The sequence below is a fragment of the Corvus cornix genome, chromosome 21 (assembly GCF_000738735.6).
Source record: "Corvus cornix cornix isolate S_Up_H32 chromosome 21, ASM73873v5, whole genome shotgun sequence".
In the NCBI taxonomy this organism is placed as follows: Eukaryota; Metazoa; Chordata; class Aves; order Passeriformes; family Corvidae; genus Corvus; species Corvus cornix.
Genome location: NC_046350.1, coordinates 897,458 through 964,824, shown reverse-complemented (window position 1 = coordinate 964,824; position 67,367 = coordinate 897,458). Strand labels below are relative to the sequence as shown.

General features: G+C 49.0%; 1 protein-coding gene across 1 annotated transcript; it reads left to right on the top strand.

The window, feature by feature from the left end:
- Window positions 1-18,651: 18,651 nt before the first annotated feature.
- Window positions 18,652-63,303, top strand: ZBTB40 (zinc finger and BTB domain containing 40). The gene is given in 26 exon segments (XM_039564028.1): window positions 18,652-18,782; window positions 24,346-24,769; window positions 25,825-26,624; window positions 27,226-27,359; window positions 33,646-33,886; window positions 34,394-34,536; window positions 41,953-42,145; window positions 44,534-44,675; window positions 44,822-44,836; window positions 45,188-45,345; window positions 46,310-46,408; window positions 46,411-46,442; window positions 47,510-47,678; window positions 51,578-51,962; window positions 51,964-51,983; window positions 52,429-52,443; window positions 52,446-52,489; window positions 52,491-52,640; window positions 53,440-53,599; window positions 54,017-54,185; window positions 54,187-54,226; window positions 55,054-55,216; window positions 57,690-57,776; window positions 58,738-58,958; window positions 59,686-59,822; window positions 59,824-63,303. Coding segments are annotated over 25 exon segments (3,831 nt in total). The 5' UTR covers window positions 18,652-18,782; window positions 24,346-24,689; the 3' UTR covers window positions 59,858-63,303.
- Window positions 63,304-67,367: the final 4,064 nt, after the last annotated feature.

The following is a 67,367-nucleotide window of genomic DNA, read 5'->3' as shown; positions in this document are numbered from 1 at the left end:
TTCTGATGAGACGGTGTCAAGAAAGATCTAGGGATTCATCTTGTCCCCAAAGGGAACCCTCTGGGAGCCTGTTCCTCTGAAAATAAAGCCTTTCTCAGCTCCTGAGACCTCATCTCATGGTCTGAGCTTGTCATAGGAGTGCAGACTGCCATCTGCTTAGCTGATACCCATGTGGGACCCATACTGGGGTCCTCCTCTCTGCCCTAGGATGAAGGTCTGGGTTTACTCTGGAGTGGGGACCTCACAGCCTGTGGTAGTTCCCCGTTCCATTATCCTTAATGTCTGGGAACAATATTCCTTTTTCTCGGCTGACTGCACTCTCCCCTTTCTTCAAATACTCTTTTAAAACTATTTAATCAGAAATCTACCAGCCGGCTGTCCATCAGAGGACATGGGGCACAGGCTGCCCCGTGCTGTTCATGGTTGAGACAAAGCAATTTATGATCTACCAAACAGTTCACACAGCCTCAGTTCACACAGCCTCAGACCACCCCTCTCCCAGCCACATGCAGAGCCAAGTGGGACATGCAGGGAGACAGTGAAGGGCTCCTGGCTCAGACTGGTGGCTCTGGGACCCATCCAGCTTCTCTGCTGAAATCTCACAGGTTGCCTCTGGCTTCACAGGGCTTGGGTTTGACACTGTCCCCTCAGCAATACAGCTCAAACAGGTACGATCCAGCTGACACTTCCTCCCACGGCAAAGTGCTTCACTGAAGTTCGCCTCTTAACATCAAAGATATTCCTAAGTGCATTATTAAGGGGCACCAAAACCTCTTAAATACTTTGTTAACTAAGAGCCTTGACAGTGAGATGGGAAGGATCCCTGTGAGATGTGCAGTGAGGGGAGCTGGAGGACAGTGTGAGAACCCAGCAGGGGGAACAAGGGGTGCACAGCGATGCTGTGGCCCTGGCTTCACCTGTCCTGGGCCTGCAGCAGGATCCTGAGCTCTGCTAAAAGGTACATACATGAATGCTGGAGCAAGAATCTGTGGGGGTTGGGAGGCTACATTTCATTGATTCTACAGCTTCCTGAAGAAACAATCTACATCTTCCTCACAAGGGTCAGCAGAGGGGCAGGTGCTGAGCTCTGCTCTCTGGTTACAGTGACAGGACCCTCCCCCAGAGGGCTGTGGGGCACTGCCCAGGCTCCCCAGAGGATGGTCACGGACCCAAAGCTGCCAGAGCTCCAGGAGTGTTTGGACAATGCTCTCAGGCAGAGGGTAGGATTGTTGGGGTGTCCTGTGCAGGGCCAGGAGCTGAACTTGATGATCCCTGTGGGTGCCTTCCAGCTCAGGATATTCTGTGATTCCCTGATTCTATGAGTCTTGTTTGCTAATTGAAGAATTGGACTTTGTCATTCAGCTTTGCCTCACTTTGCTGTCTAGTCTAGGAGCTCTCTGGGATTCTCTGCAGCTGGAGAAGAAATGTGGATCCCTCCAAATGGAAACTCCTTTCAGTACTTCAGATGCTTTTTCAGAGTGCGATGCACTGCCTCTGCCAAGCCCATGATACCCTTCCCAGAATACAAACATTGGACTGCCTGTGATGCTTCCTAAAACATTCTCATTTTAGAAATACCTAACTTAATGCTATAGAAATCACCTGGTCTGTACTGCAGAGGGATAGCACAGACTTTCTTTCCCTCTTGGAAGCAACTGGTACACTGCAAGTACAAGAACATAATGGGAAAAGCTTGTTTGTGGGATTACTGACAGCACAGAATGGTTGTCTGGGATGGGATAAAACCTTATCTAAAGAAAAACACAGACAGATACTTGGTGGCACAGGAAGTAATCAAGCTGGAGGGATGAGTGGTTCATAGGCACTGGAATACAGAAAATCAGGGATACTTCAGTCAACATTTAACAACGGCTTGATATGAGATCTGCAGGCCACTCTGCAGTGATGGAACAGGGTGAATGGGGACTCCTAGGAGGGTTCAGGCTTCAGCCAGAACCCAAGAACAGACAGTCCCACTGCCACTGCAAGGCTGGACAGGACCTTGACATGCACAAGCAGGGAATATCACGGAGGTGGCATTGCTCCTGCATGTGATTTTAGTGACATCATCACCAAAATGTCACATTCAGGTCTGGTGCTTATGCTTGAGAGTGACACTGAAAACTTGGAAAAGACTCAGGAAAGAACGAGAAAATTATCCCAGGGCTAGAAATCATTCTCAGTGAGAGACAAATGGAACATGATCTGTTTTGTTTATCTGGTTTTTAAGAGGTGATTTAATCGTGGTCTGTGAGAACTGATGTGGGGGAATACTTTGAGTGCAAAGGCTCTTTAAGAGGGCAGACAAAGACAGAAAAAGATCCAGGGACTGGAAGGCAAAGCTGCTGGTTATTGGGCTTGAGATAAAGTAACTATTTTTAACAGTGGGAATAACTGACCATTGGAACAAGGAGCCCAGAGACGTGGTAAACTCTTCATCCCATACAGCCTTGGAACATAGACTGGCCACTTTTCTGTGGATGTGAGCTGAATCATAAGCTGTTGGTCTTGGTGAAGTTAAAAATGTGAATTTTCAGCTAAGAAAACCTGAAATGACCCATGGTGGCATGAGAGAGATATTCCATCTCCATCATGCTGAGATGGTGGCAGGGCCAGGCTTAGCTCCCACTGACATTGGCAAAGGCAGTCAAGCACAAAACTGCTCTTCCTGTGCACCAAGTCCTTCCTGAGACTGCAAGATGTCTGCTATTGAACCTCCCTTGTGATCCTTTCTTCTTTTCCATCAATGCAATGTTCCTGGGTGCTTGTTCAAAACCTGGCAAATGTGAATGAATATCTTTCTGCAGCTGACTGATATTTTGAAAATATATTTTGGAAATGTATTTTCATGAGGAGAAAGCTCCTAGAAAAAACCTTGGTGAAACAGGAGTGTCATGGCTGAGACTTGTGGCAGTTCAGCTGTCCTCAGCCCAGCTTAGAGGAGTGAATTGGTGTTACACATCTAAGCCTAGCCTGACAAGATTGACAACATGAAGGTATCAAGGGCAGGATTTCATGAATGTGCAGAGTGTCACATTTGGAGAGGATCCTGGCTGACCTTTGGAAGGGAGAGTCCTCCTTTCCCTCAGCATGCAATACAAGGAATTTCCCCAGGCACTGCTGGGAGGCAGCCCCCAGGTCTCATTACTCCCAAACTCATTGAGTGGCCTCATTTGAAAATTTCTGTAATTCTCCTGAAAGGCAGATCTAGAACAACAGAACCACGTTTCCTAGGAAAGCAAGAGGTTAGACTTCTCAGAACAAAACTGAAAATAAATTTTCTTGACAAAAATATGTAATGAATTCAGCCTGAACTTCTCTGGACATTGTCTGCTCAAGGGTCAGCAGAGGGAATGTTGGGTCCTGCAGGTGCTCAGGATGCACTTCGCTCAGGAATTCCCTCTTTCCAGTTATACTGGAGGGTTAACAATATTTTCATTTGGGAGTTGTGTCCTCCTGCCGTTAGAAAGGAAAAATACATCTTTCAGGAGTGTGGTGATGAAAATTGCTGGGCTGCAGCTGGCACAGCAGAAGCCTTTTATTAGTTGCTTTGGCCCAGGAGGAGTCAGTCAGTGGACTCATCACTTCTCCAGGCACCTTCTGTGGCATCACAACAAATCAGTTTCTGTATTAGGGAGACTGGGAGATACTGCAGGAGCTCCCAGGCCATTGCTGGATGATATTACAACAATCACAGCATACAAATAATGTAGCGCTGCTCTGTGGGGATGGGGTTCCTCCTCTGTGTCTTGTGGTTCTAAGAAGGTTGCAGCACTGCCACAAAAATATGTCTTCTGCTCAGTCAGATGAAGGTTTGTGTAGGTGGTCTTTGCATCTCAAACACCCTTTCTCTGATGTGGGAGGACTCAGACAAGCATCACGGCAGGAAGGCGGCATCTGACATTGATGTGACTTAAATTGCAGGCTTCCCACTGCAGCCAAGCTGGTCACCTTTCTGGTGCTCTGCCCAGCAGGAAGAATGATGCAAACAGCAACTGCAGATGCTGGCACCGGCTGGAAGACAGAAGGAGCACACATCTGTGCCGGCTGCACTCACCTTCTGTTTGCGAAGATTCAGGCCCACCCAATCCATGATCAGAAGCCACTGCGTGTGGCCAAGCAGCCCAGTCAGGCAGCGTGGTGAATGAACAGCAAATAAGCAAAAAATATTCTCAAAATATTTTGAGGCTAAATATTGTTTGTCCAAGTTACTTGGCCAAGACTCCTGACTGAGGGAATCACTGCCAGGAACTGAGATCACCTGGGAAGGATTCAGAAGAGAGGGAAATTCATCAGCGGCTTTGTCTCACTGGATAAGGGCAGCTTTTATCCCTGACCAATCGTGTTTTGAAACGCATCTCATGCCTGAAGCCAGAGTGGATGCTTTGGTCAAACTGAAATCCTGGGCTTGAACTGTACCCCTCAGCTCACTGCTGGAGACAAGTTTTACCTAAACATGTTATTGAGGCTGTGAGGAGTCCTGCATCCTGATCCAGATGTGAAGAAACACAGCTGTATCCTTACACACAAGTTTCTGTGCCCTGGGAAGGACTTAAAATCTTCTAAATTACTTCTCTGTGAAACTAGGAATATGTTGGGAACTGAGAGATGAAGACAGAGCCTTCTTCCTAATCAAGCCAAACCCATGTTACCCATCCCTATTTGCTTCCTACGTAACTTTATGAGCACTTTCTTGTCATGGAGCACTTGGAGTGAGACATGTGTTAGCTGTCTGGGATGATGGTTCATTATTATGATGTCCTAGGTCTGTCTGAACCATGAATCACACCATGCCTCCTGTTCAGGTGGGACTCACAGAGTCACAGAATAGTTTATGCTGGATGGGACTTTAAAGACCCTCTGATTTCAACCCTCTGCCATGGGCAGGGACACCTTCTACTAGACCAGGTTGCTCCATGCCCCATCCAAAGTAGTTGCAAGAATTCAGGAGAAATATGTTGGAAAAGCAGATGGGTTATTAGCCTCTGCAAAGACCCTGAAGAGAAAAAACTAAAACTGCATGGCCTTCATGAGTCTGTATGGTGTGTGTTACACAGCTCTGCTGATAGGTGTGCAGGATTTGTGCAACAATGGTATGTCCCCATTGGACCCATACTGGTACAGATCTCATCTGGACCAGGACAACTTTAACCAGTGCCTGCATTTTCTTTTTCAGGAGGCACTTGGGGCCCACCCTGGGCTTGCATCTCCAGAACAGACACACAGCAAGGCTCTGGCTCCAGCAAAATGCACAGGAAGTTCAGGGCTGTGCAGGCAAGGGTTGCGCTGCCAAGGGCGTTACGTGTTTGTAGCTGAGTGTGGATGGTCTCACTGCTTGGACAGGGGCACAGCACACACTTCCCATCTGTTCCATCCCTATCAATAGGAGCTTGTCCTCACCATGATGAGGGTGGATGTTATCCCCATGGGCTCAGTCCTGTTGCTCAGCCCCGTTGCTGAGATGCCCCATTAGCCGAGTGCTAACTAATGGAAAAATCCCGCAAAAGAAAATTGGAACAGGAAAGGGAACAGGAACCTTACTGGGTCAGAGCTACAACCTGTCTTGCCTGCAACTAGCAGAGGCAATAGGAGATGCTGTTTTGGGGGAGGCTTCTGCAGCCTATGCACCTCCTACTTCAGTATTCTTGGTCACTGGGCTTGGGACAGCAGAAGGCTGACTGTTCCCTCTGATACTCCCTTACGGACCTGCTCTCCACTGGCTGGTCTAATTCCTTTTCACCCATGCTGACAGCCTCTTGTGGCAGCAAATTCTTGAGGTTTTACTCACTGTGTGAAGAAATCTTTCCTTCTCTGTTTCAGTGATATCCTACCAGTGCCACTGACTGCCCCTAGGTCTTGGCCTTGGGATTGATTTCAATTTCATTTGATTCACTCCCTTCAGTCACTTCAGTCACATCCCCCCCAGTTTTCTTCTCTTCAAGCTGACGAATCCCAACCTTTTCAGTGCTATTCACATGACAACCCCTCCAGCCTCTTGATCATTTTAATTATTAATTGAACCGCCCTTAGTATATGAACGTTAGAGCCTTCAGGTTTGTTTCTCTCCTCTGTTTAACTTCAGAGGAGATCTGGAGGATCTTCTATTGGGGCTCTAACTGTGGTGAGTGAACATCCAGCTGCTTGAAAATATATCCTAAAAATTTCAAATGCCTTGTTCGTGGGGTTGGCTACAGTTCTTCTGGATTTATAGTTTCTTTATAGGGTATTGCTCTTGCTCCAGCAACCTGCATTAGTAGTTGCAGATGCAAGTGACCTACTGCTAAAGAAAATGTCAGGAATTCTTGCAGCTCTGCAGAAAGAAAAAGGCTTTTGTGGTTTAACCTCAGGCTGAGAAAGAGCAAAATTATGACAGCAACCTTAGACTGAGATCTCACAGGCCAACGTCCCTGGTGGTTTACCATAAACATGCATTTATTTAACACTGGGCTGCATGTGGTCTTGGAGCATGTGCAGGAGAATGGTTGATGTGTCTTACCTGGCTTCCAGAGTTGTCTGAAGATCCCAAGACTTTGCTCTGCAGAAGCACTACTGTGGTTAGGATTCTCAAAGCTCACTACAAAGGTTAAGCTGTGTCAAAGGAAGATGCTTTTCCCAGGTCAGGGTTGAACGGCAGAGCCCTGGTTCACCAGCACACTTTAAATGTGGTTGTGATGGTCCATCAGAAGGGCTTTGGGACAGAGAAGGTGGACATTTATTTGTAAAGTTTCTGTTCTCCTGAAATGCTCAGTGCTGAGAGGATGAATAAAAAACAATTCCCTGCCATGTTATATCTGCTTCAGCTTCTGCAAAAGCACAGATGATGGGATAAGGTCATCTTGAGCATGGCATCAAGCTAAGCATTTCCCTGGCTTTATGTTCATCCCACATCCCCTGCTCTGTCCTGGTCTCATGCTAGTATGGTCCCTCCCCTGGAAACACCAGGTAGAGCTTGCACTTGACTTCTGAGCCTGGTGCCCACAGTGGCAGCTCTTCAGTGAGGATTCTGGTAGCAGGACACAAATGGCCATCAGGCCCCTGCCCACTGCACCCAGCACAGTGTGTGCAGGACACCATGGGGCAGGAGGGGGCAGTGCAGCTGCCTGCTCTTTGCAAAAACACAGGTGTGCAAGCAGCAGAGAGGAACCACTGCGGAGTGCAGGGACCACGGCACAGAGACTGCAGTGTAGGGACTCTTCCCATCAGGTGCTGCTCTGTCCTGCACGCTCATCCATGGCAGGTAAGCATGGAGCTGGGGCTCTCCCCTCTCAGGGCAGAAGGTGTTTTGCTCACCAGGCCATAACTCCTGCAGAGCCCCTTTGCCATGGCCACAGACCACATGGAGCAGAGCATGGCAGGTGAGGAGGTACCCACCCATCCTGTTCCCCTGCTTGGAGACCTCTGTGTCCCTTATGGGTAGACCCAGGCCTGCCCTCGCTGTCTCCATGCAGACCCTGTGCAGCACAAGCAGGATGCTGACCTCTCCCTGCACAAGGCTGGATGCAGCCTGTGCTCTGGGGCCTGCTGACTCATGTATCTGACTCACTCCAAGGCTGAATTTCCATTGCCACAAGTTACTCTTCTGCCAACTCAAAAGACTCCCACCCATGGGGATCCTCTCCCTGGGGCAAGGAGGCTCAGCCCTGCACAGGCAAGCAGCAGCAGCACCAAGGGGCACAAAAGTGGCTGACAAATGACAAACGGGTTCACGGTTTGGCTGCTGATGTGCAGAACAGAGCTCTGCACACATGTATTGCCTCTACTGGCTACCTGCTCCCTCAGCAGGGCAGGGGAGCCCAAGAGCCCCACTTCAGCCTACAGTGATAGCTTCCAAGAGGAGGCTGCCTGGGACAGGTGCTGTCTGACTGTTCCCACTTGCAGCTGCACAGCCTCAGCCCAGGGCTCCAGTCTGAGGTGCGCTCTGCTCCAGGCTGGCCACACACATCACCAGTGGAGCACCAGGCTGGTGCTGCCCGGTGCTGCAGACCAGTGTTTCTGCCCTCCCCTCTGACACATGGAGCAATGTGCCTTCCTCCTCAGGAAGGGATGCAGAGCCTTGCCCAGGTGGTGAAAGGGGCAGAGCTCAGGAAGAAAGGAGTGACCAGGATGGGTGCGTGCCAGCCCAGAACTTGCTCTGGCAGCCTGGTAAGTGTGGCTCACCTTGCCTTAGGATTTCCAGTGCACTCTGTGCTCCAAAGCCCATCTCACCAGAGATCTCTCACCACTCAAGAGATGCACAGTTACCCAGGAAGGTGTGCTTCCAACAGGTCCCTGTGCTTGTTGTGAGAAACAGCTCTTCCCTTGGGATGCAAGAAGAGGATCCACTCCAAGTCAAGAGAGTGCAGGATTGGCCCTTCATTTGTCCCTATGGGTCTCAGGAATGGGGTCTCTTTAGCACAGCTGGGCTCCCGACATTGTTGGAGCAGCAAACCCACAGTGCTGAGGAGGGCGGATGGGCTGGCTCATACCAAGCTGGTTTGAGTTCAGCAGTGGGATCTCTGGGATGCTTGTAGTCCCCTGAGCCCCCCGTGCTGCCCTGGCACCTGCCAGCCCACGCTGCCCGTCACTTTATTCCTCAAAATCCTGACCACAACCCAGTAACATGGTGAAGCTCTGTGCTGCCCCTGGGGCCTGGCTATGCTGGAGGCTCTCCTGGGAGGATGACCAAATGCTCACCATCCATCTGGCCTCTTGTCCCCATGCCTTGTCCTCTCCTGTATGTCAGTCTCAGGAAGAAATGTCCTCAGCTGCCAGGTCAGGGCAAACAGCAAAACACCGCTGAATATCTATAGAGAGGATGACCCCTGGTTCACAGCACCCTCCCAAGCTGCCCAGATCAATGAACACAGGTTTGGTTTCCTCTGCGGACCCACTATGGTCATCTGTCTGATTGGTACTCTGCCCCAGACAGGACAGTCTTACCCACATATTTAAGGAATTGTTGCTAGACAGATGTCCAGCACTGCTTACTGAGAGATCACATGAATCTGAAATTTTGACATTGAGTTGAATTTGAAACCATTTTACCATGACTGAACCACTTTCTCTTTCTGGAGGTTCTCATCCCAGGAGATCATGCTAAATCAAGGTCTCCGCTTCTCACCCAGTGACCTTTCACATCCAAGAGCAGTGTTCCAGCCCACCAGAACATGTGCCATTCTTCATCCTCGAGTAAAAGACCTCCAGATGTTGACGCGCAGGCTTGATAAGAAATGCTTAACCCACATAACCCACCCACAAACTTCCTGGAGCCTTGCAAGGTGCTGGAAACCTTTCACCACCCTATTTCTGAGTCTCCCCTCCATTTTTCCAGGTGGTACCTGTGAGGTACAGAGAAGTGCCAATGGAGTTTTTCCCAGAGGATGACTGTTGCTGGGTCCCATACATTAGAAGACAGCACAGCATACAATCAGCACAGGGTTAGCTCAGCCCTGGGCCAGCTGTGCAGGGGTGGGTGGTTGTGCACAACCTGTCCCCAGTATGTGGGGACAGGGCTAAAAAAGCCAGAGGCCTAAAACCCTTCCCCTGCAAAGAGCTCTGTGACAGACAGACAGACCTTTTCCATGTCTGCCCTGCTGGGAGAGATCCCAAAATAAATAACCCCGAGGCCCAAAGCCCCAAGGGAGATGAGAAGGAGCAGGGAGTGGGCCCAGGCCAGAGCACTCAGCTCCACACACAGGGCAGCCACACAGATCCGTGCTGTTGACAGAGCCAAGAATAATTCCAGCATCTCTATTTAATGCTATTTAGAAAAATCTCCCTCTCCAAAATAGTGAACTTCCCCAAAGACAGGATCGATATTTATAAATGCCGTGACTTCCATGCCCCAGTGATTTATCTGGGACCCAGGCTGGGCAGGGTTGCTGCAGCCCTGGCTGGGCCTGTGGGCAGGGATAGTGTCCATCATTTTGGCTGTTCCCAGGGAAGCAGGATGCACTGGGGCAGCCTGAGGAGGAGGTCTGGACTGTTCAGGGAGGCTGCTGGGCAGGGGTACCTCACAGAGAGCCTGAATTTTCTCCCACGTGGAAACATGAATTTTTGAGGGAATTCAGTGCCAACCAAGTCAGGATAAAGTTGCCCAATAAAGCTGGCTGGTGGTAGCTGGTTTCCCACATCAGAAAGAGCTGGGGGCTCCTCTGTGATAGCAGAGGGAGTGGGGAGTAACTGTGGACACAGGAGACTGACTCCATCCTCCCACATCCAGGTTTTAGGTCACCTTTCCCCCTACCCAGGAGCATGTTTTCTAGGGGGACAAAGATGATTTTACTAATTTCCCTCTCTCATGCCTTGCCGCCCCCTCCACTGTTCCCATCCAGCTGACTGTGACTGCTGTAGAAAGCAGACGGGGGTAATATTTACCCCTCCCCCCCCAGTCATCCCCACGACTCAATCTTTAGCCCAAACAAAGGAGTCAGCAGACGGCAGGAACAGCACACTGTTATTGAGGATGGAGAGATGATCATCAGCAATCCCATAAAGTGATTTTTAAAGAAAGCTTCCTTTGCAACAGCACTTCCCAAAATGTCCTGCTCGGCATTTGGATTGGGATAGCCAAAGGATATATGGGGTGCATGTTGCTCTGCCTGCATCAGTTAGGGATGGATCTCGCCTTGCTAGATGCCACCCATCGGGACCTCTCCCACTTGGCCTCCATTCATCCTATAACAGGACAGGTCCCGGTCCACAAGAAAGGACCCTCATGAAGTGTTTGAGGCACTATTCCTCTGTGATGGAGACGTAGAGGATGGATGCTCCTCAGACAGGTGCACAAGGCACAGATTTACCTGCGTGGCTGAGTGATGGAGAACATCCCCCTAGACAGGACAAGAGGCAATGGCTTTAAGCTGAAGGAGGATAGATTTAGTTTGGATGATAGGAATAAATTCTTCCCTGTGAAGGTGCTGAGGCCCTGGCACAGGGTTTCCAGAGAAGCTGTGGCTGTCCCATCTCTGGAATTGTTCAGGTCCAGGCTGGATGGGGCTTGGAGCAATGTGGGATAGTGGAAAGAGTCCCTGCCCATGGAAGGGGGATGGAACAGAATGAGCTTTAAGGTCCCTTCCAACCGAAACCCTTCTGTGATTTTGTGATCAAGCCCTTCTCTGTTCTGCAGCTCAACACTGCTGCCCAGAGAGGAGCTTCTGATACAAACCATGGCACTACCTTGGAACCATCAGGGGACTGCAGGAGATTCCATCCTCTGCTTCTCCAGCAGAAAAAGCAAAGCAAGGTCACAGGCAAGCTGAGCATGCTCCCCACTCCCAGCCAGCAGCAGGTACTGGTGTGAAGCTGCCTGCCTGTGCTGAGGGCCAAAAAGGGATTGGCAGTGTTCTGCCCCAGCAGGAACATGGTCCTTGCAGCAACTAGGTTAGGACGTGCAGAGGGACATGTGCCATGGGGGGTAGTTTGGAGGGAGAGCAACTAAATAAGCAAGGGAATGCATGGCTGGAGCCCTGCCAGCACCTGCCACCCCTGGAAATAGCTCTTACAGAGCCCCAGGATCCGGGCATGAAGTCCCCTTCCCTTGGGTTATTATGCAGCACAGGATACATTAAACATGTTGGCAGCAGTCAGTCTAGGGAGAGCTGAGCAAGGGAGGGAGGAAGATTAATAGGAAAACAAATCAGCACCTAGAAACAGAGCAAATGGTCAACATGTAGGGACCCAGACCACCGGGGATGCTGGATCACAGACAAACCCAGGCACATGCATAGAAGGAAACAGGCTGCGAGAAGAGCTGGCCACCCAGAGCAAAGGCAGGAAAATGAAAGGAAAACACTTTATTATCTAAATGGGGATACGATTTCTGGAAGAACAGACTCTTCAGCCCAGGAATGGTGTTTGAAGCACTAGAACAGCTGAGAGAGGTGTTGATGGGGGCTGTCACCAGAAAAAATGAGAGTATGGAGATACTGTTTTTTACCTAAAGCCAAAGCATGGGAGAAGAAATAGATACTTGCTTCTGAAGAAGGGAACACTGCAGCAGTAAGGACCTGCAAAGGGAATAAAGCAGTGGAAGAACTGCATGTGCTCAGTGCCCAGGGCAGTCTGCAGCTTGAAGATCTTGGAGCAGGGATCCTGACAAGCCAGGAGTTTGCTGCTCTGCTAACAGCAGCGATGGAGAGGAGGGAGGTTGTGCTCACACAGAACAGGAGCTGTTGACTGCAGCCTCTGGCAGGGGAGAACTGCCCAGCTCACTGCAGTGCAGATGCTGAGCCATCCCTGCTCACCATGAAGCCCCTTCTGAGGAGCCTTGGAAAGAGGAAAGAGTTCAAGTTCAGCTGGGCATCCCTTTCACCACATGCAGATGGATCTTCAGTCTGTTAGCTTGTGATAGTACTGGTGTGGCTGGAAGGAGAGGCCCAAGGGATATTCCAAAGATCCCAACAGACATGGGTACTGAAGCAGGACAGTAATTTGTACAGCAAGGTTGGTGACATCATAAAAAAATCAATGTCACGGGTACCAGTAGCTCCTACCTGCCAGTAGCAGATAAGAGGTGAACTCTGGGCCACATATAAGGTGGGATTTTGCTTAAAAGAGGCCAGGGGACTGGAGAGCTGACATCATGGACAGATGCCTAGGCAAGCTGAGTGGAGGATGAAGGCATGCCTGGAGTGGTGCCAGGGCTGGATATTGATGCTTAGCTGAAGACAAGTGCTGTGTCCCATCCTGAAAGGAATCTGTGCAGCCTCCTGAAACTCCAACCTGTCTGTGGAAAGACTGGAAGAAACCTGATCACATTTAGTAATGGATCACAGATATGTGATAGCTCCAATAGCATCCACAGAGCCTTGGAACTGGACTTTCTAGAGGCCACAGAAGTCAGAATCTGACTGAGAAGCAGAAGATCGCCTTTGGAAAGCTGGATTTCAACATGTTCTGCTCAGACTGGACCACCACACTCAGCAACAGAGTGAACACAGTTCAGTATCCTGTGGGAAGCTGGATATAAGACTTCTTTCCCTACATACCCCACAGAAAGAAGCAGGAATGGCAAATGCCATGGAGATGGTCTCTCTTGGGAATCACTGCAATAAAAAGTAATCAAATCAAAAGCCAAGGAAGCTGATGGATCAGGAACTACAAGAGGCGTTACAAATTCAGTCTGGGTGCCAGAAGTCCATCTCTTCAGGGAAACTTCAGTTTGGCTGGAGAAACACAGAAGTGAAATATTTCAAACCCATTTACAGTCCCTGCTTCTTAATGGGAGCAGGGACTTCCCTTCCCCAAGACACCATCCAACTCAGTTTTGAAGGGCAATTTAGATGGAATAACAGGGCAACATACAGTCTCTGAGTGCAAGCCTGGAATGTGCTGGCAATGGCAAGAGGATGGGGCAAAGGGGGCAGAAACTCCTCTGCCATGAACCAGCTGCTCCAGTGGCAGGAGGGAGGAGGACTGGTGTGGGAGGAAATCTGGTTTGGTACATGGAGAGTGCACTTTGCTTGGTAACTCCCAGTGTGTCCTCTGGGACAGCTCAGAGGGGTCGTGCATGGTGTTCTGCTTCATTAGCAATTACTTTATGCCAGCATATGTAAATAATTATTCTGGCACAGGTTCCCAGCAGAGAGCTGTGTGTAGCCCTTTGGAGCCAGTGCAGCGCTGACCCCCAGCACAGCCTGTGCTGCTGCCTTTCTTGGAGACCAGCACCAGGAGCAAGGAGATTTGTGTTCACACATGGACAGGCTGTGCATCCTTGCATCAACAGTGCTTTGGAAAATTAAACCATCTGTGCAGGTGAAGTATAATTCCATGTGATCAAACTTTCTGCCTCCCCTCAATAACTCATTGTGCAGCCCAGCCTTTTCCCTGAGATCTGACCCTCATGAGAGAAGCCCTGGGATTAAAAAGATGGAAGGGAGAAATGTTTACAGAAAAATGAAGATAAAAGAAGTCCACATGACTTGATATTTTCTGTGAAAGGTTTTGCCCAAGACGGAGCGTTCAGGCCAAAGCTACAAACCCCTGAGAACAGAAGCCACAAAACGGATGTTCTTCTGCATAGTACGACATGCAACAAATCTTTCACCCCAGGAATCTGCCTCTTTGCAAACTCCAACAGTGCCCTCAAGTGCTCAAAGGAGAAGCCGCAAGCCAGGGATGGAGCTTGCTACCACCCAGGCTGTGAGGCAGAGAAGACTTAGGAACGAGAAGGCGGAGAGATGTGGTTGCATGGCCTTAGGCGTGGCTCACTGCTGTCCCTGCCTGAGCTAAGGTGTGTCTTTTCCTACTTCTTTTCCCCTGAATGGGTAGATCTGTGCTGTGCGATAGCCCATCTGTCACCAAGAGAGCATCAAAAACAGATTTATGATCTGTGTTGCCTGGAAAAGATGCACATGTCACAAGCTTGTGGAAACAGCAATGTTTGGATTTGGCCACTGGAGTGATCCCACCCAGCTAGACCTCCTGGATCCATTCTTCAGAAGACGTAACTTCTGGAGGGGACTGCGTCTCAGTGTCCCAGCTCTGGAGGGGAGGTTGGGTTTCACCCCGTCTGACTCCCTGCCCTGAGCTTTTTAAGCGGTGTGGAGGCTGTTTTGGCAGAGCTAGGCAGGGCTGTCCTCACTTCTTCAGTGGGCTGGGTCTCAGCAAGAGGGGCTCTTTCAAGGGACAGGAGACAAGGCCTGTTTGGATCTGTGGGACTTCTGCCTGCTCCCAGTGAGAATGGTAGCTGGAGACATGGTACATGCTCACCTGGGCTCTTTTGTGTGACACTCAAGTGATCCCTGGCAGGATGCTGAACTCAAAACCAGCTCAACTCGCTTAGGTCTTTCCTTGCGGGTTCCTTGGAGAGTCACCTGGTAAAGCTTTATCCTGCAGTCCTAAACATACACTTTGGGGAAAGGAAGCACGCAGTGGTACAGCCCCACTCACCGGGACTTGCTGTACAAGAATTAAGATGTTTTCAAGGGACAACTGAGTGTTACTGTGCTTGCAATTGACAAAGCTACACTGGGAACCTGTTCGTGTCCCCTGTTTCCTCACCCTTTTTCTTATTTGGGGAGACTACTCCTGGATCATGGAATTGGTTTGATTTACATGGCATGGACACGAATCCCATTGATTTAAGCAGCAGAGGGGACAGAAACAGGGAGATGGGGACAGAAACTACCAAGTCTGTTTTTGTCCCTGTAGCCAGTGTGTCATGCCTCTGACCACCCTACCCTAGCCTTTGGAGAAAAGTCTGTGTGGCTTCTCTGAAGGCATATGTGTTGTTCTCTTCCATCGCTGCTCATCATGCCACTGCCCTGTCACCTCCACACACCACCATCCATCTCCTCCAAGGTAGGAGACCACAGATGCTCTTCCAAGCAGGCTGCTGTCAATCCCATTAGGCCCCCCTGAATCCCAGACACCGCTCAGCAAACATCAATTTCAGTTCAGAGCTGGTTTCAGCAAAGAGCCACTCCTTTATGACCTTTTGCTGCACTGCCTTGGTCTGAGCAGGGACATTCAGCTTCTTCTTCTAATTCTGACAAAAAGCTGTTCCCACAGGTGCCTGCTCCAGGTGCTCGCAGGAGTATCACAACGCCAAACAGACAGGCAGGCTCAAAAACCTGTAGCCAAAACCTCATACCTTTTTGTGCCAAAGCTGCAAGTTTCTCACACAGGGAACAATTCTCAAGGTATCAGAGACATCAGGACTCTTCTCTGCCATCAAGGATGGCCTTGCAGGAAAGGTTTTGCTCCTGCAGAGAAGCCACCTGCTGCAACACACAACTCCTGCTCTGCTGCAGTGTGCTGTGGATGCTCAGCATGCCTAAGACAACATGAGATGGCTCTGCAGCAAGTGTACATCTGACAGGGATGGGGATGTTGCTCCTAGTGTAGCAATCACTGCCCTTCATCTCACCAATACTCCTTGGCCAATGCCAGCCTCTCCCCCAGCAGCCTGGAGCAGGTCATTCTCACAGCTGGGGTGTCACCTCCAGGTCAGCTGCTGTCAGCAGCCACAGAGCAAGAGCCACCGGTGACTTCTCAGTATCACCTTGCTTTGATCGTCACCAGTCTGGGGATAAAAATAACCAGATCTGGGTCCAGAGTTCTCTCACAGAGATCCCTTCAACACTTAAAATAGGAGCACTCAGGAGAAAACTGGTGGAGCAGTGATTGACAGCTGCAGCAAAGACAGCTCAGTGCAGGAGAGTGGCAAAGAACCATAGTCTGAGCAGGGCCCCACGAGCCACTCTCCACACCTCCACAAGAAAACAGCCTGTCCTGCTTTTGTTGCATTCACCAAAAGTGACCTTCAAACCTGCTTCTGCAGTGCCATTTCTATTGTAATGGCAGAATAGCTTCCGTGCCACTGTCGGCCGAGAATCCCAGCCAAGAGGCATTTCCCTTGCAGAACACAGAGGTCCCAGAGCAGAACAGGTCTCATCATGAAACTGTGGGTTTCTAACTAATACCCATTTGTCTGCAAGCTGATCTGCTTGACCACATGCCAGCCCCAGAACTTCATCTGCTTCCCTGGGGATAGGGCTTGGCAGTCGCCAGGACCCACAGTCCCAGGCCCTACAACCTGCCTGCTGCTGGTTACCAGGTCACACACAGCCCAAGATATCAATCTCCACACCTCTGCACACTTCTAATCCCACAATTAGCACTTGTTTATGCAAATGAGTCAGTTCATTAGCTCTCCTCTGCAATCTATCAATAGATGGAGCAGATAACCCCCTTCCAAGCCTGAGAATGTAAATGGAAACAAACCTGCTACTCCATGTACTGGCAAGATTGCCTTTTTTGTTGTTGTTTTGTTTTGGTTTTGGTTTTTGTTTGTTTGTTTTTTTAATCCAAATTTCAGCCAAAATCTTTCTGTTTCTCCAATGATACGAGTCAGATAAAACTTCCCTAGAGCTCTGTTAAAGCCAAGCACGGAGGGACCAGCAACTTTCAGGTGTGCAACCATACAGAGAGCAGAGAATGCCTGCTCGGCTTTAGCACTCGGGAGAGGGGTCTCTCTGAGCCAGCCAGGGCACGGTCCCCGCACAGCTGTGGCTTAGCAAGGCCAGCAGGGACACTCGGTGGCTGGCCTTCACTGCACTGCTGGTGGCAGGGGCGGTCCCACTCACTGGGGCCATCTGGAAGCTCTCAGAGCTGCTGAACAAAATGCCCCCAGAGGCCCTTTGTGAGCCACAGGCTGGGTCAGGTTACCGACAGAGAGAGAGTGAACAGAAACACAGTGAGGTCTCTGGGAGGAACAAGGAGCTCTCTTGCAATGGCAGAAATACAGATAGGGGTCTCGGGGAGGAACAAGGAATACCTCTGCTTTGGCATAAATACAGATCGGGGTCTTGGGGAGGAACAAGGAGCACCCCTGCTATGACAGAAATACAGCTATGACAGAAATACAGATCAGGGTCTTATCACCCCTGTCCCCGAGAGCAGGATGCCGGCACATGGGCTGTGAGAACAGCCTGGTCCCATCCTACATCCTGTTGCACACAGACTGACACATGGCTGACATGCACAAAACATGGGCAAGCATGGTGGCATTCAGCATCGGGGGGCTTCTTAGCTATTTGCATATCTTAGGGGCAGCCATACACCCCAGGGTCCCTGCCTGTGACACACACGCCCCTCAGCACCCCAGTTCTAGACCTGGTGCCCCAGGTGTCCTCCCCAGCACACCACAGTGAGACGCTACCAGGACAGCACAGGGAGCTGTGCCTGCAGCATGCTGGGAAGCTAATGCCTGGAAACCAGGTAAGCAGGTAATGGAGCAGCAGATCAGGGCCCACAGCCAGGGCTGTGTCCACCTGCCCCATGTCCCACAGCCGGCACCCCAAAGTATGCCCAGAGCATGGGCTGGAAGGTCCAGCACTGCCCAAGCATTCCCTTGGCCCAGGCCAAGGGCAGGTGACTCTGAGGTGGGCATGGCTCCTGCCGCTTCAGCCGCACATGCCCCTCACAGCTGGCTGCGCCCAGCCACCACCACCACCACCACCTCCCTCAGGGAATGAGCCCCGGCTCTAACACAGAAAGGTGATGTTTTATTACAGAATCACAGAAACAGTTAGGTTCAAAAAGGCCTCTGAGTCCAACCTGTGACCCAACACCACCTTGTCAATTAGGCCACGGCACTAAGCACAATGTCCAGTGTTTCCTTAAACACTTCCAGAAACAGTGACGCCACCGCCTCTCTCGTCAGCCCCTTCCAATGTCCGACCGCGGGGGCTGCGACGGCGGCTGAGTCGGGGCGGGCACGAGGTAGGGAGGGGTGCGACAGCAGCTGCCATGGCCGGCGGGTCCCTCAGGGCTGCCCGGGACGGTGAGCCGGTGTTGCCGGTTTTAGGACGTCCCAAAACACAGACACAACGTCTAGTTCAGAAAGGAGACATCATTTAATCTGCGCATGGTGTAAGGTGGAGGTTTCCACAAATCAAGTACACCAAGAGGTAAAAACCTCTATCTTTTAGGCAGTAAAATTCACATGAATCTGCCATCTAACACATATTCTCCACCTACCTAATGCATATTTATTTAGGTGATGTGACCTTGCGCAACGCTTGAAACACAGAGTTCTTTTCTTCATTAAGCAACTTCTATTGTAGAAGTTATCTGACTACATCAGTTACGTTTACAAAGGTGAGAAAATTCAGCCAGGGGACATAAAATCCGACCGGAAGACAACAGGGGGGAGGGGGCCGGAGGCCCTGCCGCGCCCCCAAGATGGCGGCGCCGAGAGAGGGAGCGGGTGGGGATAGGGGCGGCTGTTGTTGTAAAGCTTTGTTGCTGCCGCCGTCGCCCGCCGTGTCCGCCGCGCCGCGCCGCGCCCAATAAAGGTAAAACCATGGCGGCGGGGCCGGCCGGGCCCACTCGGCACCGGGGCGTCGGGGCGGCTCGGCTTCCCCGCGACCCCGCCGGCGTGTCCCGGCTCCAGCCACCCCTCGCTACCCCGCCTCGGTGCCAGACCCGCGGCGGGGATGGGGCGCTTCGCCTTGTCCCGGGGAGCCGGGGGACGAGACGGGGCGGGACGGGACGGGACGGGACGGGACGGGTGCGTGCCTCCCCCGCCCTTAGGGAGGGACCGGCCCCTACTAAGCCTTTCAGGCGGATGAGGAGGTTGAGGGAGGCCGAAGGGTGTCTCTGCCTTCAACCTGGCCGGGAGCGGGGACCCGCACACCCCACCCATGTTAAATCGAAGTTAGCCTTGTAGGTGCTCCACGGGTGCCCAAAAACCGCAGGCCCTCTCATTTAAAACACTTCCCATGTTCCCTCTGCCAAAGGGAGCTGGGCGATCCCATTGCTGGCTTGTGGCAGGGGCCTTTCCTTTTGTAACCTACACATAAAAGATGTTTCCTCCGGAATTTTGTCTTTACCAGTGAGTCAGAGTCTGTCCGCTGGGTACCACTGACCCTCCAAATGTGTTATATTAGCTGTGCATTAGGGCTGTGCCCCTGCTTGGGCCGGTGTGACCCTCCAGGAAGTTTTTTAAAGGTTGCCATGGAAGGGGTTTATCTTGTGCTTTGGTCACAGCAGATTCCTCTCCTTGCTTTGGCCCACTAATCCCATCTGTTCTTTGAGATGATCCATCAAGACTGACCCTTCAAGAGACAGTTTTTGCACTACACCAAAAAATGAGCAGTCTCACTTGGTTTCCTTTGTGATCTTCAGCTCGAATGAGCTGCTGCACGGGAGCAGGGAGAAGAGAGCCTCAGGGCTGTCCCTGTCCCCAGGTCAGGTGAGATGTGTTACGGAGGGGTGCTGGGGTGGGTCCTGGTCAGGGAACCCCACCTGCTCCGTCTAGAGGGACAGGCTGCTGTAAGGTGAGGCTCGCTGGCAGTTTGCTCTTCTGTGCTGGACAGGAAGGCTGACACACCTGATTCATGGGCCAGACGTGATATAAGGCAGCAGGATTCTGCAGGGTTTTGGTTAAGAGATGCCAAGTGTCTTGTGTTTGAGGAGGAATTTGGGTTGACACCCTGGTTCAAAGACAAGGTGGTGCAGGAACAGCCTGTTGGAGTATGGACCAGAACAAAGGTACTTTCCCAGCCTCCATGCCCTACTCATTCACTCGTTTTCTCTCTTTCCAGTATGTTTTAACTGCCCTGACATACCACTTAAAGAAGGTGCCAAAAAAGTTCCTGTTGTCCCTCAAAAAGCAGCTCAGCAGTTATAAAATTCTTCCAGGAGATGGAGGAAGCGCATTGGCTTTCTGGGGCGAACCGTACTTGGCTTTCACAATGCTGCATCTTCCTCTGCACTCATGTTTGAAGAGTTGTTGAAAATCCTTTTGTCTTAATGGCGTTTTGGGGCTGAGGAGGTGCTTCTCTGAAAGCCTGACAGCGGTGGAGGTTCAGGTGTCTTGACAGACTCAGCTCACAGTAATTCTGTGTACTTACTAAGAAGTCTGAGGGAATCAGACCCATTTTGGGGTGACCATGCCTGAGAAGTGTAATTTTAAAGGCCTTTGCATCAAGGCACCTTAGGGGTGTGTTGTGCCATGTCTGTCCTTGGCTGTGGGAACAAATGGCTCCTGTACTTCTGCTGATGCAAAATGGGTCACAAAAACTGGTCAAAGTAGTGTAGTTTTGTTTTTTTAACAAGTCACGAAGAAATGGCAACATACCGTCCTCTCTGATGTAAACCTACCTGACAAAAAGTAGTTCAGATGCCCACCTTTTGTTTTTTGACGATGTTAAGGGAACCTGCAAAATATAATTAGCACTTTCGGTGTTCTTGGGCACAGTGATCCGTGGCTGAGCAGTGATTGGAGCAACTTTGGCAGTTTCTTTGGGTTTGTGCAGGTTTTCCATTGCATGATTTTGCTTGTTTTTTGGGGCAGCCCTTGGTTTGAAGAAAACTTGCCATTAAGAGTTGGAGCAGAGCTGTTTGGTTTTCGATCTATTGTATTTCTATTCAGAGCATTAGTGCAGACAGACAGCCAAAATGTGTGGGGTTTGAGTGGTATATTCTGGTGCCTTTAGAGACTGTGGAGCACTGAATTTAGTCAAAGTGTTGCGTATTTTCCTCTTTTATCAGTCTGCACTGATGCTCTGAACTGCAACAAAATAGATTGAAAAACAAATTGGTGTTCCCTGGTTCCTCGTGCTGGATTTCACATTATCCTCTGGGCGAGCTGCCTGCTCTGCCCCTTTGGAGCACCCCAGAGACAAGCAATGACCCCTCAGCCTCTTTCAGCACTTCAAAGGCTGAATTACTTTTTGTGGGAGAGGTAAGAAAATTGAATTGCAGTCCTTGATTTTCTGGCTTTCCAATAACTCTCAGTGTAAGATCATCATCTTGGTAACAAGAAAACAGGAAACTGGTAAACAGGCGCAGAAAGTATTCAGATTGTGATTTAATGCTGTCACTGCTCTTTACTCTCCAGAGCTAAAACCAGAACATTGCCCCTCACTCAGAGGTCACTGTCATGCCCAAGGGACTGCAGGCTGAGCAACAGGAGAGATGTATCCCAGCTTTCTGTCCTACTTCGTTCACTGATTTCCATGAGGATTGTGAAATGAGCCTTTGATTGAGTGCAAATGGGCTGGGATGGGATGAGCCCCTCTCACAGGGCAGAGAGCCTTCCTGGGCTGGCAACTTTGCCCCCTGCAATGATCACTTTGGATTTTAGGTCCTTGAGCAGAGAGCTGAGTGTGGGGAGCAGGAGGGTTGTGGGGTGCTCCTGTGAGCCCCTCTGATCATCTCCAACAGAAGTGGCATTAACTGAGGACAGAAAAGTTGGATTCTTCCATTTTGCTTATCTCTTTCTTTACAAAGCTGCATTATCCATGTGAGCACTGCAAGTTCCCTGCAGCAGAGCAGCAGGCTGTGGGTCTGTGCCACACAGAACCACTGTGCTCAGAGGGCTTCATCTTTTGGCAGTGCAGCAATAGTTGTTGGGTTTTTCCAGATTTTTTTTTTTTTTTTTTGAAAGCTACAAAAAGCGTGCTCCATGTGCATCTCCAGGAAGAATTTCAGGCATGGAATACATCCTCAGGCTAGCCACTGAGATGCATACAGGAAGAGCTTTTGTTGTTATGTTATTAATGGCAGCAGCTGTGTTGACGAGCACCTTGTAAAAGTCCTTAATTATATAGCAAGGGATATACAGAATCCTTTTGCTTAAACCTTGGAGGCATTGCAGTTCTTTCTGGGCCTTGTGATGGATGTTCCAAAGGTGTGGATACTGTGGCAGCAGGAACTGCGAGGGACGGATGGTCTCATCTGTGCACCTTTGGAGCACCTGTCTCTGTAGAGTCTGATTGCTAAAGTGCGCAGTCCTAAATTTCAATTATCTTTTGATGAACCTGGTGATGTGCATGGCTTTTGAGTCTGTTGGATCTAGATGGAAGTAATATGAATAATTAAGAGAAGTGATTTAATTTGGGCACACTTTTCAGTTATGTGGATAGAATTGGGTATCTCCTTTCCTCCTTCCTTCTTCCTTCGACTTCCCCCAAGAAGGATTGTTGCTATCAAGAGACCTTTTTCCTGTTCTAATGTAGCTTAAAGAAAACAACATGATAGCCTCCAACTGTGGAGGTGTGGGAGGACAGAAATAAGTGGAAAAAAGGCAGAAAGAACCGAAACTGGACAGTGGAGGGTGATGTTTTCTGCAGACATGTTCTGGACCTCCTATACTTGGGAGGTTCAGAAGAAAAAGGGTCATCTTTCCTGAAGTGGGTGTTCTGGGAGCAGTCACAGATGACAACTGCTGCTTAAGGATGACAGGGGAACAATTATCAACATGCTATCAAGTAGAGCCTTAGGAATTTTAGGCGCTGTTGAAAATTTGGCTTAAATGGATTGATCTCACAGTTTCATTGGAAGTCAGTGGAAGGAAAACTAAGCCACCCTGGTGCTTCCCCTGGAAAGCTGACAGGTTGCAGCTTAAGATGTCCCCCTCAAAGGATTAATTTTGCAAGACCTGTTTGTTGTGCAGCTCAGCTGGGCAAATGCCCTGTCTCCTTTGTCCCCTTTCTGACCCCAGTGAGTGGTATTTTGGAAGAGGGTAGTTCTCATGTGGCTCAGGTGTCAGAGGTCCCAGGAACAGTCTGCTTAAGCCGTGTTTTACCTTAGGTTTTAAGTCCCCAGTGGACCTGACTCCCAGGAGGAGTCAGAGAAGTAGTTTTAAGCTGAAGAAGTGACAATTGGCTTTTTCCTACCAGTGGTGTTGGCAGAGGCAGACAGCTCAGGCTCTGTCAGCACTCATTGCTGCTGAAGTATCAGTTACCTGCTCTGAGAGAGAGATTCCCAGTTCTGCCCAGTCCCCCAGCCAAATCTCCCAAAAGTCATCTAGAGGATGGCTGGGAGACATAGTCACACAAACTCAGGTGAGAAACGAGATGTAATTTAACAGTCTAGCGGTGGAGGGTCGTCTCCCTAAAAATTAGTTCTTATCATGACTGGGCTCCTTAATGGAAGAGAGGCTGTAGCCAAACCGAAGTTACTGAGCCTGGAGGTCTGGGAGGCGGTGATGGATGAGCAATTGGATTGCTGGTGGTGGTCCCTTCTGGCCTTAGGCTTTGAATAAAAGCCTGAAGTGTGCTCTGAGTAGGGTGCAATTGCCTTGAGGCTGGTCTTGGCCAACACCCCTTGTTATAAATGCCTGTTCTCTTTGGCAGTACTGGATGGTTTGGGTCCCTATAATTAAAGAAATAAAATGTATTTAAACAAATATGTCTGTGCTAATTGCTCAAGACACATTTCCCAGTGCTCTGAGTTGCTGTAATGAAGAAGGGGACGTGCTGGTAGGCTGCTTAGAGCTTCACTGTTTTGAGCTCTCATGAGCAAATATGTCTTCTATATTCCTGCCAAGAATAGAGGGAGCAGACGGTGCTGCTGCTTCCTCCAGCTTGCCGCAGTGCAAGCAATAGGTTTCATGCAGAAGGCTATTCATGGCAAAGTGAGCAGACGTCTCTTCCAGGACATCGATGTTTCCTGCTTATCCTTTTGTAGGAAGAGCCATAGTTGTTATTATTTAACTAGCAGACCCAATTTCAACTCAGATACTGGAAGTCCTTCAGCTTCAGGGAAGGAGTGGGTGGACTAAAACTGCTATTACATCGTGTCTGGCAAAAAAATCGGGTCTGTCTCTTCTCCCACGACCAGCAGCAACTCTGCTGATGGCAGTTTGGTTCCTTGTGATTTAAAATGGCGTGGGAGGAGAGCAGAGCCTGTGTGTTGGATCGAGTGGAAGTGCAGGTGGCCGGCCCTGTGCATGGGTGAGGGGGTGGATCTTGTACTCGGAAAGACAAGCTGCAGATCAGCCAGCCTTTGGTAGCGATGTGCCTGGAGAAGCTCTGGCTCTGTGGGGGGCAGGAGGGTGGGCTATCAGCCCACTCAGGTTTTTCTGTCTTCCAGAGAAGGACCAACCCTGAACCTGTGCTCTTGTTTCAGAAGTACTGAGGAGCGTAACATCTCTGCTTTGAGGTGATGTGAAGACCATCTGTGATCTTCTGGTGATTGAAAAACAAGTTTCATAGCACTTCATCTTTAAAGCCCAAGGGAGCTCTTGGCTGAGCAGGAGAGCTCTCCTGCATGGCTGGGATCCACCAACCATGTTGTTCAGCCTTCTGTAGCTCTGGGATGAGGTGATGTTTCTTCAATTCTTCTGTCTTCCCACGGTCACCACAGGCAGTGTCACGCAGAAGGACAGCTGGGGTCCTGCCTACCTGTGGACATGAAGTCCTGCGTCCCACAAAAGCTGAGCTCCAGAGGGGTTGGTGCCTTGAAGAAGTGAGATGTCAGCTCAGCCTGTGCCCAGCATCTGCTCGTGTTGTGATTTGGTACAAGTTGGGAGTTGCTCTGAGCCTGATTTCATGTGAGGCAGAGCTTCGAGATTGGTGTGTGTGCATTGGTTTGTTAAAGCTCGTACCCTGGTGATAGGCTGTATTACTCCTGTTCTCTACAAGAGAGCAGGAAGCTGAGTGCAAAGATTTTAATCATTGAAGGTCATGTAACTCATGTCAGTCCAGTTGCTCTTTCTCTAATGCTTATACTGCTTTGTGGCCTACGCCAGTGTTAGGCATCCTAGTGTGTAGGCAGTAACATCTTTATCTTGTCTAGCTTAGATAAAAACTCCTGGTGTCCCACTGATAAAAATTCTGTTAGCAAATGTCCTATCTGTTCTCCCTCCTGCAATGGGGTGGGGGGGGGGGGGGGGCGGGAGTTAAAGGGAGGCTCTGGTAGATGGGATAAGGGTTATGGACTTCTGCCAAGAATTACATTTTAGGGGAAATAAATTCATAAGTTCATCAATTGATTCATAAATTCATATAAGTTCATCAATTGATGAACTGAGACCATGGTGTGCTGAGAAGGGGGTGCTGAAGGCCCTGGGTTGCAAGCAGACCTCTGTCTGTAATGTTCACATGGCCCTGCTCATCTTACCAGTGATGTAGGGGAGAAAATGAACTGGTCCCAAATTACTTAGTGCTTTGCAGGCCCAAACGAACACCTCAGATTCTCCTCTCTGTTTGGTAGATGATCTGAACAGGTCTTCCTGCCCTGCATCCCCACCTGCCTTTCAGAAACCAGCTGCTGAATTCAGCATCAGCTCCAGCCCCTGGCTGCAGGCACAGCCTGGCACTGCAGTGCCTGATCTGATGGGCACTCATACCTCTGTGAGATGTATGGCACATCAAGGAGGCTCTACTCCTTTTTTATAGCTCCTGGGACTCGGGACTCAGTACTCAGTCCAAATCTGCTCATTTAGGTTTGAACACTATCTAGACTCTTCACCTCTCACAGTAAGTTGCTGAATTTGGGGAGTTCAGAATGAGGATCTTGCTGTAACCAAAGAACTGAAGCATAGTAAACTACTAAAATGTGTAAACTGAAAAGTCATTTTTCTTACTGTTTCTTTCTGTCTTGTAGAGAAAAATGCTCCAGGATCCATCCTTTTCATTATCTGGGGTTTGTGAAAGCAGTGTGGAGACCAAGGCAAGAAGAGGCCAGTAGATGCCATGGAGCTTCCCAGTACAGCTGGAAGCTGCTGCCCCAGTTGTACGCTCTCTGCAACTGCACCATCTTCATTGGGAACATGCATTTTAGAGCACATGAGGTGGTTTTGGCTGCTGCCAGCCTGCTGTTTAAATCCCTGTTGGACAGCACAGACACCATCTCCATCGATGCTTCTGTGGTGACTCCTGAGGCGTTTGCACTCTTACTTCAGATGATGTACAATGGCAGACTCCCACTGGGGAAACACAGTTTCACCGAAGTTATCTCCATGGCAGATAGTCTGCAGATGTTTGATGTGGCTGTAAGTCGCAAAAACCTCCTCAGAGATCTCATGAGCTGTTCTGCTCAGGACCAGGTAGTGAGAGGAGTCTCCAGCCAGGAAGCAGATTCATCTGGAAACCAGGCTGAAGCTAATTACTTGCCCCAGTCTGGAAGACCCGATCAAGAAAAAACATTTGTCATCCTCACTCAGAGAGTTTCTCCTTTACCTGGCCCTGTAGAAGCAGAAATGGAAGCAGGTGTTTCTCCTTCTGGCCAGGAACTTACTGTGAATCATACCTAGGCTCACCAGGACACAATGTTGAGTGACTCCAGGTCCCTCCAGGAGGATTCAGGCTCTGGCCCTGATCAGCCTGCCCACGCTGAGTGGAGTAGCTGTGTGGAAGAGGAGCTTGCTGAGTCTCCAGAGGGGAAAGGGCGATCGAGGGATTTAGGTGAGACTTCACAGGTCTGGGCACGGCATTGCCTCTTATTTGCAAGATGTTGACTCACATTTGCCTGTTCTGAGGTATTTTTACTCTGTGTTCGATCTTCTTAGTTTGCGCTGGGTTGGGAGCAACTGCAACGTATCCCCGTTCTGCAGGGATTTTCTTCCTTTGGCTTTTGTAGTTGCCTCATGCTCATTGCTCTGCCAGAGCTGCAGCGAGCAAAACTTTTCTTGCTCAGGCATGTGATTGCATCTGCCATGCAGTGGGATCTGTGTTAGTGCATGACATGGGGCTGATCAGACAATCTGTCTAACAGCAAGTGAACAGAGTTGCTTGCTAATGCAACCTTATCCTTTAAACTCCTGTTCAGCATGGGGGGAAAACAGAGGCTGTACTGGGTTTAAAATAAATGTTCCATTTATAACTGGTGTTAAATAAACCGTTGGTTTTCCCTCCAGGCTGTGTGATGTCTTCAGAAGGGATTTATAAGTCACAGTTTTCCTATTATAGCCAATGTGCTGGTTACAAACTGATGCCTTTCAATCGCATCACGCTTTCTGCGAATCTCTTCAATTAGCAAATAACTCATCTTGTTTCTCTTGCACAGCAGCAGAGAGCAAAAGCTGTAAACTGGATTCCTTTGTTGGATATGAAAGTGTTTTTTCTGAGGCTCTTTCTGATGCCCAGGCTGTGCTGAAAAGACTAGAAGAATGCAGAGAAATTGATGCCTCTCAAAAGGAGGTAGGTGTGCTTACTTCCATAAATGATGCAAGTTTTTTCTTCACCCTGCTAAGGGCTGTAATAGTTTGTGCCTTGTTTAGGAAATTGTTTCATGGGAAACTGGTGCCTGGTTGTTTGAAGGGCAACATGTGCTCACCTGCATAACACCCTGGAGAGAAGCATCTGTAAGTGCAAGTTGCTTGGGGTAAAGAAGTATGTCCTGCCCTGAAGACATCCTTGTGTTGTAGGAAGAGCTCCAGCACAGATTTCTCTCCTCCTGTTTATGCCATTTGCTTTAGGAACTATATCGACTTGTAAATGACTGACATATGAGATCCCAAAATAGATTTCCTGAGCCCTCGGCACTGTCTTCCTGTGAAGCATCTGCTGCTCTCTGTGTATGGCAGAGCTGCTGAGGGAGGAGTGGGACAGGGGGTGGCAGGGGGAGCTGGGTGCTGCCCCATGGTGCTTCTCCTGGCAGTGTGCTGCTTTAAGAACAGTCAGAGCTGGTGAACGATGCTCTATTCCTGTTGGAGGGGGTAACTGAGTCTGCTGCTGAGCATATGCTGAAGGGTTCTCTGGGCTCTGAGCAGTGGTAGCCAGATGCCACCCATTGTCCCAGATCAAAGTCAAGACAGAAAACAGAATGTGACGTTTGTACTAGTGTGACAGTGGAGCAGGAGGACACAGAACTTGGGAATGATTGTGGCGAGTCCAGGTGGGCACTCGTGCTGGCTGCACACTGCTGTGCAGTGGCAGGGTCTGCAGAAAAGCTGTGGCCAGCTGTGGAGCAAGGATGGGACTGTGCTTGCTGTCCTCTGCCTGGCCATTTCTGGTAGAGCATTTTTCATATGCATGAACTGCCCTGCGCGCCTTTCTGAAGGGGAAAAAGTATTACTGTTTCACTGCTGGCTCTTACATGGCTCCCTGGTTATTCAGCCTTTGGAAGCTGTTCCACAGGCTGGGGGCTGCCATGCTCTCTAGGTTCCCATGTAGTTACTGGCTGGAAGCTGTCTAGATCAGAGTCCCTCCAGTAGCAGTGTGATCACAGGACATGGTACATTTTGGCCATGGTGGCATTCTGCTTATAAAAGCCCAAGACCACATCTCTATTAGATAAAAACCCAAACCTGTGACAGCAGGGGAAGAGAATTCCCTTGAGTTGGGGAGTGCAGGATTGTTTTCTGCTGAGCCCTTAAATGTTCATGGAGGGAAGCGTGTGTTCCCTTAGCTGCTGTTTCTGCTGATGTTGTGGAATATAGTATCTGGGGAGCTTTAGGAGAGAGGTGTGGGTCCTAATTCATGTTTGCAGTAGCAAGCACAAGCCCATCTGGGCAGACAAGCACCTCTGAGTGCCCTGCTCAGAGAAGGATTAGATTTTTGTATGTTTGTTTTTTACCATGACCAGATAAATATGTCAGGTTTAGGGTTTTACCTGTTGTCCACGTTTACAAATGTGGATGGGTGCTGCCAGAAGGGATTTGGCAGCTCCACGCTCCCATGCCAGCAGGCCCTGTCCCTGCTCCTGCCTCCCCTTAGTGCTGGTGGCAGGGCAGAGCTGTGCTGGCAGAGTGCCCAGGCAGGTGAGGCGCAGCTTCTGCACTGCACAACAGCCCCGTTTGCTATTGCTTTGCAGTCACTGCTGTTTCGTGTTCCTTCAGGGAAGGTTTACAGATCCATTCCTGGCCCTTTGTGCTCCCAAATGAGCTGTTAGAGGAGGAGCCAAGCAAGAGGTTGTGGAGCTCAGAGCCAGTTTGGGTGTCTGACCGCAAGGCAGTAGCAGGACAATTTTTCTGCAGCTATAAATAAATGCTGAATAAATGTGAAATGGATTTTCTTTAAGCCTTCCTGAAAAATCACTTTTCAACTGTGACAAGCATGAAAAGTGTCAACCCCAGGGCAGTGGGGAGAACAGGCTGCAGCCTGTTATAAGCAAGAGCTCAGTGAGATCTATCCCTCTCTGAACTCTCCTCTGGGACCAGCAGGACCTGTGGACCATAGCACTGAGTCTGTTTCCAGCACACAGAGCAGCTTTTCCCCACAAGAGCCTGGTGTTTCCTTTGGGGGAAAAACACAGCGGTGTATTTTAAAGTCATGCTTGAAGTGCAAGTTCAGCTCCAAAGAGCCGAACTCGGATGTGTAGTTCAGGCTGAGGTTGTGCCAGCGGTAGATGTCAATGGGTTTTTTTCTCTCATTTTTTTTCCCCTCCCCTTCTTTGTATTCTTTTGCTAGTCATTTGCTTGAAGTTTCGGGTGCCTCAGGGCAAGTAAAAGTGTGTCTGGAAGCCGGTGAGACACTTCCTTTGCAGAAAGCATTCTTGCTGGTTGTGCTTGCCCTGCTGCACGGGAGATCTCCCATTTGTTGGGAGTATTGTCTCGAGAGCCTTTTGAAAGTAGCTGATCTCTCTAGGCAAACACCGGTTGTTTTGAGCAGTAAAGCCTGGGCAGCTTAGGAGTTCAGGGGGGTTTTGCCAGCCTGCCTGTTGGCACCAAGGCTGTCCTGGTGTTCAGGCTCCGCTGGATTCAGTGGAATTTGGCCTTGGATAGGTCTCTATTTCTTTTCCTTTGCTGGTGAACTCATCTCTGGATGGTGTCTTGTTCTCTGCAGCACTCCAGTCTGCTCCCCTCTGCTGTTCCTGCCTATTTTCTCCTACCTCCAGTGGAGACTTGTCTGGTTGTGGGGTTTTTCCCCAACAAGGTTTGTGGTGCAGGGCTGGCTTTTGTGAGAACTATTGCTTCTCTCCGAGTTTGATGTTCTGTTCTGCTCCCCAGACTGAAAAATGCAGATGAATTGCTTTTCAGTTTAGGGAGATGTGACTTCTGGGGTTGTTTCTGTTTTATAGTTTCTCTGTTTATTTCATATAAACTATTCCTATCTAATTTCGTTCTGGCTTGGATGAAAACTGCTTGGAAAAGAGAACAAGACTGAAATTGCAGTTATTTAGGGAAGCGTAGAAGAGCTTTGCTGGTGTCAAGTCTTATCTTCCTGTGCTCTCTTAGAGAAACTCAATTCAAATTATTGCACAGCTCATTTGTTCCCTCTACTACTGGGTTCAGATGAAGTGGGGGAGCGTTGATTCCCCACACAGAATAAATGTCACTGTGTTTGTGGATCATTTCCATTGCCTGTGGGCCTGTCCAGTCATTGTTGCCCTTCATTTGCAGCTGCAGGGATTTCTGGATGAGGCAGAAGAAAGAAGTTTCCTGTTATCTTCTGCATCCTGATTAGGAGAAAGAGCTTGTGAGGGCCTGGGGTTTTTTTTCATGGTGACAGAGCTAGAGAACTTTTTTTCCTCTGTTCTGGTGTATTTTTGTAGAAGTTTGGGCTGAGCTTTTGTTCTTGTTGTGTGGAGCAAGCAGGGGGTCAGTGTTTTCCACGCAGCCTTCCTGGGGTCTCCCTCATGAGTCACGTACAGATGCAGGCTTGAAAAAAAAAATCACTTTAGCTTTCTGAAGGCAAAATGAGAACGTAGTTTTTCTCTGATTATTGTATGCACAATACAATAGTTGATGGATAGTTGATTGACTTCGTGGTGGGATCACAGCAGGGGAGCTTCTCTGAGGGTTAGGTGTGTGGAGCCAGTCCTGGGGCTGTCCATGCCACTCACCCTGTGAGCAGCAGCAGCCTATGGAAGAACGCTGCTCAGCTTCCAATGGTCGCATAACCGCAGAACCATGGAACAGCCAGCAGTGAAACAGTCCCTAACCATGCAGGTTTCCAATCACTTTTTAATGTTTTCTTCACCTTCTCTACATCAAAACCCAAAGCAGTGTGCATTTACAGAGGACTGATGATTGTGGCTGTGGAAATTTCCCCGCAGTGCCCGGCCTTCTGCGGTGTACCTGAGTGTCCGTTGGGTCTGAAGGGAGTAAGCTTCTTCTGCCACCCTGAGCAGGTGCTTCCCAATCTGTCTCTTCCAGATCCCTACCCACCACCCTCTGGATGCTTGCATTCACTCTAAAGCTGATGCTTGAAGGAGATCACTCAGAAATAGTCAGTAAATTGGCTTTTGCTGGGATGTGCTCTCACGGTGGGAGCAGGACCATGGATAAGGCATGAAAAGCCGTAACCACACTCATCCACCTGCAGGGAAGAGTTAATGCCAGCTGGGCTAATGACTGCCCTGTGTGCTCTCCCTCTCTCCTCACATCCCTCTTTAGTCTCAGTTATGGGCCACTGCACATTGCTTGGGGGGGATGTACATTACTTGTGCATGTGGTTGAGTTCCTCTCTGGAAAAATATGGAAGATGTGGAGATAGATATGGAGACAGGAGACCTACCTCCTGGATCCTTACCTGCAGAGGTTCTTGATCAGAGCTTGCCTTGGAGCTGCTGTGGACAATGGGAAGGTTTGAGATGAACTGCGAAGGCTGTTCCACGGTGTGTGACGTGTTCCATGGTGCTGAGGTGGGAGCGTTGTGGCCACCAGAACTGATATCCTCAACTGGGACCAAACTTCTCGGGTGCCATGGAATCTGTTTGGTGGCACAGCTCTGACCAAGCTTAAGCCAGGTCTTGGTGACTCAGTTTCCCTGCATAGAGAGGCAGTCTCTTCCTCCCACGTGGAAGCTGGATGTGTGCTAATTTGTGCCAACTTGGCCATGAAGGGTTTTGCAGTGTCCCAGGCAGTGAAAGCCTGGTGGATCTGGCTGTAGTGTGAGGGCACATTATGACAGAGTGGAAGCTGGGATTCCAGCTGGTATCAGTATTTCTCCATTTTTTCCAGGGTCTTTGGGAATTGTTAGTGCTTCGAAGTAAGTCTGAAATGTACTGTGTGCTCTTTCACAACAATGCTGAAAGGCTGTTGTTCCCATTGAGCAATGCATCTAAGGAAATGTCTTTTGGAAAGAGCCAATAAATTGCAGAGCATTTCAGTTACTGAAGGCTCATTTTCCATTAACCAAATCCATGCACTGAGGAAGGGATGTTACCTGGGGTTCTGGGTAGCAATGCTGTGCTGATTTTAATGAAAACCCCTCAAAATTAAAAAATATATTGCAACAATGCAAGTTCCTTGTCATCCATATTAGTGCAAACATGGATTTGGCAGGATCTGAGCAGCTTTAGGGTGGTGAGAGTGGAGATATTTTGTGTTTTACATGCTCATTTTGATCTGGAAGGGGCCAGGCATGCAAACCTTGAGAACAAACATGATCTGGTTATCAAGTATCATTACAAATTAATGTTTGCATTAAAAAAATACCTTTAAGTTTGTTCTTCAGCACATCTGCATTTTTCTTTACACCAGAGCCCTTCATGTCCACACTCTCTGTTTGGCAGGCACGCTGCTGTGAGTGGGAAGAGCTGGGACTGCTGCAGTTTCCCCTCTGTGGAGTCGTTGCAATAGGTCATTGCAGTGCCCTGCTGCCCTAATGTGTGAGCATTTACACCTGCTAGGAAACGCCAGTCCACCGGTGCAGCCCCAAGCAGTTGCATTCAGTCTTTTTATCATCGGAATAAAAATGACAATGACAGCACAAAATGGCCATTCTCCCTGGAGCAGAGCTGAACTTCCCACTTCAAAGGTACCTTTATCGCATCCCTGGAGTCTCCAATAAAGGCTGCCTGCTCCGAAAGGCTGGCATCTCTCCTGGAGAGCTGGGGAGCATGTGTCTTCAGGGGCAATATTTACAGCATTAAAGGACGCTGGGGAAATGGGAGCAGGAGTTCCAGCTTATTTCTTTGCCTTTTATTTCCATAACTGTACAGGCATATTTGCCTCTGGTTGCTGTTTCAGGTCATTGAAGTAGATTTTGGGTTTGATTGCCAGGTGTGCTGAGAGCCCTTGGCACCCAGAGTTTGCATGCCTCCTCTCCAGAGTTTTCTCTAGGAGACAGAACTCCATTGTGATTGAGAATGGAGATTCCTGAAAGTTCCACTTGAAATGCTCTCTGCTTTCTGTGCAAGTGATCCCTCCTTGTTCTGCAGCGAGAGCCAGTATCGCTTGCTCTAGCTTTGCCTTCCAAAGTAGCAGTGTTTAATTCATGCTTTATCAGGTCTTTTACACTTAGTGGTCTTTGGCTATTTGGACATGAAGAAATGTTTGGTGCTGGAACCAGCTCCAGTTTGTGGGATTTGCTGTATGGATAAGGGCTGGCAGCAGGACTTGCTGCCCTTCTTCCCAGGGTGGGCAGCCACAGGCCAGAGCTTGGGTTCAGTGGTGTGTGTCTGTGTGGTTACTTTTTTGTTCTGTTTAATTTTTTGTCCCCTGACCGAAATCCCAGGATTCTGCTTGTTGTGTCTGTCTGTATAGGGCAGTCGACTCTGTTCTCTAAACCTACTTCCTGCATTTCTGTTCTGCTGTACGCTCTGGCTGCCTGTCTGGCCAAAGCAGAGAAACAGTCAGTGTTCAAGGAGCTGCTGGGCAAAGTGAAGGATGCTAGGTCCCAGGATGCTCACGCCCAGGATAGTGACACTCGGGACACTCGGCCCCTGGACACTCAGACCCTTGTGTCTTTTCTGAAGCTGTTTCAAGACACGAATCCTGAGCTGAGAGTGGCTTTGCTGGAGAGGGAACACAGCAGCAGAGAAGCCCCACAGTAAGCAGGTAGGAAATTGGGTGCAACCTCTGGCAAAGTGAGTGGGCAACCTTACAGAGAAACGCTGTATCCAGATGTGGGAGGTTTATCACTTGCTGGCCAAATCCTGGAGCATTTCTGCCCGTAGCAGGAGGTGTAGCTGTACAGGGCTCTCCCCACTGCTGCCTGGAGGCCTGGATCCATGGCTGGCAGCCAGCGTGCGTCAAAGCAGAGCTGAGCCTTGGGATTGAAAACTTCTTTTTTACTTGAGTCTGACACAAAACAGTGGCCTTGCAAACCTGGTGTTAACCTCCAGCTTGCTTTATGGCTTTATGCTCTGTTAGATAAATGAGACATTTTCCTTTCATAGAGTTTAAAGAGAATAGTAAAGTGATTTTCCTCTGCTGCTTGTGCTTGGGATGAGCTTTGCTATTCACTTAGATCTTTCAGAGAGTCTCCCTCGCTTCAGGAACCTGTCAGTTTCTTCAGACTGGCTTATTTCTTCTCTTGTGTTTCTGAATCTTTTTTCCCCCCAGAGAGCACAGCCAGGGAAGAGACGTTGACCGCTCTCTTGCTGTGCTGCAGGGGGGAGCTGATCCAGAGTGTGACACAGCTGAGCCCCATCATAGAGTTTCTGGAGGCAGTAGAAGAGGCATTCCTGACCGCCTCAGAGAAGCAGGTAAAATAATCTGAAATAGGCAAACGGTGTGGGTGAGGTGGGGTGTGTGTGTCTGCAAGGCAGCATTGTACACATGGTTTACCACGTGATCGGCAAGCCTCACCTGGCACTTCCACCTGCCTTCTGCACAGCATTGACTGCATATGTGTGTGTGGTCTCAGGTCCTTCTGTTCTGGACTGTGGGAATAATGAAAACTGAGCAGTGAAGGCAACCTTGAAACCAGGATCAGTGTCAAGAATACCCCTGCGAGGGGAGCCTGGGCCAGAGGAGGTGCCTGGTACTCCTCATACCCCCAAAAAACCCTTTTTGGGAACAAGGACATGGCTCTATATGGGAATTTAAACAGAACCACTAATACCTCTCTGCTACCTGCTCGTCAGTTCCTGGTCATCAGCTAACGCGACCAGGGGCTTGTAACCACAAGCCCCGGCGTGCCCTCGGGCAGAGGGGACGCAGCGTTAGCCTCCACAGCGTCCTCGCTGGATGGCTCAGTGGAATCAGCGTGAGATGGATGTGTGCACTGGCTCCTCCTCAGAGGAAGCACGTCGGGCAGCCGATGATCAGGCCTGCGTTAGTCCGGAAGCAAAGAAGGCGGGAGGGGCCTCTGGTGTGAGTTCCAACAGGTTTATTTGGAGAAGGGACCAGGAACCAGAGAAAAGTCCCGAGAAGAAGCGGGCTCACCCCTTTATGGGGGGGTGGAGCAAGGCAGGGAAAGGGAAAACAACCAATGGAGTACAAGCAGAGGGGAGGATACAATTTTTCAGAACAAATGGGGAAAACGGAGGCGGGAGTCATAACAGGGAACCAATTAATAACTAAAAAAGGAAGAACTTTCTGGAACAGGGGGAGGTAATTTAGGATTGGGAGCCACCCACGGGGAGGTAACCTAGATCTCTTCTGGTCCGCCTTCTGATCCACTGTCCTGGGTGGGGAAATCCACCCAGTGGGCGGCCCTGGTTTGACTGACATTTGATGGTTTCAGCCCGAGAGCAGGCTGAGCCACCCCAACAATCAGCTTCCATCTGTCTCCCAACTTTGTCTTTTTTGCAACTCTTACCACACAGTTGCTTGCAAGATTAGCATATCCACTAAATGATTTGGTTTTGTTTTTTATGTGTTGAAGGCAGCAGTTGTTGGGAGGACTGTTGCTTTCCTTTCCTGTAAGCAACTGCACTCTGTATGCTGATTTGCAGAAGCCATAAAGGACAAAATACTGTTTATAACTTGCTTTCCTTTGTCTTTTAGGGGAGCTGGCTGTACCCTCTGCAACTGGAACTTACAGGGTGCCCTCACATGCTGTGATCAGAACACAGCTTGAGACCTCCTGTCCTAGTTTGTCACATCACTGAGCTCCCCTGACACAGGATTATAATGAGTGGAAAGTTGTGCTCAGTGGCATGAATGATCTTTGCTTTCTGTCTGAGTAAGCCTGACCAGAGCCACAACAGGTGGGCTGAGAACATCTGCCCAACTCATAAGCCCCTCAGTTAAGGTCTCGTGATCCCTCATCACGGCCAGCATGGAGCATCCCTGAGCACAGGCACAGATTGGAACAGGAGACCCAAAAAGGTATTGCCTAAGAGGCGTCTGCCCTGTCCTTGTGGGCTGGGGTATGAGTGGTGTCACTGGCGTGTGACTCGTGACTGATGAATTTTTGCCTCCAAAAGCACATAGCTGAGCCTGGAATGCAGATGTGATAGGAGAGAGCAGGGTATGAGTACAGCAAAGGACTTGGCATCTGCTGGGGGCATTGTGGCTGTCAGCAGATACCTGTGTGGGGGGCCTGGAGCTGCAGCTTCATCGGCAGTGGGGAGATTAGGATTTTCATATATGTCTGTTTGTGTTGCAGTGCCTTCTTTTAAAGGCTTCACCTTTTCCCTGCTCTCTTCTCTTTGTCTTTATGGAAATAGGTGGTTAAAATTCAGCAAGTTTTTATCTCCATTCACAACGAAAAAACAAAACACAACCCCTCAATAATAAACCAAAACCCTTCTGCCATCATAATTCTGCTCCTTGGGCACAGGATACAGCCTGTAATTGCATCATCATGTACTGCAGAGCTCCTGCCTGGTTCGGTGGAGGAACAGTGTTTTGTTTCATCCTCACTAGTCACTGTGTGCTCTGTTTGCTACAGAGCCTCTAAACCCTGCTCCGAATACCAAATCCTGCTCCTCTCTATGGGATCCCTTTGTGCTCTTGTTTCAGCCCACAGTTTCTATCAAATGACAGATCTATTTAGGGAGCACTCTTGTGAGGCTGGGGGCAGAGCTCTGTCCTGCTGTGGCGCAAGAAAATGAGAGAAATTGCCAAGTGTAGACTGACCTTGGGGGGGGGAGGGGGGTATTTGTTTAATTCCACCCCCTCTCCGCCAGGCAAGTGGGAAAGTGTTAATGATTCCAAAAGTTAAACTGATTAAAACGGTGAGCCCATGGCACGTGTGCAGGTAGGATCCCTGGTGTCTCAGGTGTAGGACTGGGAAAACTAACATGGAATTAGCAGCCACTTCTGAAGGTTTTGTCTTCCCTGGTTCATCCAGTGTTGCACTGGAGCTCTGGGCTGGCAGGGATGGGATCTAGTTCTCCAAGGTTCATAATGATGAAGCTTTCGTTTTTCTTCTCACAGTCACTGCCTCATTAGCTACACACTTATTCAGCAAGACAAGTGTGAGTTTCTCATGGAACAGCCTTTTTTCTTGGCAGCTGGGTTCTTTCTGTGCCTGGTCCGAGCTGTGCATGGAGCAAGTTTGGTTTTCTTTGCTGGAAAACCAGTACATGATGTTTTGTGAAACATCTTTGTAAATATCTGTTTTTTCTGGGTAACTTTTGAACCTAGTCTTTCTCTTTTTTGAGTGCTTAACTTCTGTGGCTTTTTTGGTGTTTCTGTAATTGGGAAGGTGGGGTGGAGGATTTGGATACAGATTATCACTTAAGAGAAATAAAGTGGGTACAGAGGAAGAGTGGGTAACCTTTCCTGTGTGGTGCCCCACATGGCTTAGGTTGTTGCAGAGTTCAGAGTGACCAGTCCACAGTACAGCCCTGAACCCAGAAAATCAGAGTAGGTAGTAGAAACATCAGCCCTTTCCTTCTGTCCAGGCTCTCTTCTAGAAGGCACCTGGGTATTCTGAGCTTGTGGTTTCTCTCCCCTTTGGCTCCAGTGCCTGCCTACCTTGATGCTCAAGCTGCTTCAGAGCTCAGACAGGTATCAGGGATAGTATGAGCAGGTTGCTGGCCACTGCAGGAATCTTAACTGGGTGCACTGGGGATGGAAAAATCCTGCTGCAAGCAGAACTGGGGGATGTTTTCTAATTGTCTCACCCGGTGCTGTCAAAATAAGTCTTAAAATGTCACCACTGCATCTCCCACTGCCAGGGACATCACTTCTGCCTGGGAGCAGTGGTAGGTTACAGCAGGAGCTTCCCAAAGGATGCTGCTCTTGTAGCTCTTTTTGTGTTCTCTCAGAAGAGGACTTCAGATTAAGGGATCCAGAGGCAGGTCGGTGTGATTTGAATGGGAGAATACATCAGCAGGTTCACCAACAGAGTTTGGGCTATAAAAGGACAGATCTTTAGAAATGAAAGAAACTAATTAAGGAGTTCAGGTGCTCATTAGAACACAGGAGGAGCTGTTGGATTAGTTTCTTTTATGTTAAAGGTAGGAGAACTGTCTGAAGTTTGCATCCTGAATGAGAGAGAAGAACTTATATGAGAGGTTACAGACTTGAGTGAGTGAATAACTTGAGGAAGAGCTTTAGGACGTTCAGGGAATGGCTGAAATGTCTGACTGGCAAACAAACATACTGTAGAGCTATGGCTTGTGGCACATCAGCCTGCTGGGCATCATGGCAGATATTGTCTGACCAAGAAAAAAAATAAGGAGAGGAGATGACCTGCAAATTCATGGCTTAGCCTGGAGCCTGATGCAGAAGAAACACAGAAATAGAAATTTCCTGCAGCTGAAGGGAAATCACAACTCAAATGACATCCCTCAACAGTCAATTAGGACCAATCTGAAAGCCTTCTATGATGGCATGGCAGGACGGGTCAATGAGGGGAGAGCAGTGGATGGGTGTCTACCTCAACTTCATCAAGGCTTTTGATACAGTCTCCCACAACATCCTCATAGGTGCGCTCAGGAAATGTGGGTTAGCTGAATGGACAGTGAGATGGATCAAGAAACTGGCTGAATGGCAGAGGGTTATGAACAGTGATGCAGAATCCAGCTGGGGGCCTGTAGTCAGTGGCATTCCCCAGGAATCAATACTTATTCAACCTATTTATCAATGCCCTGGATGAGGGATAGAACAGGCCCCGAGCGGGTTTGGTGATGATACATAACTGGAGGGAGCGACTGATACACCTCAAGGCTGAGCTGTCATTCAGCAGGACCTTGATAGGCTGGAGAACTGGGTGGAGAGAAACCGAATGAGGTTCAGTAAGGGCAAGTGTAGGGTCCTGCACCTGGGGAGGGATAATCCCCAGTACTCGAACAGCTTGGGGGCTGAATTACTGGAGAGCAGCTCTGCTGAAAAGGCCCTGGGAATCTCAGTGGGTGCCAAGCTGTCCATGAGCTGGCAGTGTGTCCTTGCAGCCAGGAGGGCCAGTGGGATCCTGGGGGGCATCGGGAAGAGTGTGACCAGCAGGTCAAGGGAGGTCATCCTGCCCCTCTACTTGTCCTTGGTGAGGAACACCTGGAGTGCTGTGTCCCGTTCTGCCCAAGAAAAACAAGGGGCTACTGGAGAGGGTCCAGTGGAAGCCACAAAGGTGATGAGTGGCCTGGAGCATCTCTCTTATGAGGAGAGACTGTGGGAGCTGGGCCTGGATAGTCTGGAGAAGACTGAGAATGTATCTCATTAATGCATACAAATATCTCAAAGGGAGGTGCCAAGAGGATGGTGCCAGACTCTCTTCAGTGGTGCCCAGCAACAGAACAAGTAGCAGTGGCCATAAAATAAAACGTAAGAAGCTCCACCTCAATATGAGGAAGAACTTCTTTTCATTGCGGGTGGCAAACAACTGGAACAGGCTGCCCAGGGAGGGTGTGGAGTCTCCCTCTCTGGAGACAATCCAAACCCCCCTGGATGAGTTCCCGTGTCACCTGCTCTGGGTGATCCTGCTGTGGCAGGGCGCTTGAACTAAATCATCTCCAGAGGTTGCTTCCAACCATAACTATTCTGTGATTCTGTGAACAGATGGGAAGAGCTGACAGCAAGGCTTCTTATTTACTGTTCTCCAAACCAAGAGTGGTCCTGACAACTGATGAGCAGGACCAGACATGTAGGAGAGAAAGGCAGTGATCTGAGCTCTGTGGGTGCACAGGAAAGGTATTGGGACAGGCTGGAGAGCACATATAGCTGAAGCTTGTAAGCAAAAAAACAAAAAAAAAGAAAAAAATGCAGTAAAGGGTGTTCAGTAACTTGTTTCTGCTTGACCTGGGTTCTTTATTTGATGAGATAAAAATGGGTTTTTTTCTGCCTTGATCTACATCTAGAGCAAAGCATTTGAATTTCATGTGAGGAAGTTGTTAAACTAGAAGAAACAGTGATACTAAAAAGGATGCATTTTGTTGGGAGACAACTACAGGTTGTGCTGAAGGCAGGACTGACAGTGTGGAGCAAGGTCACCAGTGGGATTCTTGGCGCTTACTTAATATTAACACAGATGTTATGGACACGAAAATATCAAGACATGTTTAGCAAAGCTTGATGATGAGCACTATCAAGATCTTTTGTCCTCATAGAGGAGGATCTGCAAGAGAGAGATGAATGAACTGTATTCAGTTTTGGGCCCCTTGTGACAAAAAAGACCCTGAAGAGCTGAAGTGTGCAGAGAAGGAGCACAGGGAGTGGCTGAGGGAGCTGGGGCAGCTCAGCCTGGAGAAAAGGAGGCTCAGGAGGGACCATCTCACTCTCTATAACTCCCTGAAAGGAGGTCCAAGCCAGGTGGGAGTTGGTTTCTTCTTCCATGTAACAAGTAACAGGACAAGATGAAATAGCCTCAAGTTGTGCCAGGAGAGGTTTATATTGGATATTAGGAAAAATTTCTTCACTGTGAACGTTATCAAACTACTGGCATAGGCTGCCCAAGGCAGTGGTGGAGTCACCATCCATGGGGAGAAATAAAAGATGTGTGGATGTGGCACTTGAGGACATGGGTTAGTGGTGAACATGGTGGTGCTGCTGGTTGATGGGTGATCGTGATGACCTTAGAGGGCTTTTCCAGCCTAAATGAGTCTATGACTCTGTATGAGTTCTATGGCTGGAGAACTGAGTAGTGAGAATTGACTGATGTGGTGGTATAATGTGAAGGGCATGCATTGGATGCAGTCATGAGAACTAAGAATTAAGACTTCATCCAAAATTTCTGTTCCAGTCTGGTTCAAAAAAGGTGAATTCATATTGGAACTTGACATATCTGCAGTGGGAAGTCCAGGGGAGTGTAGAAGTTGTTTTACAAGAGAAGCTGCCTTATTTAGACTGGGGAAATGAAGGCTGAGAGGGAATATGATCATGCTCTTATAATGAAATCAGAGACGAAGGACAGGGTAAACACCTCAGAGCGTTTAAAAGGCTTTTTAAGCTAAAAGATAATGTTGGCACATGAACAAACGGGTATACACTGGCCATGGATAAATTTCAGCTGAAAATTAGAAGAATCAGCAGGGGACTGAGGCTGTGGAAGAGCTTACCAACCAAGGAAAGGGAGCAAAAATGTAACTAGTTTTAGGACAGATCTTAATAATTTTATTGATGGGACTGGGTAGTGCTTATTGTCATCAAGGAACTGGGCTGGTGCTCTGCAGAGGTTCTGCTCAGGAGCACAATGTTAGTGGAAAGGAGGTCAGTCTGTATTTGCCAAGTGCCTCTCACTTGTAGGAGTCTTGTAGGTATTTTACTGGTGTCCTAGAGCTTTTCCAAACTACAGTGGTTGCATCTCATGTAAGAGATGTTTCATGTGGCCTTGTCACAGAAATAATAATTCAGTTAATAGGTGCTTATTTAAATAATAAGAGTCTTTTTTTCTGGCCATCAATTTTTTGATGGCAAACAGAAAAATCGTGGAGACAAGGGAAACAAGACTGTCAGTTTTAAAAGTAGTCACTAAAAATATTAAAAGAAATGTTTTGAACACTCTCTTTAAGTCTATTTTTGTTTTCTTTTGAAAAGCAGCTTTTGCTTGTCAGCCACTTCCAAGAGCTGGACTTGGTGGAAGAACGCACCAGGTTTGTTTTCAAGGTGACACGTCTGTTACACCTCAGCCATGTTTGGGTGTTCCTCACCTTCCAGTTAAACTGTGTAAGCAGTGGGTAGGGATCTAGTGCAGTATTGTGGTACTGTTCCTGTTTTTCTGATCTCTGTTCAGATCCAAGGGTTTGTAGGAAGCTCTCACAGACAGTTTTGTGGCTGTTTCTTTCTTACAGGTAGTTTTGGATTGCTGTGAAGGTGGCTCTCAGAGGGAAGCCATGGACAATCTGGTCAGGAAGGTGAATGAAGAGAAAACCCTGAAAGTGGAAAGCTTGGTCAAACTTCTGGAGGCTGTGAAAGCATCCTTCCCTGGACTCCAGCTTCTGTAGGACAACTTGGTGGCAACAGCAAACATCTCTGATGGTAAAGGTATGAGTAAATTAAACTTCCATTGGTGATTTTACTGTGTGGTACTGACTGCCTTTGAAAGCAAATAGCTAAAAATTCCCCTAGGCTGGAAGTGTCTTGACATTAAATACAGACAGTGTCTACTTGGAATTTCTTGTGATTGAGGGAGATGGGGAGGAAAATTTACTTGGGCTGTGCTTCTTTCCTCTATCCAGGTAGCATTTCTGCTCGTGTTGGTCACTGACCCATGGTCTGCTGTGTGGAGCAGAGTGTGCTGATTGGAGTCCTACTCTTAGTGTCCCCATTACACATCATTCTGTTGGATGGCCAGGCCACTCCTCTTACTTGTTTTGGTGGGATTTTATTGTTTGCTGCCTGCCTGTGGTAGCCCAGGGACTCAGGAAGACGCCTTCTTTTGCCTGGTGGGACAATCTTCCAAGTTTAGGTGGGTTTAGGCACAGCCTGAACAATTCAGATCAAGAGACTCTGAAGGCACATAAAATTTAAAACTAAACTAACATGCAGTGAAATATAAATGAGTGTTTAATAGAAAGCAAAACTGTGCTCATAATGCTGATAATTTCCTCTGTAGCAAACATTCCCAACAGGCACTTGGCTTTGTCATTTGTTAAGCACAATTGCTTTCTTGAAACACCAGACTCCCAGCATGGTTAATTATCTCGTGGTAATACCTGTGCCAAGGAGGAACATTCCTTAATTACATAGAACTGAATTTCCTCAAATTGCAGCTTGAACAAACAGAAGCACATATATTTCTTATGGTGGAAATGAAGAGGGAGGGGATGATTTGAGTCTGCTGGCAGTTTAACTGGTGGTACCTTTGGTGTCCCATGCTGTCCAGCTAACAGGGAGCAGGAGGTCCTGCACTGTGACACAGGGCATGTGCTGGTTCTTGAGGTCACCTTGGCATGGCAGCAGAGTGGAGAGTGCATTCATAACAACTCAAGTTTGTGTCGTAAAATAAGAAACATTCTGATGGGAGAAGAAGGAAAATATTTCATCTGTGGATTTCCCTTGGCTTTGCTGGGGATCACATTCATGTCTCCAAGAAGTCTTTGTTCAGGGAGCTGTTCATAGTAGCTCCGAAACTTCCACTGAATATTCCCCCAGCCTGCCATTGCTTTCTTCCCCATCCTGGAGAGTTTTCTCTTCTTACATGGCACTGTGTATCTTCTGGGACGCAAAGACTTTACCTTTTTTTCCCAAGCTGTGCTTCCTGCTTTTCTCCCAGTGCTGTGAAAATGATGGATTGTTCTGGTTGGTACTGAACCAGAATAATTAAAAGACACAAGCACAAAAATCATGCATGGGTGTCTGGGATGAACTACAGCTTTTGGGTTTGGTTTCTCCCACTGAAGTATAACGGTGCATCTTCTTCAATTTAGTAATTGCAGTGGTGAAAAAATCCTTTTCAGGTTAATACATTTGCCAATTTCCAGTTTTATTTATCAAGTAATCAAGTGACAAGTACAATCCTAGATTACTCTTGAGACACAGTAGATTTTGCCCAAGTCTCTTCATTATCCTGAGTAAACACTGCTCCTCTTCCTGACTTAGTCTATCATGTCCTGATGCTGGGGTGTCTTTAAAGGGTTGCGTTTTACTCTGGACTCATCATTTTTGTGATTCATCAAGGCAAACTCAGCAGATCCAGCTTGGAATTAGATAAGAGAAAGGAATGATGTTAAAGTTGCAGGTTTTTGGTGTAAGAGAGAGAAGAAGGTGCTACAGGTGCTCTGCAATCGCAAGTCTGGTTTGTGTGCCCTTAACATTTTCACCAATGGCAACTCAGCCCACTGAGTTCTTGATTACCTTGGTCCACTTGAGTGTAAAATGTTGGTGTGTTTGATAGTCATACACGGGCATGAGAGGGACATGAGCCAGGGCATTTCAGAGCTCCTTTTTGGTGGACTGGATCAAACACTGACTTACAGGCCTCTTACAATGAAACTCTAGTTAATTAGAGTCAGTAATGGGGTCTTTGTGATTCCAGGGTATCAGAAGAGGCTGATGAACATCTTGAGGTGTTGGAGGTGTTGCCTTCACAGACAAGGCCACTTGTTCATCTGCTGAACACTGAGACTTTCTTCCTCTGGGCTCAGACTGGGAGTGATACTCAGGAGATATTTGGGTGCCAAATTTCTGTTGGCACATGGGGGTAGAAGATATTCTGTATTGTCTCTGCATTGGAGAAGTACTGATTTGTCATGTTCATCTTCTGCTTGAAGGTGAATCCAGGTGTGCTAAGCATAAGGCCCTGAGCATTAGTGACCCAGGGAGAACTGGCTGCCTAGGCTTTTTCTGTTTCCCCTACCTTTGAAGCCCTTTGGGAAGATGCTGCAAGCTGAGCTGTTCCTTTTTCCATTCACTGAATTTGGGCAAATGGAGCCCAAAAGGATTACGGAGCCAAACTGTTGTGACAATACTGAGAGAACTTTGTGGAGCTCCTGACAGACACCCAGGTGCTGCTGGAGGACATCTCTGCTGCATGGAGCCTGGCTCCTGCAGAGAGAGAGATGAGCAGGCTCCTGCACATCTGCAAGCAGATACAGAGTTTTCATCCCCATCTGCAGGGAAATCCTGGAAATCCTAAGGACTTGTTTTACTACCTGCCATGCTGGGTTTGGGGCAGTCAACCCGTAGGACTTGGTTTAATGATTCCTTAGTATTCTTTAGTGGGAATGAGGCAGGGTAATGTATATGAAGCTGATTAGCAACTAAGAGTGGCTGATTTCGGGCTCTGAGGAGAGATGCTTTCACAGCAAGGGAATGGGAATGAGGGAATGGCTGATGTGTTTAGGTACTAAGTGGTCACTGCTTGAGTTGCACTGTGAGCCAGGTCTGCAGCGGGTAGGAGCAAGGGCAGGCTGGGTTTGGGTGAGCCTTGGTCATGCCCTTGTTCCTTCCAAGTCAGAATATTCTGTAGTTTTCTGAGGGATTCTGTGTCCAAGTGTGGTGAGGGAGGCATGTGGATGGGGTCCCTGTTAGTGCCTCCCTGAAGGTCTCTCCAAGGTGATGGAGCAGGTTGTGAGCAGGAGGCAGCGGTTTTGCCTCCCTTGTGTTGGCAGTGCTGGAGTGGCAGTCCTTGTCTGTCTCTGCTGTTTGGCAGCTGCTGATGGCTGTGCAGGAATCTGCATCCCTGAAACTGTCCATGAAGGATATCCAGAAACAACCCAGCACAGAATTTTTCTTCCAAAGAGGTGTCCTCGTTCTCTTTCCCTGAACTTCTCCTGCTGCTGGCAGCAGCTGCTTTCTAACTCCTCACCCCTCCCTGGCCAATGACCTCTTCTCTTCCAGTGGCTCTCAACACCCATGTCCCTGGTGAAACAGTTATAGTTGGAAAAGCACTTTGGCAAACACAGCTGCTTTGCTTGTGGCTCTGTGCATGCAGGTTTTATAATGAGCAAACCTTTGAGAGCTGGCCACCATCCTGTGGTAACAGGCAGCTGGAGGCCCATCAGCCCAAGAGCCCAGGGTTCATCGTAGGTCTCTGTGCAGCCACCATCCTGTCCTCCCCATAGCCTCGGCTTCTGGGTTTCAGTTTTCCTGCTTTAAAACCTAAACTGTGCTTGTACCTCTAAATTGTTGTCAAACACTCACAAAGGTGTGAGGAGTGCTCAGTTTGGTGGTCTGTGCAGCAGACCCTGGCTGTGTGTGCTGGCCCTGTGGGCACAGAGCTGGAGTTCACCTGCAGCCAGGTGCCTCCATCTGAACTCCTCTATCCCCTCTGTACACTGCCTGGAAAAACCAGCATCTCTGGTCCCTGGTGCATCCAGCCAATTTTCATGTGGCTGTCCTCAGATGAGGCAAATTGTGCCTAGGAATGCCTGTTTTCTGCAAAAGTTGGGATCTCTATCACTAGGGAGAGAAGAAATCCTGAGTCTTGAGAGAACCATGCCTTGCCTTTTGAAGTCGTCACTGTCTCTTTCAGCAACATACTTGGGAAAACCTTATCTTCTCGCTCGAAGTTGGACAAGCAGTGAGAAGGGAGGTCTGCAAGGACCTCATGCTGCATGTCAGTGCTGCAATTAGTACAACCAAAGCTTGAATGTAGTAGTTTGCTGTTTTCTGTGCCATGAAGAAGTCGCTCATGTTAACAGCTCAGCTTCAGGTTCTCCTTGGGTTTGCGTTTTTAATACCTTTGCTTTTCATTTTTACCTTCAGTGGCCACCGGTGAGAGCACAGCCAGTGAGATCATCCTGCAGCACGGCAAGCTGATCTCAGAAGACATCCAGCAGAAAGAGGACCTGAAGGGCTTGGCTCCGGAGAGGCAGGGCTCAGGGAACAAGTGAAAGAGGTATGAGGGGATGTTCTCAGAGCTGGCATGGTTTGAGGCTCAAAGGGTGTACAGGTCTAATGTGCACTGAGATCAAGGGACATTGCTTAAGTTGGGGAAGCCATCCAAAGTTGGAAGTGCTCCTTCGCTGAAGTGAGTGTGTGCTGGATATTTTATTGGGTGTTTTATATAAATGAGGGCTTAAAGGAAGGCTGGAGAGGGACTTTTTGCAAGGGCAAGCAGTGAAAAGACCAGGGCAAATGGCCTTAAACTGACAGAAGGCAGATTTAGATTAGGTATGAGGAGGAAATTCTTCCCTGTTAGGGTGGGGAGGCTCAGGGTGCTCAGAGAAGCTGTGGCTGTCCCATGCCTGGAAGTGTCCAAGGACAGGTTGGACAGGGCTTGGAGCAACCTGGTGTAGTGGAAGGTGTCCCTGCCTGTGGCAGAGGAGTTGGAACTTGATGATTTTATGGTCCCTTCCAACTGAAACCATTCTGGAATTCTGTATAAATTCTGCAGGAGTTCTTAAGTAAAAGAAGGTGCCAGTGAGATTCTCAGTTGATGAAGATGTGGGTATTCAAATGCAGCAAAACATTTGAGCTTTGCAAGGTTACTGAGGTCCTGGGGAAAGCAGAGCTGTGTGTTTCCATTCGAATTGACTGTATGGGAACGAAATACTCCCAGAAAATGCCCTGAGGATGCCATAAGTGTGTAGCATCCCAGAGTACCTTGCCCATTGTCCCTTTGACAACAAAAACATTTATGAGTTAGGTAAGCTGGTAATGCTGTCAGGTGTTGAGGAACAACCTCTCTTTCTATGCAAAGGTGGTTTTAAGTGGGCTAATACCAAATCAGAAAGTCAGACTTTAATTTGTTGTAACTTTTTAAATCCTGAAATTCTCTCAGCTCATGCACATATATCCGTGTAGGAGCACAGACCTGTATGGAAAGGGATTTATTTTCTGGTTTCTCAAAGCAGGTTCCCAGCAGTAGAGATGAAACAGAAAGGATGTACCCTCACTCCCTGACCATCCCGAACTTTCACAGCCCATAATCTGTCATGTGATCTTTTCTTCCTACTTCTCCAGCTACTGAGTATTTCTGCTCAGACTGAAAGTTCAGAGGCCTCTTTGAAAGCAGCTCTCTGCACAGCCCAGGGGAAGTCTGTCCCAGCCATCAAGATCTGCCACCTGCTGTGCAGTGTCCAAGAGTCCTTCCCAGACCTGCAGCCAGTGATGCAGGAGCTGGGCCGTGTGGGTAAGAGAAGCACAGGCTTTACCCTTCGGTGGGCTTTTACCCATGGTTGTAGGGGTCTGGGGCAGTAAGGTGATGAACCAAGTGTCCTGGTGGCCTGAGGCCATTTCACAGAGCTACCTCTGGCCAGATGTTTGGGTTGTACTTGCAGGAAGATTTGCAGGGGGCACTGGAGTGTGTGTTTCTCCTGCTGGTAACATGCACTGTGTTAAGTTTTGTATGTTACAGGGGTTGTGGAGCCCATAACTGACCCCATGCTGGTGTTCCTTAACTGTGTTTGCATTTCTCCACCCCAGCCCTTGATCTGGAGGCATTTAAGCAGCTTAGTTCTGTAATTTGTATCTGTATTGGATTATTTTTCAGAATTATTATCCTTAAACTGTGGGGTTTCATTGGCTTTTCCTGTGCTGTTTGATCTGTATGAATTTGGACTTTTATTACATTCCCTTGACTTCCTATGTGTATGTTTGGATTTTTCATGTGCTGCAGAAAGGTCAGGACAGAGCACACCCCTCTTGTGCAAAGATGACCAAGACAGTGCAGTTTGTAATCCCAGACTATTTTCTGAGTTAATTTTCTTAGAATGTTTTAATTTGGTCTTGCTCTGTATGCACTTCACAGATAAATACTCCCCTGTGAGGGTCCGACAGCAGTAGGACAATGTAACATGCTATACTAGTTTGGCAAACTTGTGAATGGTACACAAGCAGATAACAATTTGTGAACTCCAGAACAAATGCAGAGCAATAACCACGTGTGAGTCCTGCCCTGAGCTGTGGGAGGCTTTCCAGCTGAGCCCAACTGTATCTTTACATCCATCATTTGAAGGAAAAATTCTTCACTGAATTTGGTGCTTTAATGACAAGGATACCAGAGGGTCAGGAAAGTAATTGCTGGTGTGTGTCCTCCCAGAAAGGATGCAAATGTGACTTGCTTATTCTGTTTGCTTACATACGTTTTCATCTGTTTCCCAGTGTATCCAGATTCTTTGGACTGCAAGTCCTCTGGGATGTGCACAGGGTGGTTTTTATCCAAGTACAGGCTCAATCCATTCCTATCTTCTCATGGTACCAGAGCTGCTTAGCTGACAAGCAGTGTGGAAGTGCCATCAGATCGCTGGGGAGTTAGAGTAAAAAGCAGGTTGCTATTAATGTGTCGCGTTGTTTTAGGGATGGAAGGTTTAATTACTTTAACTGCAAATTTGGGTCAAGGCTGTCAGTATGAATGAACACAAGCCTTGTGGCTTTGACACTTGCCATCATTTCATGTGTGGCAGGGACAGGCAAAGCCTGTCCCCAGTGTGCTGGGGGCAGGTTACCCTGTGCACCCTGGGCTCCTTGGCCTGCCTGTGGTCTTGAGCAGTGAGGCAATGCTGCTGGAGTGGAAGGTGGGAGTGGGTGACTGGGAGGAGGGCACAGGTAGAAGAAACCAAGGATCTCAATGACTGCTCTAGCTGTAGGGCTTGGAGGATGACAGCACACGCTCCACTCCCATTCGTTGCCTCAATGGCCTCCTGAGAGATGTCCTACCCTGCAAATCCAATATTCCTGCCCAATTCAGATCTACGTCCTCTCTTCTAGCTCCACCAAGAGCTGCTACCAATCCAGCTGGCATTTTCACCTGGTCATGGTTTTGATTTCCTTAGAAAGGATGTTTCTCTCTTATCTGCCATTGATTCTGTCACCTTCTGATGCTGCAGGCACTTGTCCCACTCCCCGTGAGTCTGTGTTTCTCTGGGATGTGCCAGGACCGATGCCCTGATGACTCTGGAGCAGATGAGCCAACAAGTCATGTGTCTGTGAATGCGCTGCCCACGTGAACTCCTGGACACCTTGGCATGTGTAGCAGAGGGGCCTGGGGAGTCAGTGTGACTGCTCTGGCAGCTGCTGCCTCTCTGGCAGCAGTATCAAAGAGAGCAGACTGCTGCCACTGAGTGGCTTTGCAGGGATTCAAGCCAAGGTTGAGACGAAATCAAGCAAGAAGCATCATGAAAAACAGAAGCTCTGGAAAATGTTATTTACTTGGCAGAAACATCTATTCTGGATGAAGTGTCCAGAGGAGGATTGCCAGGTACCAGCTTCTTTCTGGCATCCTACAGATCTTTGCACTGAACTTCTGTATCTTTATTTTGAGGCCAGTCTACTCAGCTCTGACATCACTGCTTACCAGGCCCACGTATAGCAGGTGATTTTATGGACCTTGTGGTTTTTGGCATGAGATATGAGTGATAACTGCAGACCTCATGTCTGAGGGGTGTGAGCTTCTTATTAAAACTGAGGAGACCTTGTGTTTCTGAGAACGTATGTGCTGCATGGAGATGTGCTCAGTTTGCACTTCCACTTGAAAACAACAGTTTTTGCATATCTATTGCAAAAAAAGCTCTCAAAAAGTTCTGGTAATTAAGTTAGGTGAACCGAAGCACTTGGAAGGCACAGAGCGTCCCTGTGGCAGAAACTGCATCCATCCCTAGCCACGTTCAGCACTTCAAGTAATGGATTGGTTTTTTTGGTGGAGGTACAACATGGAATCTCTTGGCTTCTCCTTTGGACCCTGCTGTAGTCAGAGCACTGTCACTGTTGGCACCTGGTGCATGCAAGGGCAGGGTTTGGCTCTTTCAGCCAACTCCATAACCTCCTCTCTAGCCATCTGCTTTCCAGGGCTCTCTACAGCCACTTAGGAGATCATGTTTGTCAAGATTGGTCTTACTCTCATAGCTCAGAAATGTGTCAAGAGCTCTACAAAAAAGGCTTTTCATCTCCATGGTCTTGTTTAAAAAAAAAAAGACAGTTACCATCTCACTGCTAGATTTAAAAATCATTCTTCACTTAGGTCAGAAAAACTGACAGTGTTGGCTGAAGGGATGTGGAAAGAAACCTTAGAGGTCACAAGTCAAGGTGACTTTGACAGAACAGGACAAACTGGAAACCAGTCTTCCGGTCTGCTGTTGTCCCTTGACGCGTTCGCAGATTATGGATCACCATTTGGTATCTTAAGATTTCCAGGTCCGTCAAAGTATGTCATCTAGTCTTTAGTTGGTTGGAAATCTGGGGCAGTAGTGCTGTGCAAGAGGACACTGTGCTGAGCTCTTCCCATGATGAGGAAGGCAGAGATGAAGTTTTTCAAGCACAGGCTGCGTTTTCCTGTACATTGGCAAAAGAAGTCTGTGTCTGTTTCCATGGCCACGCAGTTCCTGGGTTCTCATTATAGCAAAGAAGACAAATGTATATCTGTTTGTATTTTGATTTTTTCCATACATACATTTCCTGTGGGTCTTTTCTGTAGACTGAGATCCTGGGTGAATTTTCCAGCTTTTGCTTTTTGAGATGATGGTGTTAGAGGGACTCGGGAAGGCATTTATGCTTTGTAAGAAATGAACATAATGAGCAGTTTAAAATACCTCAGGGCCCTGAGTAGAAGACTCAAAATGATCGTAGCAAGATTCCCTTTTAAAGAGATTGTGTTTGTGAAGTGTTTCTGAGATTTCTTGTAATTAAGGGCTGGATGTCCACTCTCAGTGGCAGATTTAGACAGTATCATACCTGGGGCTCAGGTCTGCAAACATTATGCATGGCTGTAACTTCACGTGTCTGAGCTGGAGGCAAATGTTTGGAAGCAAGAGTTTGAGAAAGAAGCTTTTAAGAAAATCTGGCCCTGGCTCTTGGCATCTCATGCAGACCCTTGCGTGTGTGGTGGAGAAATTCAAGGATCACTCTTTATGTTTCTAACCATGCATGGCCAGAACCACTTCTGGGCCACTATTGTGATGGGACAGCATGTCTGATGTGTTACTGTTGCATCTGAGCAGGGAAAACTATGTAGGAGCATTCAGGAGATGGGAGACTAAGGGGCAGGTTGCTCAGTCCTACTGGTCACCACCGAAACAGTAATTACTGTTTCCATAGGTCTGTTGACTGAGGGAAGAGGGGAGAAACCTGGGATCAGGAGGTGGACGGTGAACAATGAATCCCAGCTTGAAGCTCTGGACAAAGATGAGGACAAGGTGGGAGGTGCCAGTGCCAAAGAGGCAAAGGAATCCCAAGACAAAGCTTCTTCCAAGAAGAGTTTTGTCTGCAAAGCCTGTGATAAGGTCTTCCACTTCTACTGCTGCCTGAAGGTGCACATGAAATGCTGTTGGGTGGCCAGAGGAAAGCAGATCCAGTGTAAAGAGCACAGCGAGGTCAAATCGACAAAGAAGGAGCTGGAGAAGCATCAGCTGGAGGTCCATGGGATGGTGGGGATGGCCAAGAAGAAGAAGAAGAGCATCCCTGTGGCATGTGACATCTGTGGAAGAGTTTGCTCATGCCTCAGGTAGGGTTGGTGGGAGCAGGGGTGTTTAGACAGAAGTTTGGACAATATAGTAAAGTAATAGTCTGAAATCTCATCCCTGCAGCTCTGTGAGTGCCATGTGTGAGAAACACAGCTCATTTTTCCTGCCCCACTGAGCAGAACCACTTTCTGATTAGTTCTTCCCTAATTGTTTTCCACATAGCTCATCAAGGAAAAGTGGGGCTACAGGCAAATTTAAAAGCTTCCAAAAATAATCAAGCTGTTCCAGTTCCTGGCTGCTTTAGCAGGACGCGTGCAAGGAGCCAAATCTCTTTGCCCTTCCTGGGGCAGCTCACAATGTTGTGGTGGACCTCCGGGCTGGAGGACACTGGAGGACCTCAGTGTCGCTGATGGGCTGGTGGACCTGCAGTAGGGTGGAGTGGTGCCTCTGCAGCTGAGTTAGCCAGTGTCCTGCCTGCCTCACCAGGGATGCAGTACCACAAGTGACAGAACACCTTGATGAGAAGCCCTTCTCCTTCCAGGAGTGGGGGGGCCAAGTTCGCGGCCAACTCCACGCTGAAGAACCACCTGCGGCTGCACACAGGGGATGGGCCCTTTGTGTGCAAGCACTGCTTGATAACCTTCAGGCAGGCCTCGGCCCTTGCCTACCACACCAAGAAAGAAGCATGCTGAGGGGGAGCTTCCCTGCAGGAGCTGGCTCTGGGTTCAGCTTGCTCCATCCACTCCTTCATGCCCTGTTCCTCCCTTTGCCTCCTGCCTGCTTCCCCAGCCTTTGGGCTACCCCTGGGCATCATCAGGCTGCTCCCAGATCTTCTCCACCTGCATGGGTTTGCTTTCAACTCTCTACTCTGCCTTTCCCTCATCCCCTTATCCAGGTCCTCAGATTACCCACACACTCCTCTTCGTCCACATTCCTTGTTTTTCTCCTGAATAGCTGCTTTCTGTCCCATCACATCTAGACTCCAGCGATGCATTCTTCCTCTGGTTATCCTACTTTCTCCCATGCCTCCCTTTGGCTGAATTTCACATATTTTTCATGCCACTGCTCCTCCTGCTCCACACTCAGTGCTGTGCACTCCTGGGACTGAGGCAAGGGTCTTCCAGCTCATTGGCACAGATGAGGCATCGCTGGGGTTGCAATAAATGTGCTTGGGTGTATTTCCCACTGTTCCATCAGTGTGATGCAGTTGGACAATTCATTTTGAACATGATACACACCAGCATGTAGTACCCCTGGAAGCATGTAGTACCTCTAGATACCTGAGGTCTGTATCAATTTTATCCTCCCTGTGCAGGTGTGGTTTTCTCCAGCACCTCCAGGACATTTTGCATCTTGTACTGAGATGCTCTGGTACCTAGGAAATGGCTACCCCATTCACTTCACAGTCTCTTCCTCTCCCTCTGAAGTCAGGCATAGTCTGGACAGAGCTGCTGTGCCATGGGTGTGGGCTCTCACTGGGGTGTCCCTGCAGGGAAGGTGTATTCCTGCCAGTGCTGTGACACTGTGTTCACCCAGTCCATCGAGCTGTCGCGCCACGTTTGCGCCCACACCGGGGACAAGCCCTATGTCTGCTGGGAGTGCAGGAAAGGCTTTCACCAGGCCAACGGGCTCTCCATCCACCTCCAGACCTTCCACAGTGAGTGTGGCTGGCTGTCTCCCCAGCATGGGCAGCCCAGCCTGCAGGGCATGGCTTCTGTGGCGTCATGGCAGCCACATGCCAAAGTGTTACTGATGTCTGCTGAGGGTCTCGTGGGGGGATTTTTCCTCCCGAGAAAAATGAGATTTTAGTGGTTTGATGCTATGAGTAGGGTTATCCCAAAACCAGTGGCAGGGGTAGCTTCCAGCAAACAAGCTGCTGGGGGCCCACTGTGGGAAGTTGTCAGTGAGTAGGAACAGCTGTATGTAAAGCCCAAATCCCAGTTTTAGTTTTCACCTGGGAAGTAACATTTTTTCCCCCTTTTTCTTCCTCCCTCTGTAAATTTCCCTCTTAATTCTTCTCTTCTTTTCCCTTGATTTCTTTGCCCTCACTGGTTTTTGCTGTGTTTCTGGGCAGCAGACACTGAAGATCCCTATGACTGCAGGAAGTACCAGATGAGCTTTGCCACCCTGCAGGAACACCGCAAGCATGTTCGTGAAGCCCATTCCCGGGGATACCACCCCTGCCCTACCTGCTCCAAAATCTTCAGTGCCCCATCGCTCCTGGAGTGCCACATGGTGTTGGGTTTCACCCTTTACCGGTGAAATGTGTAACAAGGCTTACCAGGTGAGCCGGTGCACCCAGGAGTTGATCTCATATGCCAATGCTGCTGTTGCCCGCTCCTGCACCAGGGTGTCTCTCCTGGCCATATGCAGCAGTTTGGGGTTGGCAGAGGGAAAAACTGTGCAGAGGCAGAGTCCATAGGGAAAAGACAGGTCCATGGGGAGAGACGGGCTTTGGCTGCAAAGGGCTATGTATCTGCCCATCAGGACCCGCAGGAATCTCATTCACTCAAGTTTCCAGCTGCCAGGAAGTGTAGGAGTAAAAATAGTCATGTTGCAAATGGCAAGCCTTGGAGGGAATGTGTGTGGGAGCACGTTGCTGCAAGGAAACAAGAATTCACACCAAAAGGAGACCTGCGGTGAGTGAGACAAGGATCAGGGATTCAGCTGTATTCAGGGACAATGGAAAAAGAGAGTGAGGTGTTAGCTCTTGTCCTGTGGGAGGACAAGCAGGTCTTGTACCTGCTGAGCACAACTCCCCTGTTCTATTGCTTCCCACGTGGTTTCTGGCTGTCATGCTGTCCCTGGAACAGAATCATAGAATGTCAGAGTGGGTTGGGTTGGATGGGACCTTTAAAGCTCATCTTGTTCCACCCTCTGCCGTGGGCAGGGACACTGTCCCCTAGCCCAGGTTACTCCAAGCCCCATCCAGCCTGGCCTTGGACACTTCCAGGGATTGGGCAGCCATAGCTTCTCTGGGCACCCTGTGCCAGGACCTCACCACCCTCACAGGGAAGGATTTCTTCCCAATATCCCATCTAAACCTGTTCTCTTTCGGTTTAAAGCCTACAGCTTTGGATGGTAACCGTGATTTGATCCTTGTCATTGCAGCAGTTGTCAGGGTTATGGTATCACAACACGACCCACCACCCTGATGTCTTTGCAGCTCAGAATCACCAGTCCTCCAAGTTCTCCTCTGTGCAGTGCGGCTGCTGCGACAAAACCTTCATCAGCACTGCTGCTCACTGAAGGCATGTCGAGGCAGAGCACACAGGTAAGAACCCATCATGAGTGATGTGGTGACTGCTGGGAGAGAGAGAGAATCACAGAATCATTTAGGTTGAAAAAGCTCTCCAGGATCTAGTCCAACCATTAACCCAGCATTGCCACTTTCATCACCAAGCCATGTCCCTAAGTGCCACATCCATACATTTTTTGAATGCTTCCAGGGATCGTGACTCCACCATTGCCCTGGGCAGTTTGTTCCAATGCCAGACCATGCTTTCCAGGAAGAAATTTTCCCTGATCACAAAATATGCTGAGTTGGAAGGGACCCACAAGAATCATTGAGTCCAGTTCCTGGCTCTGCACAGCACCGTCTCCAAGAGTCACACCATGTGCCCAAGGGTATTGTCCAAATGCTTCTTGATCTCTGTCAGATTTGGTGCTGGAACCACTTCTCTGGGGAGCGTGTTCCAGTGCCTGACCACTCTCTGGGTGAAAAGCTTTTTTCCTGATATCCAACCTAAACCTCCCCTGACAGTACTTCAGGCTATTCCCTGTTACTGGTCACCACAGAGAAGAGATCAGTGTCTGCCCTCCTCTTCCACTCACGAGGAAGTGGTAGATTGTGATGAGGTCTGACCTCTCTTCTCCAGGCTGAACAGACCAAGTGCCCTCAGCAGCTCCTTACATGGCTTCCCCTCGAGGCCCTCCACCATTGCCCTGGCCCTCCTTTGGACACACTTGTCATACATGAAATCCCTATTTGTGCTTGGTCTTTGCATATTAAGTGCTTTAATTAATTAATTTTGAGTTAATTATTTTTAAATTGAATGTTACAATTAACCCATCAGCCCAGGTACAAAAATCCAGTTCCATTATCAGTGTTTTCAATTGTTCAAAGTAGTTTATTAAGAGAGTTGCACCCTTCCCAATTAAAAATTCCCCAGTTAAAAATCACCAACTTATGCTCCCATTTCAAACTTCAAACCACTTGTACACCATAAGAGTTACCTTTCCTGTGTTTACTGTATACTTTTACAAGTGTTTTGAGATGTGTTCGATGTATTTTAATACTTTTTTGTAGGTGGTTTTCACTTGCATTCTGATTCCAAGGCCAAAAAAACCCCCACCTAGTCTAATAGCCAGCAGCTACTTTTAGCCATGGCCATTACTCTGCAGGCAAGCTCCATGGCAACCTGAATACCTGAATTTTAATGAAGGCATTGTAGTTCCCTTATCTCAACCAATACCACCCCCCCCCCCCCCGACAACGATGAGCCATTGGTGGACGGAGATGATCCATCAAAGGGAAAGCACCAATCGCTTTGGACCGAAGGGGTGGGCTGTGGGTGGATTGGGGGCAGAGCAAAGACACTATAAAAAGGATGAAGCAGAGCGGCGGGGTCTCTTTTCCCCTTTTGCTCTCCCTAGACCAGCTGTGGGAGACATTGGTGCTGGGCATTTGAAGCCTTACCCCTTTTAAGGGGCTTTTAGTAATTTTTTTAAAGTCAGCACTGCAAGTTCTTTTTCTCTACCTGAGGTCTAGTGCTGTCTCAGCCAGAAGATCTCAAATCCCTGCGCTCCTGGGGCATACCATCTACTGAGCCATAGGATCCCAAATTTTTATATTTTTCTAATTTCTGTAATTTTTCAATTTTTCTGTTTTCAATAAATTAATCTTTTTAAGAGTTGTCTCATTTCTCACACACTCTAATATTTTAATATCTTTCTTACTTTGCGATGCCCATAACTGCCCCAGGACTCGAGGTGAAGCTGCCCTACTGCAGAGCAGAGCAGGACAATCCCCTCCCTTGCCTGGCCAGCAATGCTGGGCCTGATGTCCCCCAGGACACGGGTGGCCCTCCTGGCTGCCAGGGCACTGCTGACTCAGATCCAACTGGCCTTTGACCAGGACCCCAGGTCCCTTCCTGCAGCTGCTCTCCAGCCTCTCGTTCCCCAGTCCATCCACACAGCCAGGGTTGCCCCATCCCCGGTGTAGAATCCGGCACTTTCCCTTGTTGAACTTCACATGGTTGGTGATGGCCCAATCCTCTGTTTTGTCGAGGTCTCTCTGCAGGGTCTCCCTGCCTTTGTGAGAGGCAACAGCTCCTCCCAGTTTTGCATCTTCTGTGAACTTGCCTCGTATTCCTTCCAGTCCTGTCTCCAAGTCATTTATGAAGATGTTGAAGAGCACAGGGCCTAATCCTCCCCTGGTGCTACTTGTGGCCATTTCCTCTTGTCACTTGTTATGTGAGAGAAGAGACCAATGCAGTAACTCTGATAGGACAAGGCTACACATCCTGTTTACCTGCAAGTCACAGTAGATTCTTGTGACCTGTAGTAGTCTCTTCTGGCTCATCTCAGCATCTTGCAGCTCACTTGCTCCTGGCTGCATCTCTACGGATGCTCCTCATGCCTGTGTGCAGGTGTGGTGGTGATGAAATACTAGACAGCTCTGGTCCAGAAAGTCTCATATAGATGACTCTGAAAGCACATTTTTGTGTTCTTGGCTTTGTTTACAGATGTGAAGTTCCACGAGTGTGAGTCGTGCAAGGAGCTGTTCCTCACGCTGGCTCTCCTGCAGGTTCACATGAAGTACAGGCACTCAGGTCTGTCACCTTTGCTGCTGTTCAGGTTACCTTTTGAGCAGTGATGGTTCCTCTTGGTGATGTCTGAAATTTAAGCAGGAGGGTGAAGAGGGACATGGTAAGGAAACAGTGTGAGGAAACAGAAAATAAGGATGAACTGGAAAAACACTGTGTTGGTGAGGCTGGGACATGTTAAGTTTTTGGACCTACTGGAATCATGGAAAGTTATGGTTTTGCCTGTTACAGTAGAGAAGAGAGCTAAGTGTAGGTGAAGAGACATCAGCATGAGGAATGATGGACTGAACCCCATGCACCAGGTTTGTCTGTGTAGCTAGAGGGAGACTGGAAAGATCAGAGAGAGACCTGGGCTTGGGGGCACCACGTTAAGGACCCTTTGAATCATAGAACCGTAGAATGGTTTGGGTTGGAAGGGACTTCAAAAATCATCCAGTTCCACGCTTTTGCAAGTTTGCAAGCTGTAAGGGCAGAGTGAACTGTCAGACCAGGCTACTACAAATAGTGGGTCCCCAGGGCAGTGCATGGGATAGTAGGAGAGAATATGAATCAGGAGACATTGGAGGGGACAGCCAACAGCAGCCTGGAGAGTGAGGAGAAGAAGCTCTCTCTGAAAGTGGAGAACTCCTGATGTGGGTAATGATTTTGGGATAGCTGAATCAGGAGGTGCAAGCTAGGCCAGCAAGGAGCAGTGCTGGATGGTGTGAAGGAACAGGGAGGAGGGATTCCTGTGAGCAGGGACAGCCACAGCTGCAGGCAAACCAGCCGGGCTTCTTAATGCCAGTGCTGCAGGGAGCCAAAATGAACCTGAGCAGCCGTGAACTGTTTGATAGCCAGTGGTGCAGCCAAGAGAAGGGACACTAGCACATGCCAGTTCCTGCTGGGTTTCAGCCCTGTGTGTCCTGGCCATTGCAGCTCCCTGTGCTCTCAGGCTGGCCCTTGGCTGTCCCAGCCCAGGCTCAGACAGGTTCTCAGCTGTTCCGCTGCTTGTACTGCTCCATGGCCTTCCGCTCCCCGGGGGTCTTGCAGAGCCACATTACCAGCCAGCACATCACACAGACAGACAGCACCTTCACCTGTGAGCTCTGTGGGGAGCTCTTCCCCTCCCAGGGCAAGCTGGAGGGGCACCTCAGCACTGAGCATCCCAAGGTGGCCTTCTCTCAAGCCACCATGGCCCAGATTGTGCAGGTAAGGACTGCTTCGTGTCACAGCCGCTGTGGTTGTTCATCCATCCTCCTCTCCCACCCTCTTATCCTTCCCAAATCCACCCTGTGGGCCCTGTTACCCCTTCTGCTCCCTGATTTCCCATTCTTAGAGGGGTCCATGATGCAAACCCCCAGCTCACAGTGCTCTGGGATTTCTGTGCTGGCATGAAGTGGGTTTGCTGGAGGGGAAGCAGCTCAGTCATGACTTTAAGGAGCCGAGGAGGAGGATTGGCACTGTGTGTGGAGGTGCCTTGTTACTCAGGGGGTGTTAACACCTCGATGACACCCCGTGAGACTGCAGCTGTTTTGTTGGAGGCCCAGTGCTAGGTTTGAACCCAGACTCTTCAATTTCTCATCCATCCATCGAGATGAGTTCCTTGGATGAGGGAGCCCAGTGTGCAAGATTCCCTGGGATGGCATTCACACAGTGGATAATCACAGAATGTTTACTGTCTACGACTGCTTGTGGAGTTAAATTATAGCAATTTTGTAGAGAGAAATATTTAAATTACTCTCCTGTCTTTTACATCACTGGTGTGTGTGGTTTGGTGTTTCCCATTAGTCTCATGCCTGTTGTAACTGCAGACATGTGGTGTGAAGCTAAATGTTACTACCTGAGCTGGGGCTGGGAAAGGTGTGGGCAGCAAAGGGATCCAGGGGAAAGTGGTACTGTATGTGTCTGACTCTTGGGTCATCTTCTTTCCACACAGGTGACTCAGACATTGGAGCAAGAAGCAGCAGAGCACATCATCTCTTCTGATGATGCCAAACCTATGATGTTGCCCAAATCCCAAGTGAGCCAAACTGGCTCTGAGCTGGTGGCAGTGACTATGGAGGACTTGTCTGATGGCAGTCACTTTGATTTGTGAAGAAATCAAGTGAGGAACAGTGGAGGGTGCCTGTGCCTGGCACCTGGTATCCACTAGGCTTGTTCAGGAACTCAGTGTACTGCTCCACCTGGGAGATCCAGGGTTTCTTTGGGAAAGCAATCCCAGGCATGCAGCAAGCACAGCATGGCCACAGGACAGGAGAGGTTCATTCACTGCCTGGGAAGTCTCCCTGCAGTCAGCCACTGGTAGACTACTACACATGAGAAATAAAGCAGCAGAGGAAAAGATGGGAATCAGGTGTAATTCTCCGCTGCTGTGAACAGACAGGTACAGGACAAAGCTGGGGTGTATGGATATGGGTAACCAAAAAAAGCTGTCCTGACAATTTAGGATGGAGATTTTTATGGCTGAATCAGTGATATGCTCACAGGTACCTTTTCTGCAAGATGTAAGGGCTGCTTTGTTCCTTCTGCTCTCACCTGTATTGTGCAGCTGGAGAGCTCTTCCAGCACAAAGCTGAAGAGCTGACCTCTGGGCCTCTCTTCTGCAGTAGAGACTTCCTGGGAGTTGTGCTAAATGACTTCAGCACTGTTTGGATGGCCACACAGATCTGATCCCATCCATATTTTTGCTGTGGGTGTGAAGTAAATGGATAAAACACTAGTCAATTTATCTCTGCTCCGGCAAGTTTATTAGCAGAAACAGTAACAGAGCAATTAAGGTTCCTATCAGCTGATTGGCCTAGCCCTAGGGAGGAGGACCCACCCCACGATGCCTCGCCCGGGTCGATTGGTCAGAGACCTGCAGTTGCCAAGGGAGTCAGGTTTTATACCCCTCCCGAGAACAGCACCCTCTTTCTGAGAGTCGTCCCCCTGGAGGTGTTTTGATTGGTGTATGTTGGCTCGTTGTCTAGATGATTGGTTTTTCCAAATGGAGTGAGGTCAGTGCATCGAGTGATTGGGTAGGTCTTAGTCCAATCTGCGTTCTGAGTTCTTCCTTTTATGCTAATCCTAGATGACACCCTTGTAGATCGTTCCACCTTCTAGTAGATCATTCCACCCCTGTCAATCACATCAAGGCCTGTTGCTAGTAGATAAAGCAGGTCTAACACTAGGCCTACTTAATCCCCATTCCCTAAAAATTAATGTACTAACAGGTTTAACAGTGACACATAAAACAGGAGAACCACTTAAACGCTTACCAGACTTAACAGTAAGTCTTATAATTAATTAACTATTAACTATTCAACAGGCAATTAACAGAAAAACACTCTTACCATGAAGGACTACAAAAGCCAACTTTCCCCACTTATTCATAACAGGGTGTCTGTTAGGAAGGAGGGTCCCAGGCAGGTCTGGCCATATCCATCCTCTCTGTGAGCAAATAGCCCTGAGATCTGCCACCACCCTCTAATTCACCTGGGTCATGCTGAAAAAAGGGAAAGAGCTGTGCCTGTGTGCCAATGTCTTTTGTGGCGTGGCATAATGAAGGTGTTGGAGTGTGGGATAGCTGCTGTGACTGCATGTGAACCTTCCCCTGGCACACGGGGCACTGCCTTGTAAAATGCACTCAGTACCTACTGTAAAGTTTGCTTCTCTGGTACCAGCATGACGCAACAGCTTCATTGCGCACACCAGTTCCTTTAAGACTAAATTTCATAAAGCTTTTTTATCTGCAGCTTCCTAAAATATAATCTGATAATTAATGGCTTGCTGAATCCATTATGAAGTGCAATTAGATAGATGCAGGGTTCCTGTGGCTCTGAGGGGACTGGTAGCATTTATCTTCCTTTTCCTCATGCCAAAAGGTTGAACTCTGCCACTGTGATATTTACACACAGAGCAGTGATCCTGCTGGATCCCAGGAACCCACCGTGAGCAGTGCCTGTTGTATCCTGCTGCCCAGAGTCAGGGCAGCGCAGGAGGGGAACAGACTGGAGCTTTCCAGAAGCATCTTGTGCCGGCTGCTCAGTGCTACCAGGCACAGGAGCATGCCAAGGTGGTTGTGCCAGTGTGAGAGTTTGTTCCCGTTAAAACTTGGAAGGAGGGAGAGAGCAGCAGAGCTCCCAGGAGAGGGGCTGGGGGAGCTCATGGCATTTTGTGTGTGTAGCAGCAAGTGTATGAATGACCCTGCTGAATTGTTGCACGTCTTGAAGGGCTCCCATGTACGGTTTGTCCCCTTAAGCTTTGCAGGGATGGTGACATGGAGGAAGCATGAGGTTAAGTTGCCACTAAATCCGTGAATGACCAGGAGATGGTGCTCAAGGCCTTGAGGATTAGTGCTGGTGCCCAGGTGCCTCAACACCTTTGTGGAAGCTCCTCTGAGCCTTCCCAGGCCTTCCCCAGCTCCCGGGCTGCCAGCTGTGGAGAAATCTTGAGCCACTGCCTGGCTGAAGGAAAACTCCAAGCCCCGGACAGGTCACCTCCAAACCCTGAATATCACTGCTTAAAGAGTCTGAAACTGGGCCTTGGAGAGGGTAAAATGCACCTGTTGCTGAGGTAAAGAGGTGAAAAACCTGGGATGCCCCTTGGCCAGGAGGAGAAGGGCCAGACGGGGAACTGCTGGAGCCCATCTCATGCCTGCCTGGACACTGTGCGGGGCACTTTTGATGAGCATGGGGATAATGACAGAACAAGCACCTATGTCTTGGTGGTTTCAGAATAGATGTGTCGGGAGGAAAGCAGTGGATTTTGTCCCACAGGCTGGTGAAATTGGAAGCTGTTCCCTGTTTTCTGACTTTGTGGGGGCTGGGAGCTGTGGAAATACTGCATGGGCTGTGGGAGTGCTCTGGAGTGGGAAATAGATTGTCCAGACAATGCTTTACAGGTGTCCTGGCCTTTATGTGTGAGCCAATATCTGCAGGGAGCACTACGGTGAAGATGATCTCTGTTCCTGAAAAACTGTGGAGGGAGGAAAAAGGTTCAGCAGGGCTTGAGGAGAAGTTGCCTTATTCTAGCCCTGTCCTGGGGCAGAGGCAGCTCAGCCAGGGCAGAACATGAGCATGGGGTCTGTTGGCTGTGATCCCTTTGGTCCCTGTTGCTGGAGTGTTGTCACAGCTGAAAGAGTACAGTGTAGGTGTTACATCAGGGGTGATTCAGGCTCACTTGTCCTGTTTGGGGCCATCTCTCCTGCCTTTCTGCCCAGCAAGATCCTGTGTGAACGTATCCTCAGCAGAGTCCTGCCAGCAGCGCACACCCAGCAAGAGATCTGCAGCTTTACAGAGCCCATTGAGCATCTCCCATATCATTATGAGGAGGTAATAACTCACATCCCCCCATTCCAGTTCCTTCTTGATAGATGAGATGCGCATAGCAGAGCAAATTGCAGTGTTAGCAACACCTATGTACTACCCGGGAGGGAGATGCATTTCCCAGGACACGTCCTGGTCTGGTGTGCACCACACTGGAGATAGTGATTGCTGGTGATTCCTTGTTATGCTGCCTTTTTTTTTTTCTCTGTAGAAATAAAACATGGAGAAGGAGAGATGTAGCTGCAGAATTTCATGTGAAGCTGTTTTCTGGAAGGAAAAATCCTTGGGTTTTGAAAACATGATTTTTTTTAAGTCTTGTCCTGGGTGCTGGGTGACCTGTTGGGTTTTGGGGCATCCTGTACCCCTCTTGACCTTGGTGCCATCCTCTAAGGAAGCAGAGAAACTGTTGTAAGGTCAGGCTGGAGCATGAGACCATCCTGACTTTCATTGTGTCCTCCTGTTTTTGGATGTTTTTGGAGAAAGGGCAGAGTGCCTGTAAGAAACTGGGAAGTGACATCCCATGGAGGATGTTTGATCAGGTAATGGTGGAGTGACAGGACAAAGGGGGATGGCTTTAAGCTGATAGAAGGTAGATTTAGAATGGATATTAGAAAGGAATTCTTCCCTGTGAGAGTGGGGAGGCCCTGGCACAGGTGGCCCAGAGCAGCTGTGGCTGCCCAATCCCTGGAAGTGTCCCAGGTCAGGTTGGACAGGGCTTGGAGCAACCTGGTGTAGTGGAAGGTGTCCCTGCCCATGGCAGGGGGTGGGACTGGATGAGCTTTAAGGTCCTTTCCCAACCAAACCATTCTATGATTCTGTGATTTATACATCTCCTGGTTTAACTCCAGCCAGCAGCCAAACCCCTCGCAGCTGCTCGCTCACTCCCCCACCAACAGTATCAGAGAGAGAATTGGAAGGGTAAAAGCTGGAGAACTTGTGGGTTGAGATAAAGACAGTTCAATAGGGAAACCAAAAGCCACACACACAAGCAAGAAAGACAGAATTAATTCACTGCTTCCCATGGGCAGGCAGGTATTCAACACCTCCAGGAGAGCAGGGCCCCATCCCATGGAACAGCAGCTTGGAAAGACAAGCGCCATCACTCCAAATGCCCCCCCCCCCCCTTCTTCCCTCTAGCTTTATATACTGAGCATGATGTCATGTGGCCTAGAATATCCCTTTGGTCAGTTTGGGTCACCTGTCCTGGCTGTGCCTCCTCCCAGCCTCCCATGCACCCCCAGCTTCTTCCCCAGCATGGCCTTACAAAAAACAGAAAAGCCCCACTCAGCAATAACAAAAGCATCTCTGTATTATCAACCCTGTGTTCAGCACAAATCCAAAACACAGCCCCACACCAGCCACTATGAAGACAGTTAACTCCACCCCAGCCAAGACCAGCACAATCTTCTTGCATTAATTGGTGCCATTTAGGGTGCAGGACTAAGCCTGTGACCATTGGGAAATGTTTGTTTTCTGCACAGCTCCCCATTGTGAGCCGGTGTCTGTCCCATTGCTGGGGGATCCTTTGGAAGAGGGCAGAGTGCCCTGGGTACAGTAGTGCCCTGTGAAGCCCTCACTTGACATTCCCCATGCAAAGTGTTGTTTCACAGCCCTCAGGTGTTATTTTATAAGTTTATGCAAATTCAGTGCTCTAGGCTTCGTTTTGGGGTTAAGGTTTTTATTATTTTTAAATCCAACCTGTCTGTAATTAGGTGGAAAGATCTGCTGCTTGCCCAGAAGTGAGGGATGGCGGTGGTGGAAGCACAGTGGCAGTTTGGATGTTCCTTCAAGCTTCTTGTGGGGTAGAGCAGCGGTCTGAAAACCTTCCTTGTGATTTGGACAAGCCTTGGCAGCCCCAGATGATGCTGATGTCCTGGCAAATTTTATTATTGATCTGGCAGGCTGCCAGCATGATCCCAGTGAATTGAGGCACTGGAAAAGGGAAGTGATGTCTCCAACAGCCTCCATCCAGCTCAGCAAACCTGAGTGCCCTTTCACAGCACAGACATGAGATGCTTCAGCAGCCAGAGGGACTTTCCCAAATTTTGGTGGTTTGCTGCAGAGAGTGAAATCTGAGGCATGTTCCCGGGAGATGGGCTTGGTAACCTTCTGTCCTGGGGAGGAGCAGGCTGGCTGATGGGCGCTCACTGCCTCTCCAGCTTCAATTTATGTGCCTGAGCCCCCAGCACCATCAGCTGCATGGGGCCTTCTTCAGTAAGTCACCACAATTCCTGATTTCCTGTGTTAGCACAGTAATTCATTTTATTGGGAGCAGAAGCTCTCGCTTTTCCTTCCCCGCACCATTTATGATCATTCAAAGCAGGAAATCTACCCAGACTTCTAATCATGTTAAGCAAACCTGATAAAGTGTAGTTCTTAGTCGATATAATAGCAGACACATGGATGCTTTGTACAATTTGTGGTACAGAGCTCTCATCTGCAATGGGAGTGGGACTGGGACACACCCATGGGTCGGGCCATGGCACCGGTTTCTGTGACCTGCAAGGAAACAGAAAGCCCTTGCTGAGACAGAGGCTGAAGGAGCAGTAAGGAGCAGTAGGATCTGAATTGCCCAGCACATGGGCACAGTTGAGCAGCTCAGCACTGCTAAATGTCAGGCCATGTGCCTGGGAAGAAGCAACGCTGGCTGCATGGGGACAGGAGGGGACTGGTCAGGGTGCATGACAGCGTCCTGAGGGTTGCTGGTCAGAACTGGAGGCGTGCAGAGCCCTGAGTGATGTTTGGGGGCTTTAGGAGCTGCTTTTGGCAGGTCAGAAGGCATTCCCTGCTGCCCCTGCTCTGAGCGTTGCTGTAATGACGTGTCATTGCCTACAGCTGCTCACCCATGGCAGCATGTGACCTGTAAATGATGAACTGGAGGCTGTGCAGGAAACAAGTACCAGCATGAGCCAAGAGGTGGGAAATCTGCCATCGAGCACAAGGGTGAAGGAGCTCACACTGCTTGCTGTGGCTGAGGAGTGAACTGGTGGCAGCCTTCACCCCTGTGATGGTGCTCGCTGCCATCTCTGCTCTCTGGCAAGTGCTGAAGGGCATCAACACTAGTCAGGGCCCATCTGTGCAGAGCACAAATGCTTAGATTTGCCTTATTTCCCTTGTCTTGGACACCCTGGAGATGCCCAGCATTGCGGGCAGTCCAGACAGTGACCTTTCCACTTCTAAACAGGAGCAGTCAGTCCCTGTCTTGCTCCCAGGGAGCTCAGGGTCAAGTTTGTTGGCCTATATTCCTTCATCCCATGGGTCAGGGATGCTTAGAGCCCTGCAGCATATGGAAAGCTCTTCTCTGTGCCTCCCAGACCTTTTCCTGCTGGCCCCAGAGCCTCCTGCTGATGGGGAGGGCTGGCCAGGATGGGTCTGGTGTGCACATCCTCGCTAGCAGCACAAAGGAGCTGCCAACAAATGAGTCTGTCTGGATAGATTAGATGTAGCTTGGGACTGTGCAAAATTGTCTCAGCCCACAGGTCTTCCACCCGCTGGAGGCTTCTTGCTGGAGATGGAGTTTGCCCTCCTCCTCTTGGCTGAGATAAGGTGGGTAGAGCCCTGCCTCAGGTTTCAGGCTGCCTGGGGAGATAATCCATGCCCCTCCAGCTGTGCTGAACCTGCTGGTGGGTGTGATGATGTCTTTCCCTGACATGTGAATCTGGCTTTCTCTGCCCAAGGAGGCCAAGGCCATATGTCACCTACTCGATGACCTTGGCCTTCTGGCCAGCACTTTGGTAGGGAAGAGTTGAGCTCCAGCCCTCACCAGCCACCCTTGTCCCTTCCTTTTGCTGTCCTTCACCTGGACAAGGTCTCCCTGCAGGCTCACCCCAGCCCTCCACCCACCTTTCCGTGGTCTGCCATCACCCAGGCCTTCTTCCCAAAGCTCATCCTGTGGAGGTGGCACCTCTTGACATATGCCTGCCCGTGCTCTGCTCTCTGTAGAGACTGGAAAGTCTACAGCTGTAGGTAAATAATTCCCATTCTGGCCTTCTGCAGGAGTCACAAGGAAGGCTCTGTGCTGGGTAGATGGGTGGGATGGCTGGAAGGATCCCTTGGGAATTACAAGTGTGGGGGTTGTTCTCTTTATCCAACTTGTGTTCTTTTTATATTTTCCAGCTCAGAGGGTCCAGTGAGACATTGCTTAGAGCAGAGCTGCCCGATCAGTTGATCTTAATGCCACACTAACATCACCTTGGTTCAGTACATAGCACTTCAGGCCTGAAGTTGTTTCTTTTGTTTCTGAGCATTATTCAAGCTGTTATTATTGAGCTGTCCAGTAGACACAGGGCTTTCTCCAGTGGGGTTATAGATG